General features: G+C 43.8%; 5 protein-coding genes, 3 non-coding genes and 2 pseudogenes across 11 annotated transcripts; 7 read left to right on the forward strand and 3 right to left on the reverse strand.

Annotated features, from left to right (window-relative positions):
• Positions 1-937: 937 nt before the first annotated feature.
• Positions 938-7,580, forward strand: rir1 (Ribonucleoside-diphosphate reductase large subunit). The gene is given in 18 exon segments (NM_001140513.1): positions 938-1,029; positions 1,659-1,747; positions 1,859-2,036; positions 2,268-2,428; positions 2,526-2,565; positions 2,766-2,928; positions 3,093-3,234; positions 3,454-3,537; positions 3,750-3,911; positions 4,097-4,176; positions 4,267-4,468; positions 5,062-5,211; positions 5,336-5,557; positions 5,693-5,769; positions 5,906-6,041; positions 6,195-6,290; positions 6,449-6,637; positions 6,916-7,580. Coding segments are annotated over 18 exon segments (2,379 nt in total). The 5' UTR covers positions 938-1,010; the 3' UTR covers positions 7,105-7,580.
• On the forward strand, positions 3,584-3,662 carry LOC123742646 (small nucleolar RNA SNORD83). Its single transcript, XR_006769796.1, has one exon. It is a non-coding gene; the product is annotated as a small nucleolar RNA SNORD83 (small nucleolar RNA).
• trnaa-ugc (transfer RNA alanine (anticodon UGC)) lies at positions 4,661-4,736 on the forward strand. Its single transcript has one exon. It is a non-coding gene; the product is annotated as a tRNA-Ala (tRNA).
• Positions 4,832-4,915, forward strand: LOC123742647 (small nucleolar RNA SNORD83). Its single transcript, XR_006769797.1, has one exon. It is a non-coding gene; the product is annotated as a small nucleolar RNA SNORD83 (small nucleolar RNA).
• LOC123742597 (uncharacterized) lies at positions 6,729-6,846 on the forward strand (annotated as a pseudogene).
• Positions 7,581-12,065: 4,485 nt separating the features above from the next.
• On the reverse strand, positions 12,066-19,446 carry LOC106603242 (short transient receptor potential channel 2-like; annotated as a pseudogene).
• Positions 19,447-19,924: 478 nt separating this feature from the next.
• xndc1n (XRCC1 N-terminal domain containing 1, N-terminal like) lies at positions 19,925-24,537 on the reverse strand. Its single transcript, XM_014197021.3, has 9 exons — positions 24,347-24,537; positions 23,945-24,086; positions 23,659-23,814; positions 23,333-23,502; positions 21,513-21,598; positions 21,121-21,392; positions 20,937-21,024; positions 20,664-20,809; positions 19,925-20,540 (listed from the first exon to the last, which is right to left on the reverse strand). Exons 1-9 carry the CDS (start codon positions 24,389-24,391, stop codon positions 20,299-20,301), a joined length of 1,347 nt encoding a protein of 448 aa, XP_014052496.3. The 5' UTR covers positions 24,392-24,537; the 3' UTR covers positions 19,925-20,298.
• A 59-nt stretch (positions 24,538-24,596) lies between these two features.
• rn121 (RING finger protein 121) lies at positions 24,597-32,672 on the forward strand. 2 transcript variants are annotated; one of them, NM_001141475.1, is made up of 9 exons: positions 24,597-24,684; positions 26,116-26,153; positions 26,397-26,538; positions 26,818-26,972; positions 27,467-27,574; positions 27,787-27,907; positions 27,991-28,124; positions 28,841-28,942; positions 31,806-32,220. In NM_001141475.1, the coding sequence occupies exons 1-9, from the start codon at positions 24,607-24,609 to the stop codon at positions 31,924-31,926; spliced, it is 999 nt and encodes a 332-aa protein (NP_001134947.1). In that variant the 5' UTR covers positions 24,597-24,606; the 3' UTR covers positions 31,927-32,220. The 2 variants fall into 2 exon arrangements, with proteins under 2 accessions (NP_001134947.1, XP_014052069.1); XM_014196594.3 differs by having other exon boundaries at positions 24,600-24,862; positions 31,806-32,672.
• Positions 32,344-35,558, forward strand: LOC145878656 (interleukin-1 receptor type 2). 2 transcript variants are annotated; one of them, XM_082974589.1, is made up of 7 exons: positions 32,344-32,582; positions 32,785-32,914; positions 33,232-33,297; positions 33,440-33,484; positions 33,561-33,626; positions 33,832-33,961; positions 34,185-35,558. In XM_082974589.1, exons 3-7 carry the CDS (start codon positions 33,273-33,275, stop codon positions 34,486-34,488), a joined length of 570 nt encoding a protein of 189 aa, XP_082830715.1. In that variant the 5' UTR covers positions 32,344-32,582; positions 32,785-32,914; positions 33,232-33,272; the 3' UTR covers positions 34,489-35,558. The 2 variants fall into 2 exon arrangements, with proteins under 2 accessions (XP_082830715.1, XP_082830716.1); XM_082974590.1 differs by lacking the exon at positions 32,344-32,582 and having other exon boundaries at positions 32,782-32,914; positions 33,254-33,297.
• Positions 35,559-37,766: 2,208 nt separating this feature from the next.
• Positions 37,767-43,667, reverse strand: LOC106603395 (NLR family CARD domain-containing protein 3-like). 2 transcript variants are annotated; one of them, XM_045717078.2, is made up of 7 exons: positions 43,426-43,667; positions 43,028-43,308; positions 42,829-42,933; positions 42,481-42,558; positions 42,152-42,269; positions 41,782-41,920; positions 37,767-41,533 (listed from the first exon to the last, which is right to left on the reverse strand). In XM_045717078.2, the coding sequence occupies exons 2-7, from the start codon at positions 43,228-43,230 to the stop codon at positions 39,918-39,920; spliced, it is 2,259 nt and encodes a 752-aa protein (XP_045573034.1). In that variant the 5' UTR covers positions 43,231-43,308; positions 43,426-43,667; the 3' UTR covers positions 37,767-39,917. The 2 variants fall into 2 exon arrangements, with proteins under 2 accessions (XP_045573034.1, XP_014052502.1); XM_014197027.3 differs by having other exon boundaries at positions 41,782-42,022.
• Positions 43,668-60,098: the final 16,431 nt, after the last annotated feature.

Consider the following 60,098-nt stretch of genomic DNA (forward strand, 5'->3'; position numbering starts at 1 on the left):
TGCTCGTCGTTTGGTGCAAAGCAGACAGGGTGGCGTAATCGGTGAAACAGAAGAGTCGTTGTCTGTTCTTTTGAGTTTTGATGATGAGTCTTTGCCTGAGAAAGTGATGTTGGGATATATCAGTTATCCTGTACGAGCTTTTGTGCAGAATACATTACGTTGTTACAGGTGTCAAGCTTATGGGCATGTGGCAGCAGTGTGTTAGAGGGAGGTTCATAGGTGTGAGAAGTCTGCAGAAGGGCAGGAGACAAAGGAATGTGTAGCTTTGGAGAAAGTAGTGGTATGTGTTAATTGTTGGGGTGCCCATGTGGCTGGGGATCAGAAATGTCCCGTGTGAGAGAGGCAGGTTGAGGTTTCCAGGTTTAGAGTAGTGCAGAAGTTGTCATATGCTGAGGAAGATGGGTTAAGGGGGAGGAGCGGTGAGAGTAGTAGGAGAGATATACCAGTATAGAGGGATAGGCCAAAAAGTGATATACGTTTCAGTAAGATTGGATTTTTAGCATTTATAGCAATGTTATCAATTGTACAGCAGGGATGGAATGTAAGTCACAGAAAATTGAGGTTGGGGTGGCAGCTGCAAAGAGGTATTTGGGTGTGCGAGATTTGACAGAAGAGTTACAGGGTGTGTTAAGTGGTGATGTCCCATCCTTTCAGGATGATTGCATGAGGTAGGAATACATACATTTAATTAGTGGAGTAGGGTGGTGTTAATTTTATTTTATATAATTTTGAAATTAGTGAGTGTAGTGTTAGATGGTAGGGTATTTATTTTTATTTTTCAAGCATAGTACAAGGAAGTTGTACTCCAATCCAGTAGGTGGCGGTAATACAACAAATTGGATGCCAACCGCTGTTAAACTTCATAGAAGAAGAGGTGGTTATTCGCGGTTTATCCTCCGCACTTGAAGTCTTCGACGGCTGTTAGCGTGAGACTCTCTCTGTATATTCTAAGCTATATATCAGTATTCTTATTTTTCGTATTCTCTGGAAAGGAAACAACCCTTGTCAACATGCATGTGATAAAGCGAGGTAGGTCATTTCTAGTAGGATTAGTAGCAAAAGCTAGCTAAGTTTGTAATTTGACTGACTCTTGTCTTTTTTTTTTCCTTACAAGCAAGCTTTTGAACGTGTATTATATCGTTGGCCACTGTACTGTCATTAATCATGTTAAATGACTTTGCCTAGTTAGGTAGCTAATGTTATTGAAATCGTTAGCTAGCTAGATAAAGACCGCTGTCGTGTCGTTTAATAAGAACGAACGATCAAAACAGGTTGACAGTCTTGCAGCAATGTTCCTTTGTCAAATTTGGCGCCAAATTTGCCAACGTTTTGTAGTGTAGCTAGCCAGCTAGGTGCTTCTATCTAGGTCATTTGATTGGAAGTATCCGTGACTATCCCATCAATTAGTTAATCATATAGTTAGTTACAATTTAAATACTTAAATGTTACTTTTTTCTCCCAAAGCAGCTTTCTGGGTTACACAACAGGACGTTGGCTAGTATCCGGGACTATCCCATCAATTACATAACTAAATTAACTTTGTTTTTAAGCTTTGTGTCAAGTACTGACACTGACTTGTAAATTCCTTTTCCATGGCGCGCACATATATTTTATTGTTGATTTTCTGCTTAACACTTCCGCCATTACATAATTTTCAGATGGGCGCGAAGAGCGTGTCATGTTTGATAAGATCACTTCCCGCATTCAGAAGCTGTGCTATGGACTCAACTCTGACTTTGTAGATCCAGTGAGTCAATATTTTATGTTCAATGTATTTCCGTTGTTTGATAATTCTAGTGTTTCTGTGTGCTGTGTTTCTCTAACCCACCCTTTACCCTGCCTGTTGTCCCACCTTTAGACCCAGATCACCATGAAGGTCATCCAGGGTCTGTACAGTGGGGTCACTACAGTGGAGCTGGACACACTGGCTGCAGAGATTGCTGCCACCCTCACAACGAAACACCCCGACTATGCCATCCTGGCTGCCCGCATCGCCGTCTCCAACCTGCACAAGGAGACCAAGAAGGTGTTCAGTGGTAAGTCTCTCTTGCAAGTTATGCATATTGCTTCATTATCAGGCTCACTCAAAGTAGCCAAGATTCAGCCAGTCCACTCATTCAGTGGCACAGATGTCGAATTTGCCAGTGAGCTGACAATCGCACTTCTGGTAACTGAAGAAATTGGTACCTAAAAGACATTTCTAAACCCTGGGTGTGAAACTATGGTATCTGGAAATCTCTTGATGTTTTCTGTCAATGCTGTTTTAGATGTGGTGGAGGATCTCTACAACTATGTCAACCCACTAAACAGATGCCACTCTCCCATGGTTGCCAAGGAGACACTTGACATTGTCCTAGAAAACAAAGATCGCCTCAACTCTGCAATCATCTTCGACCGGGACTTCTCCTACAACTTCTTTGGATTCAAGGTCATTTTTACAGTACATGGTTTATAAACCATAATAACTTAAAAGTAAATTCTGCAATGGTTGGAAAGTAAACACTTTTTTGTGGTTTTCTACGTAGACACTTGAACGGTCGTACCTTCTGAAGATTAATGGGAAAGGTGAGTCTGGTTAAATAAATTACGTACATGTAAGAATTGACATCTTGTCATGATACGACCCTATGCTACATTGGATTAGGGATCATCACCAGTGGCACCTGGCTAAACAGGCACATTTTCAGAGCTGTTTTTTTGTGTGTGTGTGTGTGTGGTTCAGATGAGCTCCATCCCTCATGCTGACCTGTTCTGTTTTTGTGTAGTCGCCGAGCGACCCCAGCACATGCTCATGAGGGTGGCAGTTGGGATTCATCAGACTGACATTGACGCTGTCATCGAGACTTACAACCTGCTGTCAGAGAAGTGGTTCACCCACGCTTCGCCCACACTCTTCAACGCTGGCACCAACCGCCCACAACTGTCCAGGTAAGCACTTCATATTTTGGATCTACTTATGCCATTCTACTCCTCAGTGTAATGGCTATGATTACTGAATTGCAGAAAATACTTACGTCTTTGACAATTCTAAGTGCAAACCAGGAAAAAAAGCTTGACCGGTTTTAAATTAGTTGTCCTTGTTGACTTTTCAGCTGTTTCCTGTTGGCCATGAAGGATGACAGCATTGAGGGCATCTACGACACCCTAAAGCAGTGTGCCCTAATCTCTAAATCCGCAGGGGGCATCGGTGTGGCAGTCAGCTGCATCAGAGCCACGGGCAGCTACATTGCTGGGGTGAGGATCACATGATCACGTTCATAAATAAGACTGCCCCTTGAGGTGTTGCTATGTCTACGCCGAGGACCCAGAACAGTGGGTACTTGGCGTGATTGATGGCTCTGACCAGATCATGGGGAAAGTTTGTACATGAGAAAAAAATGACTGGTTTCATTGAAGCTTGGCGAGTCACTAATTTACTGAGGCTTCTTTGTTGTTGTTTTAATTTTTTTTAAGACAAATGGTAATTCCAATGGGCTGGTTCCCATGCTCCGAGTGTACAACAACACAGCACGCTATGTGGACCAGGGAGGCAACAAGGTGAGAATGAAATTAGATTTGAATACAGGTTTTGTTATTGGCCCTGGCCACAGGATGACCTCATAGATATGCATTAGCGCTCTGCGCAGAGATGACCCACTATCTATCACCCAAGTCTGATGGCTCTGAGAACATGCATACGGTCTTTCAGACTGTGGCCTGTTTACTGTACCATCATCAGGCATTTAACTCCCGCTCATTGCCCTCCTCAGAGACCTGGTGCGTTTGCCATGTACCTGGAGCCGTGGCACTTTGATGTGTTTGACTTCTTGGACCTGAAGAAGAACACAGGGAAGGAAGAGCAGAGGGCCAGAGATCTGTTCTACGGCATGTGGATCCCTGACCTCTTCATGAAGAGAGTGGAGAGCAACCAGGCATGCAGCAACATTTATCAACTAAAGTATTCAAACCAGATATGGAATTTAGTGAAATTCAAGCTCTAGTATATTTTGTACATCGCTCCTCAAGGTTGAATTAAAGAAGGGAATTAGGAGTGGTTCTGTTTAGATGAATATCTTCTTGAAAGATATCAGTACTCAATGGTGTATCGTACCCACAGGACTGGTCCCTGATGTGCCCCAGTGACTGCCCTGGACTGGACGAGTGCTGGGGGGAGGAGTTTGAGAAGCTCTATACCAGGTAAGACCGGCGCTCCTGACCCGGTATAACGGCTCCATACCAATCTACTCCCTGTGCAATGTCTCACTGGACCTGTCTCTGTCTCGTCAGGTATGAGCAGGAGGGTCGGGTCAAGCGGGTGGTGAAGGCCCAGCAGGTGTGGCATGCCATTATTGAGTCCCAGACTGAAACGGGTACCCCCTATATGCTTTACAAGGACGCATGCAACAGGAAGAGCAATCAGCAGAACCTGGGCACCATTAAGTCCAGTAACCTTTGTACTGAAATTGTAGAGTACACCAGCCATGATGAGGTGAGGGCAATCGATTACCTAAACTGTTTGAACTACTGAAGCTGTCTGAAATTGCACCCTATTCCATATTTGGTGCACTACTTTTAGCCAAGTCCACACCTGTTCCCTGTATCCGGGGCCCTAGTTGAAGGTAGTGGACTATACAAGGATTAGGTTGACATTTTGGACGCAACCTGAGACCAGCCTCTGTTTGGTCCCGTGTGGCTCAGTTGGTAGAGCATGGTGTTTGCAACGCCAGGGTTGTGGGTTCGATTCCCACGGGGGACCAGTACGGAGAAAAAAATGTATGCATTCACTACTGTAAGTTGCTCTGGATAAGAGCGTCTGCTAAATGACTCAAATGTAAATGTGTTATTGACTCTGGCCACAGGATGACCTCATAGATATGCATTAGCGCTCAACGCAGAGATGACCCACCACTGTATCTATCACCCAAGTCTGATGGCTCTGAGAACATGCATACTAAATCCCAAAGCTGTTTGAATGGCATCCTTTGATTTGTATATTGTTGAAAATAAATGTTGGATCACACCAAATGTTTAAATGGCCTAAGTCTGATGCTAATCTATCTGGCTCCTATTTCCCAATCTCAGGTGGCAGTGTGTAACCTGGCGTCCATCGCCCTCAACATGTATGTCACCCCAGAGAGAACATTTGACTTCAGCAAGCTGGCCTACGTCACCAAGGTCATCGTCAGGAACCTCAACAAGATCATTGAGATCAACTACTACCCTGTGGTCGAGGTAATGTCTAGCGTTCAACTTAGTGATACTAATAATATGATCAGCAAGACTGACGATTCTACAGGTTATATCTTCATGTGGACCAATAACTGATTGCCCCATGCCTCGCCTCCTTTCTAACCAGGCTGAGAACTCCAACAAGCGCCACAGGCCCATTGGTATCGGTGTGCAGGGTCTTGCTGATGCTTTCATCCTGATGCGTTTCCCCTTTGAGAGCGCCGAGGCCCAGAAGCTCAACACTCAGATCTTTGAGACCATCTACTACGCTGCCCTGGAGTCCAGCTGTGAGCTTGCTGCTGAGCTCGGTGCCTACGAGACCTACCCAGGCTCCCCTGTCAGCAAAGGAGTGAGTACCACCACCCTTACACCTAACTGAGATGTTAGATATCCTGTGTAGGGTAACTAACCTGTCAATAGTTCATTTTGGATTAAGGAGAATGTTCTGGTGTGGGTCTCAGGCTTAAATGGTTATTTTCCCCAGATCCTTCAGTACAACATGTGGGACAAAACCCCAACTGACCTGTGGGACTGGACACTTCTCAAGGAAAATATTGCCAAGTAAGTTCTCAACCTTGTCCTCTATTTTACCAACCCAACTACAGCTAGTCTCAACACATACATGACCAACCAAGTGGATTTAAATGTTGTCGCCTTTTGCATCACCACTTCACTCGCCCTTCTGCCCCGTCTCCAGGCACGGTGTGAGGAACAGTCTGCTGCTGGCCCCCATGCCCACGGCCTCTACAGCCCAGATCCTGGGCAACAACGAGTCTATCGAGCCCTACACCAGCAACATCTACACCCGCAGAGTCCTCTCTGGAGAGTTCCAGGTCAGTACCACTCTCTGTGGGTTCCATAGACAGTTATACCTCTGCTGAAACACATACACAGCATACTCAAACACTAGAAGGCTCTGAGTTTGGGCGTGTAAAAAGCTAGAGTTGTGTGTATGTGAGGACTAATGTTCTTTGCGCTCCCTGCAGATTGTGAACCCCCATCTGTTGAAGGACCTAACAGAGAGAGGGCTGTGGAATGAGGAGATGAAGAACCAGCTGATTGGTCAGAACGGGTCCATCCAGGTGAGAACCCAGACCATCACAATCAATGAAGACCAATCGGAGTGCAATTATGCCCTTTTGACTGTATTTTGTGAAGGTCATGTCTAACTTTTTGTTAAATTTTAAAAGCGCTATCCTTTTTTGGTAGTTGTCATCGTGCTATTGTTACTTGTCTTTAGGGTATTGCAGAGATCCCCGATGACCTGAAGGAGCTGTATAAGACTGTGTGGGAGATCTCCCAAAAGACTATTCTGAAGATGGCTGCTGACCGCGGGGCCTTCATAGACCAGAGCCAGTCTCTCAACATCCACATCGCTGAGCCCAACTACGGAAAGCTCACTAGCATGCACTTCTACGGCTGGAAGCAGGTGAGTCAGCTTGCCTATTGAAGTTTCTATAAGATTGCATTTTCTTAGCCCAGGGCCATCCTTAACTCGGGTGTTAAAATGGCTGGCTGATGCTGCCCCTTGAAGCATTGCAGTCCGACTGAAAGTGTAGAGCGTGTGTCATGAGGGGCGGAGAGTGACAGGTCTACGCCGAGGACCCAGAACGATGGGAACTTGGCGTGATTGGCTAGGGAGGCAACTTATGAGGATCAAAGTAGCGCTAAATATTAAATACCACTAACCTCTCTTCCGCTCCTCAGGGTCTGAAGACGGGCATGTACTACCTGAGGACCAAGCCTGCAGCCAACCCCATCCAGTTCACCCTGAACAAGGAGAAGCTGAAGGAGTCTCAGTCGGCTAAGAACTTGGAGGCGCTCAAGGAGCTCAACAGAGCCGCTATGGTGTGTTCCCTGGAGAACCGCGACGACTGCCTGATGTGTGGCTCTTAGACGGCCCCCCACTCTTTCCCCTACCCCCGCTCTTTAGTTAATTAACCATAGCAGTGGACCACTGAAGTCCTCAGGATCTTTGAACCCCACTGTCATTGCCTTTAGGTCAGGTAACATTATACAGTAATCTGCCCTGATGTCAGATCAGACTCTTAATAGAACAGGCTCTTATGTTTGTGTTGTGGGCATGCTAATGTAGCCTAACTATAGTGCTCTGTCTGCTAATACCAGATTATTAACTGTAAGCTGTTTTCTATTTATCTGTGTGGATCTGTTTGTCTGATTTGTTTAGTATAGGATTGAGTTTCCCAACTTTTTGTCTACTCCATTGTTAATATGTAAATCTAAAGATCTCATAACTTGCTGAATGAACTTCAAAAACAACAGTGTATACTAAGTATTTTTTTGTATTTGACCTGTGGGGAAACTAAAATGGCTTTGTATGCTGAACAAAAATATAAACGCAACAATTTGAAGAGTTTACTGAGTTAACGTTCCTATAAGGAAATCAGTCAATTTAAATACATTTCTTAGGCCCTAATCTATGGGTTTCACCCAACTGGGAATACAGATATGCATCTGTTCATCAGATACTGTACCTTAAAAAAAAAAAGGCATGGATCAGAAAACCAGTCAGTATCTGGTGTGACCACCATTTGCCTCATGCTGCGTGACATCTTCGTATAGAGTTGATCAGGCTGTTGATTGTGGCCTGTGGAATGTCCCACTCTTCAATGGCTGCATGAAGTTGCTGGATATTGGCGAGAACTGGAACACACTGTCGTATTTGTTGATCCTGAGCATTCCAAACATGCTCAATGGGTGACATGTCTGAGTATGCAGGCCATGGAAGAGCTGAGACATTTTCAGTCCAGGAATTTTGTACAGATCCTTGCGATATGGGGGGTGCATTATGCTGAAACATGAAGTGATGGAGTAGGATCAAGGGCATCACAAAGTGCCTCTAGATCTTGTCGCGGTATCGCTGTGCATTCAAATTGCCATCAATAAAATGCAATTGTGTTCATTTGTGTGCCCATACCATAAACCCCACCATGGGGCTCTGTTCACAACGTTAACCTCAGCAAACCACTCGCCCACGTCTCATCTGCCCAGTACAAACTGGGATTCATCCGTGGAGAGCACACTTCCAATGTTCATCTTGGATGAACTGTAGGTGAGCATTTGTCCACTTAAGTCGGTTCAAGACCCTGGTGAGGATGACGAGCACGCAGATGAGCTTCCCTGAGATGGTTTCTGATAGATTGTGCAAACCCACAGTTTCATCAGCTGTCCGGGTGGCTGGTCTCAGGCGACGTAGTATGTGAAAAACAGATATGGAGGTCCTGGGCTGCTGTGGTTGGTTACACGTGGTCTGGTTGTGAGGGCGGTTGAACGTAATGTAGGCGGCTTATGGTAGACATTAACATTCAATTCTCTGGCAACAGCTGTGGTGGACATTCCTTCAGTCAGCATGCCAATTGCATGCTCCCTTAACTTGAGACATCTGTGGCGTTGTGTGACAAAACTGCACATTTTAGTGGCCTTTTATTGTCCCCCAGCACAAGGTGCATCTGTAATGATAATGCTGTTTAATCAGTTTGATATGTCACACCTGTCAGGTGGATGGATATTCTTGGTCTTAGGGGAAATGCTCTGTAAACAAATTTGTGTATAACATTTGAGAAATAAGCTTTTTGTGTGTGTTAGTTATATTTTTGTTCAGTGTAATTATTATAATTTTTTTTCTCCCCAATTTCATGATATCCAATTGATAGTTATTCTTGTCCCATAACGGCAACTCCCGTATGGACTCGCTAGAGGCGAAAGTCTAGAGCCATGCGTCCTCTGAAACACGACCCTGCCAAGCTGCACTGCTTCTTGACACACTGCTCGCTTAACCCGGAAGCCAGCCGCACCAATGTGTCGGAGGAAACGCTGTACAACCCGGGAGGCCCAGTGTAATTAAGTTTGTGTTCATGCAATGTCCTGTGGTACTTTTGTCAAGGTATACAGTAGTTTAGCAATAACAGTACAAGGCACAAGGTGATGCTATTTTGTACTTGATGGGAATTGTATCAGGAAGATGGGGCTTCTTTCACGCTTGATATTTTGAGTTTTGAAATGGGTGATGGATATCCACAAGTTAATACATACCATTTGAAAAGTAACATATGAAATGGAGAGTCTCGGAATTACTTACATAATAATACGAAATGCTCTGAGACCAGGTTGTTTTGCCTTAAGTAAACCATCTGTCTTATATAACCGTACCAAACGTAACACACCATACTAAACGGAGTACTTCGGATTCACATACAGAATAATACGAAATGCTCTGAGACCAGGTTGACCAACAGGGAAGAGACTGTCAGAACAGTATAGCCAGTTTTACTCAAATTATTTACTTTATATAATGAACATTGTATATATTTTTGTTATTTTAATATTGGTTTGAAAAGATGTATTCAAAGTGAAATTGTAGTTCACTTTCAAGGTAATTCTCTATCCTTTCTAATTGTTAGGTTGGAATGTCTATAATTACAATGAATAAGAGTTACTACCGGTCTCAAACAGGTGGTCCAATGGGAGCAGACATCTGTATCACTGGGTGTTCACAGATCAAGTTTCATTTGGCAACATCACTTAACAATATTGTATACTGGGTTGTGGAGTATCTGATTACATGTGGCCTTCCCTGTGGCTCAGTTGGTAGAGCATGGTGTGTGCAACACCAGGGTTGTGGGTTCGATTCCCACGGGGGGCCAGTACAAAAAAAATAATGCATGAAATGAAATGTATGCATTCACTACTGTAAGTCGCTCTGGATAAGAGCGTCTGCTAAATGACTAAAATGTAAATGAACTCTGATTACAAAAAACTAATCAGAGTACCAGCAGCAATATTGTAATCAGATTACAGATACTTTGAAAAACTAGATTACTAAATTCAGAAAGGATCTTTGTGAATAAATACATTGACACCTTTCTGTTTTCTCAATGACATTCAATTCAGCATTGAAAAAAGGTGCAAGTTTAAGTTTGTTCCACATGAGGGAGTCTGACCACAAGTCAGAGACCACTATGATGATACACCTAATGTGTTTGATGGATACTGTTAGTCTTCTTCTAATGCCTCTTAAGGGGAAAGTAATCATATTCCAAAAATTACATCGCTGATTAAAAGTTTGGACAGGTAACTAGTAATTGTAACGGATTACATTTAGAAAGTAACCTACCCAACCCTGCGTGTATATGCATGCCTTTGAATGATTTGTAGCTCATTTTACAGCAAAATAGTTCTATGCTACCTACTGCAAGTGTATGTTGCTGCTTTGATTAAGGGACTATGGAGTTGACTGAAACAATGCTAACTGGCTGACACTTCTAATCTGAAGATGATGCACTCAGATGTGCAGTTCTCATTGGTCCTCCATTGATGGAACCCTCCCCTTCCTGCGAGCCGAAGTCAGTGTCCTGTGAGCTGCTGCCCCAGTCCTGGCAGTATTCTCCACCACCACCATGCTAGCCGTGGCAGCCTTCTTCTTAGTCACGTTCTCCAACGCCCTCCCCGGGCCCTTAATCCACCACTCGGCCATGTTGATTTTCCCCACCACTCTTTTCTCCTTCAGTTCACCTTGACCTTCCTCTTTCAGATCTCCCAGTTCCATGTCTACTTTCCCTTCATTCCCACGTCCTCCCATCTCATTCACTTTTTTGTCACCTTCTTCAAGTCCTTTCCACCAAATTGTATTATCCACACTGCGATCTACCTTTTTCCCTTTACCTTATTCCATCCTTACTTCTGCCTCCACTGGATTGCCCTTTCCCTCCACCTTCTTCTCCACCATCTCATTCGTGCTTACCTTTTTATATCCGAATCTCCCCCTTCCCCTCACTGTCTCCTTTCCATTTTCTGCTCTGACTCCTTCACTACCCCCCTCCACCCTTCTCTCTCCCTTCCCTCCATCAACTCTCCCCTCCTCCATTGTCACAACATCCATGTCTCCTACCTGTTTCGTCACCTCTGCTCCATCTGGCTCCACCTCCTGTTCTGCTCCAACTGGCACCACCTCCACCTCCTGTTCTGCTCCATCTGGCTCCACCTCCTGTTCTGCTCCATCTGGCCCCACCTTAACCTGGGGCCAGATATAAAAAGGTAAGCGCCAATGAGATGATGGAGAAGAAGGTGAAGGGAAAGGGCAATCCAGTGGATTTGGCTCCCAAGTGGTGAAGTGGTCTAAGACACTGCATCTCAGTGCAAGAGGCGTCACTGCAGTACCTGGTTCAAACCCAGACTGCATCACATCCGGCTGTGATTGGGAGTCCCATACGGTGGTGCACAATTGGCCAAGCGTCGTCTGGATTTGGCCGGGGTAGGCTGTCATTGTAAATACGAATTTGTTCTTAACTGACTTGCCTAGTTAAATAAAGGTAAAATAAAAAAAGTAAAGAAAAACCTCCTGTTTGACCACTATCCCTCCTTCCTTTCCTATCTCCACTCTTCTGGCTTGTTCTGTCTCCATTCCTCCCTCCTCTGCTATCACCACTGCTACATCCCTCTCTATCTCCACCTTTCTGTCATGTTCCATCTCCACAGTCACCAGTAAAGGTGTGTGTTTGTCATCCAGCCTGTTGTTCAAGCCCCTGAAGTTGTTCTTGGCTCCCATGATGTATTTCCCCAGGATGGAGGAGCCATCAGTGTTGGGGTCGTATCCTGCAGCCTGGCCAGAGCCCACCAGAACCTGCATGTTGGCCTTCATCACAGCATGCAGCCTGCCCACTACCTTGTTAGCTGTGATCCAATTAACCACGTCTGTGGTGTTAAGAATAGACCAAACCAATGACACTGAATGCACAATGCTTTTACATACATACAGTACTAAACAGAGTGTGCGTGTGTGTGAGGCCAAGTCAGTACTTCCTCTCTGTTTAACTGTGACCTTAACACAGAAACGTGTCTTAACTGAAGACTTGAAGGCTGTAACGCTGCACCAGAGCCTGGATCACCTGCTGGCGTTAAGGTATCTGGTTCTCCCCTGACCCACCACCGTCTTCTTCCCATTGGACGACAACAAAGGGAACAGATACATTCTCATTGGTCTGTATGGCAAGACGATGTCAAATGAGCTGAGGTGGAGTTCTTACCATGGAGGTTATGGGAGGGACAGTCTGATGTCGAGTTTGAAGTACAACAGCAGCAGATCCAACGAAAAATACCCCTGGGATAAACATGAAATACGAGATGAAACTGACCTTTGAGATAGAGGTTGTTCTATTGTTGGTAGAGGAAGTTGGCTGTATAACACACATACACACAGTATAACCTACCGTATGAGGTAGAAAAAGGCCTTAGGGGAGGGGATGGTGAGACCTTCTCTGAAGTAACTCAGAGAGCTTAGATCGGGCAAATTTCCACTCAATGTCAGCGACATCCTGAGAGGGACAGGTAAGCAGCAGTCAGGGCCCATCCTAGAATCTCTCCTAAACTTTACTGTGTAATCACAAAGGTCTAGAATTTGAGCTTTGAAACACTTTTATCTGCTACATTGGGATGCAGTTTCTTCCATTCAAAGGCATTATCCTGCCCTTGAGGTGGACAAACTAAGAGCCAGGTTTCTTGAGTTTAATCTGATCTCACCTCAATCTTCTGGCAGGAGTTTGTGATCATGGCAATGAGCATATTGTGCAGCATGATGACGAGGGTGAAGATGCCGTAAAGGATCATGCCACCACAAACTCGGACATGTCCATATAGTCCTGGTTTGCCACCCCAAACATGGTCCAGAAAAAGGAAACGAAAAGTCTCATTAAACCTATGGAATGGAGTTAGGGTTGGGAGGATTATGATTATCATGAGGGCTCTAACAAGAATGAAGCTAGGTAGTAGTGTACTTCAACATTTTCTTTACCTTCCAAAATATAGTTGGGCAACATAAGGAACATAGATGTCATTGATACCATAGAGGAAAGCTGTTCCAATTATCATGAATATGAACATGAACCTAGGTAGAGAGAGAAGAGACTCATTTCTGTAAACCAATGAACTAACCCAGCGACCAACCACACCATATGGAATGAGCAGTGCAGAATATTCTGTTGATGCGAAGCAAACTGGTCTCTATACAACTCCATGGTGATGGACTCTCCCAACAACGTGATGAGGAACCACATATAGGAGGCCGAGTGAAGAAGAAACTCAATCACTGAAATCTAAAGTATGTTTCCCACCTGAGAGACATACAGTAGAATATATCACAGGAGGTTGGTGGCCCCTTAATTGGGGAGCACGGGCTCGTGGTAATGACTGGAGCAGAAAAGGTGGAACGGTATCAAATACATTGTTTCCATGTGTTTAATGCCATTCCATTTACTCCATTCCAGGCATTATTATGAGCCGTCCTCTCCTCAGCAACCTCCACTGGAGTATAAACATAGGCAAGAGCAAATACATGAGACAACTGAGCCATACATCTGCAGGCCCAAGACAGACCCGAGCAGAGTCACACAAGGCCCATACAATTTCACCACCTTTACAGAACTTCAAGACATCTGAGCTTGGACTTGGATGCGATCCAGTAGACGAGGCAGAGGAGGGTCATGGGGAAGAAGATCCCCACAGACACCAGCAGCTTTCATCCTGCTTCCCCTCCAGCCAGACAGGTTCCCCCACCAAATAGAGGACAACACCTGCTGGCAGATAGGGTGTGCCAAAAACTAGAGAGAGAGAAAGAGTGGCAACAATTCACAAACTGGACATATAGAGAGGGATGCACGATCTCACTGAACATGTTCATTATACTGTAAATCAATGACAACAGCACCCCAAATAACACCACTCAGAATCTACTAGCTCTGTAGCTGCTTGTGGCTCTACCTGTTTCTGGTTATAGATGACTGGGCTCTACCTGTTTCTGGTTATAGATGACTGTGGCTCTACCTGTTTCTGGTTATAGATGACTGGGCTCTACCTGTTTCTGGTTATAGATGACTGGGCTCTACCTGTTTCTGGTTATAGATGACTGTGGCTCTACCTGTTTTTGGTTATAGATGACTGTGGCTCTACCTGTTTCTGGTTATAGATGACTGGGCTCTACCTGTTTCTGGTTATAGATGACTGTGGCTCTACCTGTTTCTGGTTATAGATGACTGGGCTCTACCTGTTTCTGGTTATAGATGACTGGGCTCTACCTGTTTCTGGTTATAGATGACTGTGGCTCTACCTGTTTCTGGTTATAGATGACTGGGCTCTACCTGTTTCTGGTTATAGATGACTGTGGCTCTACCTGTTTCTGGTTATAGATGACTGGGCTCTACCTGTTTCTGGTTATAGATGACTGTGGCTCTACCTGTTTCTGGTTATAGATGACTGGGCTCTACCTGTTTCTGGTTATAGATGACTGTGGCTCTACCTGTTTCTGGTTATAGATGACTGGGCTCTACCTGTTTCTGGTTATAGATGACTGTGCTCTACCTGTTTCTGGTTATAGATGACTGTGCTCTACCTGTTTCTGGTTATAGATGACTGGGCTCTACCTGTTTCTGGTTATAGATGACTGTGGCTCTACCTGTTTTTGGTTATAGATGACTGTGGCTCTACCTGTTTCTGGTTATAGATGACTGGGCTCTACCTGTTTCTGGTTATAGATGACTGTGGCTCTACCTGTTTCTGGTTATAGATGACTGTGGCTCTACCTGTTTCTGGTTATAGATGACTGGGCTCTACCTGTTTCTGGTTATAGATGACTGGGCTCTACCTGTTTCTGGTTATAGATGACTGTGGCTCTACCTGTTTCTGGTTATAGATGACTGTGGCTCTACCTGTTTCTGATTATAGATGACTGGGCTCTACCTGTTTCTGGTTATAGATGACTGGGCTCTACCTGTTTCTGGTTATAGATGACTGTGGCTCTACCTGTTTCTGGTTATAGATGACTGTGGCTCTACCTGTTTCTGGTTATAGATGACTGGGCTCTACCTGTTTCTGGTTATAGATGACTGGGCTCTACCTGTTTCTGGTTATAGATGACTGTGGCTCTACCTGTTTCTGGTTATAGATGACTGGGCTCTACCTGTTTCTGGTTATAGATGACTGTGGCTCTACCCGTTTCTGGTTATAGATGACTGGGCTCTACCTGTTTCTGGTTATAGATGACTGTGGCTCTACCTGTTTCTGGTTATAGATGACTGGGCTCTACCTGTTTCTGGTTATAGATGACTGTGGCTCTACCTGTTTCTGGTTATAGATGACTGTGGCTCTACCTGTTTCTGATTATAGATGACTGGGCTCTACCTGTTTCTGGTTATAGATGACTGTGGCTCTACCTGTTTCTGGTTATAGATGACTGGGCTCTACCTGTTTCTGGTTATAGATGACTGGGCTCTACCTGTTTCTGGTTATAGATGACTGGGCTCTACCTGTTTCTGGTTATAGATGACTGTGGCTGTACCTGTTTCTGGTTATAGATGACTGGGCTCTACCTGTTTCTGGTTATAGATGACTGTGGCTGTACCTGTTTCTGGTTATAGATGACTGGGCTCTACCTGTTTCTGTTTATAGATTACTGTGGCTGTACCTGTTTCTGATTGTAGTTTATGGCGAGCCTCAGGCGGGTCAGGTTTGGGATGCCGTCCTCGAACACTTGCTGGTCAAGGGCGCCCTGGTTTCAGTCTCCACAGCTGTTCAGGATGGTGGTGACCTCACTCTGGTTAAGGACAATCCCCAGCAGCTCCACCACAAATTCCTGGCACAGCTCCTCCAGACACAGGTACTGAGGCTGTGGGAGAGATAACACAAACAACCACTCAGATAAACAACCTAATAACACTTCACATAACAGCACAGAATAAATCAAATCAAATTGTATTGGTCACATGCAGATGTTATTGCGGGTGTAGCAAAATGCTTGTGTTCCTAGCTCCAACAGTGGTATCTAACAATTCACAGTAGAATCTAACAATTCACAATACACACAAATCTAAAAGTAAAATGGAATTAAGAAATATATAAATATTATGACGAGCAATATACAGTAGAATAGAATACAGTATATGCAGTGCCTTCGGAAAGTATTCAGACCCCTGGACTTTTTCCACATTTTGTTTGGTTACGGCCTTATTCTAAAATTGATTAAATTGTATTTTTTTCCTCAATCTACACACCATAACCCATAATGACAAAGCAAAAACAGTTTTTTTGAAATATTTGTTAAAAAAAATAAAGTCGAAATTACATTTACATAAGTATTCAGACCCTTTACTCAGTACTTTGTTGAAGCACCTTTGGCAGCGATTACAGCCTTGAGTCTTCTTGGGTATGACGCTACAAGCTTGGCACACCTGTATTTGGGGAATTTCTCCCATTCTTCTCTGCGGATCCTCTCAAGCTCTGTCAGAGTGGACGGGGAGCATTGCTATGCAGCTATTTTCAGGTCTCTCCAGAGATGTTAGATCGGGTGCAAGTCCGGGCTCTGGCTGGGCCCCTCAAGGACATTCAGGGACTTGTCCCGAAGTCACTCCTGCATTGTCTTGGCTGTGTGCTTAGGGTCGTTGTCCTGTTGGAAGGTGAACCGTCGCCCCAGTCTGAGGTCCTGAGCACTCTGGAGCAGGTTTTCATTAAGGATCTCTCTGTACTTTGCTCCGTCCATCTTTGTCTCAATCCTGACTAGTCTCCCAGTCCCTGCCACTGAAAAACTTCCCTACAGCATGATGCTGCCACCACCATGCTTCACCGTAGGGATGGTGGTAGGTTTCCAGGCCAAAGAGTTCAATCTTGGTTTCATCAGACTAGAGAATCTTGTTTCTCATGGTCAGAGTCTTTAGGTGCCTTTTGGCAAACTCCAAGCGGGCTGTCATGTGCATTTTACTGAGGAGTGGCTTCCGTCTGGCCACTCTACCATTAAGGCTTGATTGGTGGAGTGCTGCAGAGATGGTTGTCCTTCTGGAAGGTTCTCCCATCTCCACAGAGGAACTCTGGAGCTCTGTCAGAGTGACCATCGGGTTCTTGGTCACCGCCCTGACAAGGCCCTTCTCCCCCGATTCCTCAGTTTGGCCGGGCGGCCAGCTCTAGGAAGAGTCTTGGTGGTTCCAAACTTCTTCCATTTAAGAATGAAGGAGGCCACTGTGTTCTTGGGGATATTGAATGCTGAAGACATTTTTTAGTACCCTTCCCCAGATCTGTGCCTCGACACAATCCTGTCTCAGAGCTCAACGAACAATTCCTTCAACGTCATGGCTTGGTTTATGCTCTGACATGCACTGTCAACAGTGGAACCATATATAGACAGGTGTGTGCCTTTCCAAATCATGTCCAATCAATTGAATTTACTGCAGGTGGACTCCAATCAAGTTGTAGAAACCTCTCAAGTATGATCAATGGAAACAGGATGCACCTGAGCTCAATTTCGAGTCTCATAGCAAAGGGTCTGAATATTTATGTAATTAAGGTATTTTTTATACATTTGCAAACATTTCTAAAAACCTGTTTTCAATTTGTCATTATGGGGTATTGTGTGTAGATTGCTGAGGATTTAAAAAAAATCAATTTCAGAACAAGGCTGTAACATAACAAAAGGTGGAAAAAGTCAAGGGGTCTGAATACTTTCTGAAGGCATATGAGAGGAGTAAAGCAGTATGCAAACATTATTAAAGTGACTAGTGTTCCATTATTAAAGTGGCCAGTGATTCCATGTCCATGTCTATGTATATAGGGCAGCAGGGAATAAAATGGTAATAACTTTTTTTTACATTTTTAGTCATTTAGCAGACGCTCTTATCCAGAGCGACTTACAGTAGTGAATGCATACATTTCATTCATTTTTTATTTTCCGTTTCTTTTTCCGTACTGGTCCCCCGTGGGAATCGAACCCACGACCCTGGCGTTGCAAACACCATACTCTACCAACTGCTCTACCAACTGAGCCACACACATAATAGTATGGTAACAAGTTATAGTTACTCACAATTGAAACATTCATTGCCCAGTATAGTTATATTTCTGTTCCAGGGTAATCTCGGTTTACCCAGAATTTAAATCTTGCATACTTAATTTTTATATAGTCTGTCCAAGAGAGATTAGTTCCAGGGTAATGCACCACATACTTTGTGCATAGTGACTATATGGGCATAAGCACAAACAGGATCTAACCTTGAGCTCACGTTCCTTCTTGGAAGATTACGGACCTCCTTTCCGAGGCCGAAGGCACTGAACATGGCATTGTATGAGGTGATGGACAGGTAGGCCATACTGTCAATGCCACGGTAGGTGTTGAGACAGGGAGAACTTCAGCAGGTCATACTGCCGCCCATTCCAGCACTCTAGACAGGCACAGGTGATCTTGTGTGGCCGTGGCCCTTCTAGGTCAGCATGGTGACAATCTCATACAGGTCCTTCTGACAGGCCAGGGTCAGCGGGATCATGCCGGGGGCAAACTGCAAGTCGTCAACGGAGTGGTCGAAGATGGCCAGGGAGAAGGATTGCACGTCCATCTTGTTGCCCTTCTCCTGGTCCAGGCAGTCGAGGAGCCTCTTCACCACACAGGGCTGGTTGGTGTCGACGGCGACCAGCAGGACAGGTTGAGGGCTTCCAGCTGACGGATAATGCCGTCGCCTGCTTCAGCAGGCCACACACCATCATTATGTTCCCATCCTGGATGGTACTGATCCACGCCTCTTCTTGTTCACCATCTCCTGCCATTGCTCCAGCTAAAACCACAAGGAGACACAGAGAGTTCATTGCTTTGAAATTTCTGAATCCAAACCATTAATTAATACAAATATTTATAGTAAAACTGCAATATGATACAAATCACTATTAAATAATTTGTTTGCACTGGGTAGTCTACATATGAACATTAAGATATTCATAAAGGGAATTTGTGAGTACCATGCAGTATCAAGGTATGACAGGACAAAATAGCATTATAATCTGAGAAATTATCAGGAATAAACATTATGAAGACATAAGTAGACAAAATGTAATGTTACTATGAGGACCACCCCTAGATGAAATTGCAAGATGCTATCAAGACCATCAGCAATAATAGGTCTCTAATCTAGTAAATCTGTTCATATTCATTCCTATCATTTCTTTTCATTGTATGTATTTTGTTTACTGCTTTTTAAATAATTTGTAGTCTCATTGTAAAGCACTTTGAGCTGCAAATAATGTATGAAAGAAGCTTTACAATTTAAGTTCATTATTGCAGTATTATAAACTAAATTGACTTACATTCTAGTACAAAATTCATGCATTTGTGACACATTTTACATCATATTTCAATCTATTTTAACATCTTTTCTTTGCTAAGTTTGTTTCAAATACACTAACCTTGAGGTTTCCCATTGTTTCTTTAGTGAAAGTGACAGACAGTAATTGTTGTCCGTAGTGTGAAGGTAACCTCATATTAATCGGTGGAAATCCAAGCACCCTGGTTATTCTTGAGGCTAAGAGGTTGGTAGGAGAGAACGGCAATGACGTCCGCTGACTGCTGTTTGGGCTCACTGTGGTAATGTGCTCTCGGCTGACTACACAGGTTAGCTTGGTTAGAATGTCTTGCCACAAACTAAATAACACAGCTCTACTCCCCTGGGACAGGACTAATTAAAAAGCAACCATTTCAGTGTTAGACGCATGGCAAGGCCCAAACCAGGGAGTGGCCCTTGCCTTCCATACCAAGCCTCTATTAACATTATCACTGGAAATGCTCCCCAGTGGAAATGCTGCAGATGAGACACTGTTAACAGGTAGCAGGAGTAATTAATATTCCCTGTGCAACAAGTTCAGTGGTGAAAAAATACAAGGAACAGCCAACAAGGCAAAATAAATCACAGTTAATTTAATTGATCATTTCAATTATGTGATAAGTTCCAAAAAAAGATGTACTGAACACAGTCTATGATTGATGCTGTTTATAGTATACAATATATTATAGGTCATCATTAGCACATAGCATGTGTTAACAGTGCAAGAACATACAGCCTTCAATGACCTCAGGAGAGAACCAATCACTCAGAGCAGAGTGGGGAATAGAGGTAGGCAGAGAGAGATTCATTATTTTTCCAGCTATATAGATACAGAACAAGTCAGTAAAATACAAATATACATATAGTATATTAAAAGCAAAATATTGTCCACTTTTGCTGCACTGCCCACTGATCAAAAGCAAAAATGTGTTACTATACAATGCATTCTTTCCTAGTCCACCCAGATAACATGGGGGTCCACGGGGTCTCCACAGGTGCTGGCATGCATCTGGATGTGGGACAGAGGGAACCTGAAGGAGCAGAGAGGGCAGGGCACCATGGACTCCTCTGGGCTGGCAGGAGAGACAGGGAAGGGGCGGGGAACAGGGGTCACAATCCCCCCAGGGAGCTTCCTGGTCTCCAAACGCTGGCAGGAGGCGGCGTGGAGCGGCAGGTACTCTGCAGTAAAGAACACTGCAGCATAGAGAAAGAACAGACAACGGGTGTCAATACTACTGTTGATTGTAACAGTGAATCAATATACAGTATGTCATACAGTCCATGAAGAGACAGAATAAGAAGCCAACATAAACACACCTCCGCATATTGGGCATGTGGTCTCAAGGTCACCAGTGTCCTGAGGATGAGGGGCTGTGGCAGTGTGTTGTAGCGTAGCTATAGGCCTCTTACCGACTGCAGGTTTTCCCTGCTTACTACAGGTGGTGCCATTCAGCTGGTTCTGCCTGGGAGGGAGGTAAAGGACAGATTCATGCTGAGAGATACTTGTGAGCTAGAAGTTGCTCCTATGTGCAGATCCAGGATAAGCTTACCCTCCCAAAATGATCCATGGGGTGGAGTATAGAGGAATACCTGCTTTTGGAGTTTGGTTTTCTCTTCTGGTGTCTTTGAGAAGTATTTTCCTTGGAGCTGCGAACTGTGCTTAAACAAGCCATTGAAGCTGAAAAACATCACAACTTATCATTTGTCAAGCTTAGTGTTGCCAAATTATTTACCAAGCAAAATGCATGGTATTTCTGAGAGCTGAGGTGTTTACCTGTGTGAGGGTGTATATTTCCCATATTTCCAACTGGCTTGCCTTTGTTGGGTGTAGCTGTATGAGCCCCTGGCTTTCCCTGGTTGGGGATATGGGTAGTTGCATCTGGCTTGGCTGTGGGAGGGGTAGAGGTTGCTGTATTCTGAGTGCCAGAGGATGATGTGTGACTGGGAGACAAGGAAGTGGAAGGAAGGGGAAGGGGAAGGGAACGCCTGGCAGCCTGGGACGCTGTGAGGACCATACGAGCTGTCCGGCTCAGAACCACACCCTCCCTGACAGCAGGGGGAGACAAACCAAGGTGTAAGTAATTTTCTGTAAAAGTATTTATTCATTCAATGCTGTCTAATCTGTTTGACAGTGCTTCATACAAAACTGAAAATTCCTCCACTTACCCTTTCGTTCCCCCAAAGAAGGTTCTCTGCACAGCAGGGCTGGACAGCCATTCTCTCACGCCTGATGCCGATTTATCTGGGGTTGTCTGAATAGAGAGAAGGCCAAAGGAGAGTGAGAATACAAGCACAAACACTTCTGGCCTCTGATGTTTACCAATAATACTATTGTATATTCCCAAATTATAAACTGGGTTGTTCGAGCCCTGAATGCTGATTGGCTGACATTCTACAGGTATGACAAAACATTTATTTTTACTGCTCTAATTATGTTGGTAACCAGTTTATAATAGCATTAAGGCACCTCAGGGGTTTGTGCTATATGGCCAATATACCACGGCTGTGTCCAGGCATTCAGCGATGCATCGCACATAAGAATAGCCTTTAGCTGTGGTATATTGGCCATATATCACACCCCCTTGTGCCTTACTGCTTAAGAATACACACACTTACCCTCATCTCATAACAGTCCAAATCCATCACCATAGGGTCGTGCCATATGATTTCAATCACCTTAACTCAGATTTTCACAAATGTTGTAGCTTAAACCCTTACATCTGAAGTGTTTGTGTTGTGCCCGTTATCAGTTGAGACACAGTATACTCTTGAATAGGGTAAAAGTGATTGAAATCATTTGGAACAACCACATAAGACAAAACTCTTATCTGTTTTAAATATAATTCAGTCATTTAGCAGACGCTTGTAACCAGAACAAAACATTTTTTTTTGGGGGGGGGGGGGGGGGGAATAAGACAGAGGTCTTATTGAACATACTATTTGAAGAGGTAGGGTTCAAACTTTTTCGCAAGATGGGCAGAGACTCTGCTGTCCTAGCATCAGGGGGAAGCTGGTTCCACCATTGGGGTGCCAGGACAGAGAAGAGCTTTGACTGGGCTGAGCGGGAGTTGACCTCCCGTAGGGGTGGGTGGACCAAGAGACCTGGGCCCGGTTTCCCAAAAGCATCTTAAGGCTAAGTTCATCATTAGAACCTTCATAGGAGCTATGTTAAATCCCTCAGCTGTTTCCCAAAACCATCGTTATTAACGTTGAACTTGAAAACGCTTGTGATGTAACCCCTGCCTCAGACCACTCGTAGAACAACCAAGTGCATTGTTAAGATGCTTTTTGCCCTCCTATGTCACTTTATACAGAGAAGATCTCCGCTAAACATAGAATCACATGGTTTATCCGTCTCTCTGTGACCACCAATGACCAGAAAAAAGTTGACTACAATACAAAGTTGCCAATGTCTTTGCAATTGATACAAAGTGATGTATAAAAAGACACCTCAAATGAAAATATAAACAGTAAGCTATAGACTCATGTTCAATCATTTTATTTATATTCTGCTACTTGTAGGCTACGGTCTGTAAGTCTCAATATATTTTATGTGTAGTCTAACATGTGGGCAATGATGTGACAAATTGGTGATTTAGTGCATTTTTATAGGGTAAGCATTAGAATAAGCCACCTCGATATTTGCAGCCGTAGGTGGTAATATCTTTCTAGTAGCTGATCCGTCGTCAAGTATTGTGAAATAATTATAATGTTAAGGTAAGATTTGAGTGGAGAAAGCTGACCCGAGAGCAGCGCTCCCTTTCTTTTAATCCTATCAGTATCGACACGCTCTAACAACGCACTTAGTGATCGTTCGCTCTGCATGGTGTTTGGGAAACGCATGTTATATCTTTGGCCTTTGTAAGAAAGATGCAACAAGGTCTACTGCTATCAGGAAACCGGGCCCAGAGGCGTTCTCTGCGATTTACTGTACCTTTCTCTCTGAAGAGTTCACTGCCAAGCCCTCAGTCTATACACACACACACCTGACCCTGGCTCTCTTTGCCAGTCTGTGTGGAGCCCTCCTCGCTCTCCTCCAGGGGGCTGCGGATGCGCAGGAAGGACAGGCCAAACTGAGAGCGCTTGTTAAAAGGCTGAGTGCAGGTTACTCTCACCCGGTCCCAGCTGTCCTCTGCACCTTCTGACAGGAAATCACCTGGAGGAGGGGGGGGGGGCAATTGTTTTGACTAAAGGAGGGTTACTAAAGAAGCATCTTCGGACACTGATTCTCATTCCCTTTATCTATGTTGCATGACATATCAGTCCTACTGTTGTCATAGGGCTGAGATCCATCCAGTCTATCTGGTCTCACCTTTCTTGAACATTCTCACTCCTGTCAGCCCAGTGCCCTGTCGGGATTCTGCTGGACTCATCAGTGTTGCTGTTGGCAACAGGGTGATATAGGGCTGGTCCAGGGGCCAAGAGGACCGGCCGACATCAATCTGAATGAACGCAGATCCACAGTTCCCTACAAATAACACAGCAAGTTGGGAAACGGTCATTAAATTGTATGGAACATCAAAACAAAACGATAACAGTGTCCCATTGTGTGTTTACTACAATACATAAACTTCGTTGTCAATCTTGATGAGCCTTACCCACATCGATGTATCCAAAGTATGAGGCTCGCTCCAGCTGCAGTTCTGCTCTGAGGACTCCACTTCGGTCCTGGGGGTTGCACAGCCACGACCTGCTGTCTCCACCCACAACACACAGGTTCTCCACACCGTTCTTGGGGTCCTGCACCATTTCAATACAATTAGCTAGGAGCGACATGTACAGCTACTGATGCAACCCATGTGACATGGCTACATACGCTGTCCAGTAGCTGAACCTTTCTCATCATGCCAAATGCTTTTGGTTAATGCTAGCTGCCTAGATAATTTAACTACCTAACGTTACTGAGTTTCTAACTATAGTTAGCTAGCTACTCATTGCTAGCTAGCCCTAGTCTACTTGCAGTAAGCTAAGTTAGTTGACAGTTAAATACACGAACTTACCTGTGACGTGAATGAAACGACGTGTTTAATTTTCACTGGGGCCATATTATGATCAAATTAATTAGCTGTCTGTTTATGTAAAATTCAGGAGATTATCCGCTGAACAGTTTGTTACTCGTTCTTTTTTCCCGCCACCAGAAAACAACCACCGCTGTGAGTGTTGACAAACGGAAAAGGAACTCGCGTGCAGTGTTCATATTGGCCCTCCGGTTTTCCAACCCGGAAATGGCATGCGCTAGGAATTCACAGCACTCCCGAAGATGGCGGGGGTGTTTGAGGTGGAGGTTGATGGTGTAGAACACGATCATGGACTCGGACACCACGATGAACCAAATCAGGTTAGGGTGCCACAGGTGTTACGGTTGTAGAATCAGAAAAAAAAAGAATTGCGTGAATTGTAAAGTGCGCACGTTGCTGCTAATATGGAATAGACCTGTCTCTCTCACCGGCGAGTAAGCGTCATACGGTGTTAGTTTTATCTAACATCCCAGTTGTCTTCCCATTTTAGCCAGACAGGTAGGCTATCATTGAGTGCATTAGGAAACCAAGTATATATCCAATTATAGTACAGTCAGCTAAGACAAATGTACAAGGACCCTGGGTGGGTATAATTTGTGGAACGTTCCAACAGGAATCTGTTCCAAAAACTAAGTAAATAACAAGGTTGCCAACAAACAACACATACAAAGTTGTATAGCGGCAGAATAAGATAACGGGTAGGAGTGGGCTATTTCATTAAGTTTTTCACTCACTGTCCACGTTTATTCCGAAAAATGTCTGTTAAGAATAAGTTACGTGGTGAGTTGAAGCCTATTCGTTAGCTAGGTGAATTTATCATGCTACTTTGTATGCGTTGTTTGTTGGCAACCTTGTACTTTACGAAGTTTTTGGAACAGATTCCTGTTGTAACGTAACACATTATACCCGCCCTTGCCTTGTACTTTACGTGGTAGCTAACGCTAGGTAGCCACAGATAGTTAAATCGATCATTCTGGTTTACCTGCCCCGAATTCGCTGCTTTTACTTGACAACCTTTTTGTTCTCATATTACAACAGCAATTGAGTCAATGATGTAGTAACGTTAGGGTTGTCACGAAACCAGTATCGCGATAGCTTATTTTCCATGACACATTAAGGAGAACACAAAGCAGACTAAACACTTTGGTCCTTTAAAAAAAACTTCTGTATGTCAAATATTGTGTACTATAGTTTGGAAAAGAAACATGTGATTCTGGGTGACACACAAGGCTGCTTGTTTCCAACATTAGGACTGCTTTCCTCAGGAAATGTAGTAGTTTGTTTCATGGCCAAGATACCGCTGAGTATTGCATACTAGTATCGTGACAACCCATTAGATGGCATGCCATACAAGCGTTGATGTGGCAGTCTGAGTCACAGGTCATATCCTGGCAGCTCGAGCTCTCTAATCAATGCTTTGGACCAGAGGCCAATTTCTTTCACCATTTAGCACTAATGGACAGAAACTGTGCATGTTCTCTTTATTGGACAGCAGTGTTAATTTATTTTAGTGTTCACGTCTGTCCACTATCAACCGCCTCCCAATCCACATGATCACTGATCAGATTACAGAATGTTTTGTTAACATGGCCATTTTTTATGCATGCAATCATTGTATTTAGTAGATGAATTGTGACAGTTTATCTACAAGGTTCTAAATGAATGTATGTTTATGTATGTAGAACATTACTAATGGAGTTAGAAGCCTTTGGAACTGTCGTGTTTGTCTGTTTGGCTTGTTCTCACTTCAGGTCGACCTATCCCATCTGTCACCGGAGGAGAAGTGGAGGTCAGTCTCTTCACACAATTATTAATTCTGGCTGCAAATTAGATTTCACACGTTGAATCACAAAAGTCTAGTGAAGTTGATCATGAAGCCTAATTGATAAACTAAAGGCTCTAAAGTATATCAACAATGTTTCCTTCCAATGAAAACTGGTAATGTGTTATGAATATGTCGATTTATAAGAATCTATCCAGATACCCAGGCCTGAGCAGTAGGTTGATTGTTGTGTGTGTGTCCATACTGTAGGTTGGAGCATGCCAGGATGCATGCGAAACACAAGGGCCATGAGTCCATGCACGCTGAGATGGTGCTTATCCTCATTGTCACCCTGGTCATCGCCCAGCTGGTCCTTGTGCAATGGAAACAGAGGCACCCCAAGTCCTACAATGTAAAATAATCTCACTCTCTCTCTCACACCCACACACTGCACAGTCATGCTCATGCATGACTGTGCAAACACAAACACATGCTCTCTTATGGGCAGAAAGAGGGAATACACAGCATGCCTGCAGGCAAATCATACAAATCACACTTCACATACTGTATAGACAAACTGTCCACAGACCAGTTTCTTCCACTGTACACAGTCTGGTTCTCAGTGTTATTCAGTCGCAAATTTACCTTATGTGTGTCTGTACTTTAAAATGTGTTCTTTTTATTTTTGTAGCTGGTGACTCTGTTCCAGATGTGGGTGGTTCCTCTGTACTTCACCACCAAGCTTCACTGGTGGAGGTTTCTGGTCACGTGGTTCATCTTCTCTGTGGTCACTGCATACGTTACCTACCGTGCCACACGCAAGCCCCTGGTGTGCACCACGCCCAGGTAAGGCCCCATACACAAGCCCAGGTAGTGTCTACACACATCCATATAACACCTCATATATTGTGCCAGTAATCCAAAGGTAGCTGATTCAAAACCCTGAGCCGACAAGGTGAAAAATGTGTCCATGTGCTCTTAAGCAAGGCACTTATCCCTAATTGCTCCAGGGTTGCTGTCCAATAATAGCTGATACCTTGCTCTGACACCACTCTTCGAGGGTGTGTCAGGGGGAGTGGGATATGCAAAAAAAACACATTTGCACTTGTACATGTGTGAATAGGAGAAATGTAAGCACCCACCTAATAATTTTATACCGAATGCCTAGGTGATGCATGATAGAATGGTCATGGTAAGAGGGCCACCAATCCAAAGTCCCAAATGTAACCTGTCATGCAGCCAGTGCTGCTCTAGGCAAAATACTGATCTATGTTTCTTCACATTACCTCTGCCAGTTAGCTGAAATATGTCTGAATGTTTCCTTGTGTTTCTTTGGACAGGCTGGTCTATAAATGGTTCCTCCTCCTCTACAAGATCAGCTATGCCACAGGGATAGTGGGCTACACTGTCGTCATGTTTACACTGTTTGGCATCAACTTGATATTTAGGTATGTTCTGGTTATTTCTAGGCCCAATTGTGTATTTATGGACAATACCAGTGGTTTACAAGGATTGTGCTTGTGTAGTTAGTAACTTTCTCTCTAAAACCTTCAAATAAGTTTAGATTTTTAGAGGAGGTGCCAGAGCTTTCTTTGAGAAGTAGTAACATGTTGATCATGCTAATAGTATTGATGATGCTTTTGGTTGGCTTTATTTCCAGAATAAAGCCAGAGGACGCAATGGATTTTGGCGTGTCCTTGCTGTTCTATGGTCTGTACTATGGCGTCCTGGGTAGGGACTTTGCCGAAATGTGTGCAGACTTCATGGCATCGACAGTGGGGGTGAGTATACAAGTACTTGTTTTTTTTAAGTAAAGGCTGTGAATCTGTCCAGCCACACTATATTGTGTCTCTGACTTCTCTAGTACTACAGTGCGTCTGGAATGCCCACCAAGCACCTCTCAGACAGTATCTGCGCTGTGTGTGGCCAGCCCATACTGGTTGATGTCAGCGAAGAGGGAATCATCGAGAACACATACAGACTATCCTGCAACCATGTGTATTCTTTTTCATCTAAGAAAAATGCTCTAGATAAATATGAACATATTTGAATAACACATAGGAGCTTGATGTGGTAGAACTGATTTATCTGTTGCATAAAAGCCGTAACTGGCAGTCAGTCGTGGAAAACAGGTGGTGTACGCACACAAACACCAAAGGGAAATTGACCAAACAGACGTGTGCATGAACTTTATTTCTGAGATGTGACTGTTGTTCGTATGACTCAATAACACTGTACCATGAGCCCGTCTCACTTCCTGTTTCTGTAAATAATGTTGCCCTATGTCATCTCCTGTATTGACTGCCTGTACTAGTCTTCCATGAGGTGAAATGTCACATGTTATATGGCATTTGTGGTAACTATGTTCACATTTTGAGGACATCAGATTTGAATAGCTTACTGGTGATGTTGCTGATATGGTTATTAGTGTGCCACAGGGAAGTAGGAAGAAACTTTCCAGTATGCCCTTTTACTATGCCTACAGCATTTGACCCAATTTCCCCTATTGTTTCATATTTGGCCTCATTTTGTAGTTATTCTCATGTTTTTAGGGTTGAATACATACACATGATTTCTGTATTTTGAAAGTTATATATCTTAACTTGATTGCTGACAAGCAAAACCTTTTGGGACTATGTCAACAATGGGCTACTGAAACAAATACCAAAATATTGTTTTTGGGTGGAATTTTCCCTTAACTCTCTCTGCCTCAGATTCCATGAATTCTGCATACGAGGATGGTGCATCGTGGGAAAGAAGCAGATATGCCCGTACTGCAAAGAGAAGGTGGACCTGAAAAGGATGTTCAGTAACCCGTATCCTTTACTCTTCTGCTCTCATATGACATGTTTGTGTTTTTATTTAGTTTTCACTTTTATTTATACAGGTAAGTCAATTAACAACAAATTCTTATTTACAATGACGACCTGTCAGGGAGCGAGCACAGCACATATAACACACAGGTTTAGTAATATCCTACATCTCTTGTAGTGTGTCTTAGTGTTACCTTTTTGTGTTGTGTGTGTTTTTAACATTCAGATGGTCTCACTCAGTGACCCTTTGTTTCACCCACTCTCCCTCTGTTTGTCAGCATGACTGGAATTCGCACAGTCCAGAGCACATAAGATGGCAAATGTTGAGGCCGAGTTATTTTCCTTGGCTGTGATGGGAATAAGTTGTTTCCTGTAAATGCTGCAGCATTGGCACATTTACACAGTGATGTTGTTCATGGGACTTTTGACCCACATTGATATGTAAACACAAACTGGAACAGGATATTATGGGAAGGGACCTCAGGTGAAGTCCTCTGAAAACAAGGTTAACCATTGTCTGATAGCTGTCTTCATGGAGACCTTGCATAAAGTAGTTCCAGTTCCTCTTTTGCTGCAGTAAAAACTCAACAGACGCAGCTTTCTGCCATTTCTGCTTTAGGGGACGGGGTTTCCATTGCATCCACTCAATACACAAATCCTTTTTTGACCAACAGCATACATACTGTATTTAATTTCACACCATTTTTATTAAATAACACCCTAGAGCAGGGGTTCTAAAACTTTCTCAGCCTGGGACTCAAATGAGAAATTGGCTGTTTTCCCGTGTCCCAAGCTCATGAAAACATGCCCCCTTTTCGGGGCCCGACGCGAGATTTGTGCCCCCCAGGGGCCTCGTGGCGATCAGGGCCCCTGGGCACGTGCCCGGTTGGTATTCGGCCATGATTCGTATAAGTTTAGTTAGTCTAGCCAGCTAACTTACCAATCTAAAAATTGTAAGTGACTGACATAGCAAGAGAGAAACTGCTGGTGCACAACCACATTTCTAAATGTCACCTTGTGTATTCTACTATTCTAACTGTCAACAGGAAGTTGAGACCACGACTGAGTCCCCACCCCCCAAAATGTTTTGATATATCAATCATTTCTTCCTTTGAAATGTTGCAGCCCACCATTTAACATGTCCGCGACTATACTTTAAGAACGGTTGCCCTAGAGCAGAGTTGTTATTTGATGTTAGGATATCCAGTGCATTCGGGAAGTATTCAGACCCTTTGACTTTTTCATTACCCTTTACTCAGTACTTATTTGAAGCACCTTTTGGCAGCGATTACAGCCTCGAGTCTTCTTGGGTATGACGCTATAAGCTTTGCACACCTGTATTTGAGAAGTTTCTCCCATTCTTCTCTGCAGATCCTCTCAAGCTCTGTTAGGTTGGATGGGGAGCGTCGTTGCACAGCTGTTTTCAGTTCTCTCCAGACATGTTCATGTCCGGGCTCTGGCTGGGCCATTCAAGGACATTCAGGGACTTGTCCCGAAGCCACTCCTGCATTGTTTTGACTGTGTGCTTAGGGTCGTTGTCCTGGTGATTCCAAACTTATTCCATTTTATGAATGATGGAGGCCTCTGCGTTCTTGGGGGCCTTCGATGCTGCAGACATTTTTTGGTACCCTTCCCCAGATCTGTGCCTTGACACAATCCTGTCTCGAAGCTCTACAGACAATTCCTTCGACCTCATGGCTTGGTTTTTGCTCTGACATGCACTGTCAACTGTGGGACCTTATATAGACAGGTGTGTGCCTTTCCCAATTCAAATTTATTTATATAGCCTTACTTACATCAGCTGATATCACAAAGTGCTGTACAGAAACCCAGCCTAAAACCCCAAACAGCAAGCAATGCAGGTGTAGAAGCACGGTGGCTAGGAAAAACTCCCTAGAAAGGCCAAAACCTAGGAAGAAACCTAGAGAGCAACCAGGCTATGAGGGGTGGCCAGTCCTCTTCTGGCTGTGCCGGGTGGAGATTATAACAGAACATGGCCAAGATGTTCATAAATGACCAGCATGGTCAAATAATAATAATCACAGTAGTTGTCGAGGGTGCAACAAGTCAGCGCCTCAAGAGTAAATGTCAGTTGGCTTTTCATAGCCGATCATTGAGAGTATCTCTACCGCTCCTGCTGTCTCTAGAGAGTTGAAAACAGCAGGTCTGGGACAGGTAGCACGTCCGGTGAACAGGTCAGGGTTCCATAGCCGCAGGCAGAACAGTTGAAACTGGAGCAGCAGCACGGCCAGGTGGACTGGGGACAACAAGGAGTCATCATGCCAGGTAGTCCTGAGGCATGGTCCTAGGGCTCAGGTCCTCCGAATCATGTCCAATCAATTGAATTTACCACAGGTGGACTCCAATCAAGTTGTAGAAACATCTCAAGGATGATCAGTGGAAACAGGATGCACCTGAGCTCAATTTCGAGTCTCATAGCTAAGGGTCTGAATACTTATGTAAATAAGGTGTTTAATTTTTTAATTTGGAATACATTTGCAAAAAATTCTAAAAACCTGTTTTCACTGTGTCATTATGGGGTATTGTGTGTAGATTGATGAGGAGAAATGTATTTAATCCGTTTTAGAATAAGGCTGTAATTTAACAAAATGTGGAAAAAGGGAAGAGGTCTGAATACTTTCTGAATGCACTGTATGTAGTATTGGGAAGATGTTATCCATTCCCCAATATCCAGCCTGATTCTAGTAGTGTCCTGAAGGATCTATAATAATCATATTGTCACAGGCTGGATGTGTTTTATTACAACTCTAAATGAATTGCTTAGTCAAGGTTTGGTTGGGTCAGATCGGTTGGAATCAGGGGTGGGGTAGTCACTTAATTATCTGCCTCCTTGACCCATCTGAAGCTGGGAGAGGCCACATGTCATGTATGGACAACTCCTGGACTGGCTCCGCTACCTTGTCGCTTGGCAACCAGTAATCATTGGACTTGTGCAAGGCATCAACTACATCCTGGGGCTGGAGTGACCTGGGAGAGTGGAGAAGGACACACAAGCCATATGGAGATGGTAGATAATGCACTGGCCTGACTAGGAGGCTTCACCATGGACTATAAGAACATCTATTATAAACTGTGTCTATACATGTACTATTTGTATATATTTATAGGCACATAGTATCTGTATTTAAGATGTATTAGAATTTGACTAGTAACCTGGGTTTGGATGTCTGTTTTATTGTATTTTTGTTCAGTCAATCACAACTTTTTAAACAAATGCATTGTACATTTCATTGCTTAGTAAAATGGTCCTCAGTTTTTTGGAGATGCTTTTTCAAAGGTAATTTGTCTTAAGTTTTGGTTTCTACAGTAATGAGTGGCTAACACGGCCCAGATATGTGAGTGGAGCGTTGTAGAGTGCCGGTCTTCGTTTTGTGTGTTAAATCTGCACCTTTTTGTAAGTAGAGGTCCTGGTTGAATGTAGCTGCTGGGGTGAGGGTTTCTAGTCCCTCAGGAGCGGAGCACTGGGCTCAAGACAGTGTGTCCTATCCTACTACAGACTTCATCTCTTTAAGAGGGGAACTGCAATATGTCCCCCTTGCGCCTCCCTCAGACGGCCGCACGTGTCTGTGTTCAGCCCAGATGACTCTCAAGAAATAGGTACCGTAAAAGACTATGCAAAAAGGTGAATATAATTTGATCATTTTGGTTGTCTATTTACTTTTTTGTCATGTTTTTGTTCTTTTGATTGTCTTATTAAACGTGACACAGTCAAGATCAGGTGTAGACCTTACTTAATTCAGACCAGATGCACTAGTATAGACCATTCATGACCTGGGGGATTTTGGGTATAATTTCCAGAATATTATACTTCCTGTTCCGTTAAGATGCAGTATAGTTCTCGTCATATGAAGAAACATACCAGACTGATGCCAGTCATGCCACCCTGGACTAGGATTGGGTGTGGCCATTGAAATATGACGTTCTTCTTTTAGACTGCTCTTGTGAAGAATACAGGTAAGCAGTGAAAATATGTGTATTTCACCACAATATTTCACATTTCTTATATGATTCATGTCCATGTGTTAAATGAGTTGCACTTAAGTCATATGGTAGAGGGTATATTACACATGAGGAAATGTGACCTGTAAATGTGAAAGTAACATTTGAGGTCAAAGAGTCTAGTAACTAATTTAGTCTGATTGTGTCTAACATAAATACGCAAAATAACTTGATAGGGAATTCCCTTGTGTGTTCTTGGTCAGCGTGGGTGCGTTAAGGGGAAGTAACTGTGCATATATACTAAGTAAATGAGACGGTGTTGTTACAACTAGCTTTGTTGACCAACTCGCACAGTAGTCGGACAGAAGCCAGTATGCAGTTGACGATTCTTCTCACAGGTAAGAGATCCTCTAACATTCTCACACACACGTTCACTGATGTATGGGAATGTGGATGTTTCTGCTGCATATGTATTTACATTTCTGTGTGTATGTGCCTGTGTTACACAATGGCTGAGGGTGTGCTCCATCTCTTCTACAGCCTTCGCGGGGTTTTTTGGGGTCCTGCGCTCAGAGGCCGCTGCAGGTGTGTGTCCGTCTATATTCCTGCATACATTTTTTTATGTTTCATAGTGTCTCTAACTTCAGTTGATATTGTCTAGATTCCACAGAGGTGCCGTCTCCCAGAATCCTCCAGCCCCATAGGTCCAAAATAAGAGCTGTTAAAGGTAAAGAATTCTGCCATCTCAGTTATTCTTTTTGAGTTTTCATGAAAGTGGCTCATCAATCATGGATACTCTTGAGTGTTTGAACTCGAGGATTACCTGGTCTTCACCTCCAGTGTTGCTGGGTGTGCGGTCAGATAATTCTATTCTGGTGTTGGTTAGGAACCACCATTTTTAACAAACAGGATGTGTTGTTTGTCATACACAGGAGAGCAGTTGATTATTGAATGTAAAGCAGACCCAGGCCTTCCTGATGACTTTACCCATGTCTACTGGCTGGTCAACAGCACCTTCCCAGAGGTAGCCTTCACTGATGGCAGAGTATCAGAAACAGAGGTGTAAGTACTGGGCTTTGTCTTCACATACTTTATTGGAAGCCACACTAAACCATGTCCCTTACTTTCTTCTCTTTTAACCATGCTGTTAGTACTGTACTGCTGTTTTTATATTTCAACCACACATGTAGAGTAGGCAAAGTCCACAGTGTGAGTTCTGTTGAGCTGGTGTACTATATACTGTGGCGGGAGTGTTGGCTAAGAGTTGTAAATGTGGTGCTTTCAGATCAGCCTCAGAGGACGGCAGGGTGATCCAGAGGAGTCTGGTGTTAAAGAACGTGACTGCAGAGGATTTTAAGTCCACTTTCACCTGTGTAATAAGCAGCATAGCTGGGCTTGACCGAAGGACTGTCACACTGATGCCCAATCACAAGGCTAGTTTTCCCTCATTACCTCATGTCCTCTCCCTTCGTCCTTCACTCACTCCCAACTCAAAACACCAGGGGAAACCGAGAAAGGAATTTAAGAAGAAACCTAGCAAAAAGGATCAGGGGAAAAAAAAAAACCACGCTAGCAAGAAATTAGATTAGATGGATGGTTTTAGTCCAGTACTTAACCCTTGTGTGGGTTAATGATACAATTGAATTATGTTTTTTCAACCTGAGACATGTCCTTGGCTAATTTTCTATGAAGAACATGTAAAATAACACTTTCATTGAGTGCACACTGTGCACCCCCCTACACATTTATATTACATATGTGGTGTTCTGGTCCACTGGACCCCCCCCCCCCCCCCCCCACACACATTTATATTACATATGTGGTGTTCTGGTCCACTGGACCCCCCTACACATTTATATTACATATGTGGTGTTCGAGGCACTTTTATTACCCTCGGGTCCAGTGAATATCTCCCACTTTTCTCCCACTTTGTAGTGTGAGAAACTACACTGTCTTGCGGGAACCTCCACAAAGTTATTTCAATACATTGTAAAAAATGCTGTATTTTCCCACACTACCCCAGCCAGGTGCAAATTGGGGGAGGGACACCTCAAATAAATAGCTTTGTATGTGTGGCTCCTTTCCACAATCAAACAGTATGGCAAAAATAATCTCTGCTCAGAGGGCCTTAGAAAATATTTTTGCAGAGAGAGAAGGTAGTGTGGACGGAGCGTCTTCAACTTTGGAAGATGAAACATTTTCAGAATATGAGTATCAAATGTCTCTAGCAAGACGGAGTCTGACAGTGAGTTGGAAGAAGAGGATGAGATTGACCCTGAGCCAGCCCATCAGCAGCCAGGACCAGCCTGTCAGCAACCAGCTCATCAGCAGCCTGCAGGAGGAGAAATGTGGATGTAAAAAAATTGAAGTTGAATAGTCTTGCCAAGGAATGAGCCACCCAGCATGGCTGCCAGTGTGATAAGGATGCAACCAGGGCCAACGCGAATGGCGGTTACTCATGTGCAGTGGCGACTCGTCATTCAGGGCAGGTTAGGCAGAGCCTCCAGTGTTACTGTGTTTTGAGCCACATATTTTAAGCAACAAAAAAAAAACAGGCTTGCCTGTTTTGCATGTTATTTTGGCATTAATACGTGTCACATCAGTTTTCACAATGTACCAAATATATATCATTGAGTTAATAAAGCCACATACAAACAAAGGTCTCTTTTTTTTTTGAGTAAGGCAGCTCCAAAATGCAGGTGTTTCAGGCTAGCTCAGTGCTTTCTGTGGTGGTGGGGCAAGCCAGCAGAAAATACGGAGTGTTGCGCCATGATTGGTCAGTGTTCTGTCACTGCCAAGTCTAAGGGTAGAGCTAGAAACTTCAAGCCGGTTCTGACTTGGTGTACAGGGAGAAAGAACACTAAGAACGGCCCATGTTCTGAATTCTGGCACTGTACATTTCAAAAGTGCTGAACAAATAGTTCTATTGACTACGTCCGTCCTAACTCATTAATATCAATCGAAATTAAGGATTGCCTCTTATCTGCTTGTTGTCCTCTTATGCCATAGTTTGTACATCACAATTGTCAGTAGGAACCACATTTGTTTAAGCAAGTCAGCCATGTCAGCTATGTTTTTTTAAAAGGCAGTAAATGAGGCTGAATTAACTGTTTCGCTGCCAGACAAGTCTCCACTGATGGCCAGGTGTAGCAGTGTAAGGTGTTGGGACTCTGCTGTTGGAACAGCTTTTTGAAGGCTCTAACAGTTTGTGGGCACCGTTTGTCACAATTAATGTATTGTTTAGTGTTGTGGCTTTGCTGGCATGCATCCCACTTTTTTTTGCCCTACCAAGATTTACATGCTAAAATCGCCACTGCTCATGTGCAGGACATAAAGTCTTCTTTTCAACTGTTCATCCCAGACACCATCCAGAAAATCATTCTGGACTGCACTATGTTAGAGGGAAGGTGTGTTTTTGGAGTGAGATGGACCAAACTCATTTACATGCATACTTTGGGGTTCTTCTCCTTGCTGGTGTTTTCAGATCCAATGAGGAATCCCTGTGGGATGCAAAAACTGGCAGGGAACTTTTACTTGCAACAATATCTCTGGAAAACGCCATTATTTCCAGGATTATCCGCTTTGATAACCGAGACGCCAGACAAGCTAGCTGCAATCAGGTCAGTGTGGGACAAGTGGGTGGACCGCCTTCCCGTTTTATAACCCCGGGCCCAGCATTACTGTTGATGAGCAGATTATGCCATTTAGGGGCCGCTGCCCCTTCAGGCAGTAAATACCGTGAAACCCACAAAATATGGAATCAAGATTTGGGCTGCTGCTTCATCGTATGCGTGGAACTTGCAAGTGTATACAGGGAGGCCAGATGGAGGAGCACCTGAGAAGAACCAAGGGATGCGGGATGTCCTGGACGTGATACAGGGACTCTGTGGCCACATCACATGCGATAACTTTTTTTACTTCGCACAAGCTGAGACAGGAGCTCAAGAGGAAGCTGATGATGGTAGGAAGAGTATGGGAAAAAAACAGCCAGAGCTCCCACCTCAGTTGTTGAATACACGGAACAGGCCTATCAATTCCTCTGTGTTCACGGCCGACACGTCTCTACTGTCCTACGTGCCAAAGGCAAAAATGTGGTACTCATGAGTACGCTGCTTAGGGATGGGAAAATCTGTGGCCAGGAAAAACCAGAAATAATGGATTACAATGCCACAAAAGGAGGGGTGGACAGTTTAGACAAGCTGGTGACTGGCTACAGCTGCAAAAGAAGAACTCTCTGCTGGCCACTTGTTCTTCAACATCTTGGCGTACAATGCGTTGGTCATCTGGATGGCGTTGAACCCAGATTGGAACAGAGGGAAGCTCCAGAGGAGACTCTTTCTCGAGGAGCTGGGCAAGGCATTGGTAAGACTTCAAATCCAGAGGACGCAACATATCCCAAGGACCGCAGCTGCTGCTGCCATCGTGAGGAGGATTCAGGAGGAGGATGCTGGTGCCCCATCTGCCCCACCCACAGAAACAATAACTCCAATACCGGAAGTGTGAGTGGTGATGTTGCATGTGTCTTACTCTCCTACCATGGCCTGCTGTAACTATATATGTGAGTGAGATGTTAGTAAAATTCCTGAACTAAGTGTTTTCATCAATCTAGATTGCAGCCGGTAGTAACAAGAAAAAGCGCTGCAATGTGTGTTGACCCAAGGACAGGAAGACAGTACACATGCATCAAGTGCAAGAAATACATTTGCAACACACACAGTAAAACTCTGTCCCTCGTGGTGTGTAGACTGGCCTTAATGTGTTCAATGGGGCTCATTTATAATTTCCATAAAATACTGTATGTAAAATGTATCCTTCCAATTGGTTCAGTTCAAAGCAATAAACCTCAAATGAAACAAGGTTATCACTATTATTTGTTCAAGATCAACATGATTTATTCCACCCATGTCTTGATAATTTATTTTTTATTTACAAAAATCACTATTTAATATATAAAAAACGAATTACGCTTTTAATGATAAGTGTGATCTAGCAGAGGTAAATGGCAAATGTTAACCATGTATGCTGTCTACTAAGTATTTTTACAAATTGTTATGGCTGTGTTTTAACCCAGTAATGTTGTGGGTCCATCAGACCTGCAAACATTGGGTGAATAACAAAACCCTTGTGTGGTGTTCATGTTTAAGAAAAATACTTTATTAAAGGGGTACTGTTTTGGGGTATCTGTACTTTACTATTTATATTTGACGTTTACTTCCCTACATTCCTAAAGAAAATATTGTACTTTTTACTCCATACATTTTCCCTGAAAACCAAAAGTACTTGTTACATTTTGAATGCTCAGCAGGACAGGAAAATGGTCAAATTCAAGCACTTAAAGAGAACATGTGGTCATCCCTACTGCCTCTGGCCTGGCGGACTCAATAAACACATGCAACTTTCGTAAATAATGTCTGAGTGTGCACCAGGCTATCCATACATTTTAAAAACAAGAAAATGGTGCTGTCTGCTTTGCTTAATATAAGGAATTTTAAATGATTTATACTTTTACCTTTTGATACTTAAGTATATTTTAGCAATTACATTTACTTTTGATACTTAAGTAGATTTAAAACCAAATACTTTGAGACTTTTACTCAGGTAGTATTTTACTGGCTGACTTTTACCTTTTAATAGAAAGTTACTCAAGTATGATAATTGTGTACTTTTTGTACCACGGAGCATTTCTATTGCTCCATCTAGTGATAATAGTCAAATATGGATTCTAATGCGATCTTGAGGACTCATATAATAGGGATAGATAAATACATTATTGTTGACTTTTTTTGCCACGGACTCTGTAACCTAGATTAAAGAATTTAGTTCGGAGGGAACTTCTCTTCATCTGCCCTTATTTTTTCACATCTGTTAGAAATTGATTCAATTGTGTTTTATTTGACAGTGAGACCACAACTGTTCTGGAAGTAGACAGCCATGGCAAATAAGGTTGCATCATGTCATTTGTGTGCACCTTGTAAGCACATATAAAACACTGAATTCATTTATATCAGCTCACCATTGTGTACAGCTGGGAGGCCCCCCTTCTGTAGGCCTGCGAATCAATTTCCAAATGTTTTTGTATTATTGATTTTTTTTAGGAACTCAGTCGGGATCTCAACTTGCTGTTGAGAGTTAGAATAGTAGAATACACAAGGTGCGGTCAATTCCATTTCAATTCAGGAAGTACAATGAAATTCCAACTCCAATTATCTTCTAATGCTTTTCAATGTGGAATTGTGTTTACTTTCTGAATTTAAATGGAATTGACCCAAGGTGCAATTTTGAAATTTGGTTGTGCATCTGAAATGTCTCTTGTCAGTCACTTAATTAGATTGGTAAGTAAGTCTAGCCAGCTATCTGAAGTTGTAGTAATCATGGTCAAATTACCACCCAGGGGCCCCTATTGATTTTGTTAGTAACTCTCACTCAGATATCATATAAAAAAACTGCTAACATTTGCTCTAAGCCCCATGGCAAAATGTGTAGAATTGCAGGAAATGTAATTGTTTCTCTTCCTTGTCGAGGGGGCCACTAAAATGTTTTGCCCGCAAAAGGCTTGGGGTCGGCTCTAACTGCATGTGTGGGTATGGCTGTGGGTACACAGACCTGCGCGCTACTGCGGCTTGTCGTGAGGTAAGATTTTGTGACCCCCACCCCCCATCAGTTGCACATACCTGGTGTAAAACGTCAATGTTATAATAAGTATAGTCAATACATGTGACTGCCTATAAATATGTAATTTGTCACATCCCCTTTACTCTTTATAACCCCTCACAGCAGCTGAGTGACTTACTGCCTGTGTCTCAGTAGTATAGTAGTGTAATGCTCCTGCCACCTTGTGGCTACTTTTCTCATTACATATTTCCACTTACTACCACAGTTGAGTATTGTCACAAAGCAACCCTGAAGTATCCATATCTTTCTTCCCCAATTCCCTTATAAAAGTGTGTCTAACTATACAACCCATATTTCAAACCTAATATATACATCTTTATACATACTGTAGTCAGAGTATAGTCAGTCATTGGTTCTTCACAGAGTTCGAGCGGCTCCTTCTGGGAGCTTCAGCACTAACACCAAGCTCGTCCAGGCAGCACTGCAGGTTGGCGTTCCTGTCAGGGTGGTGGTTCTCTTTAATCTTCTTCCTGATAATGGCGGCTGTCTCCTCAGAGGCCGACGAGCATTTGTTCTTATCGGGTAGGAAGCGTTGTAGCAGCTCCTGATTGGCCGTCTGGGCCATGCCCAACAGGAAGCGCAGGAAGACATCCAGGTTTCCATCGGGGCTCTGTAAGCTTCTCTCAATAGCACTACGGTGCATGTCCAGCAGCCCGGGGTCCTTGAACATGCGTGAGAACTTGCTATTCCGTGGCTGCTGCAGGACGTTCTGCCCCGTACACCTCCAGGTGAGGAACACGTAGAGGGCAGCCAGGTATTCTTGGATGGTGGGGTGGATGAAGGTCTGGATCCTCTCCTGGTACATGACAAACTGCTCGATCAGGAACTCAATGCACAGGCCGCTCTTGGTGACAGCCTCAGCGACATCCACCCCGCAGTCCTTCCAGGCGGCCTTGTCAATGACCATCTGGTTTTTCTCCAGCATCGTAAAGGCTAGCTTGCCCAGGTTCATCAGGAATTCCCTCTCCTCTTCCGGGGTGCGGGAGGCTGAGCCCCTGGCACCACGCACATGCAGGTGCACCAGCAGCAGGTGAGTGTACATCAGGGTCAGCCCCTTGGGCAGCTCTGCATCCGGCCCCTTTTCCCTAAACGTGCGCTGGAAAACCTCCCACACCACACAGCAGAACATGGGCAGATGGCACATGATGTGGAGGGTCTTGCAGGAGGTCAGGTGGGCAATCACCTTATCAGCCTGAGCCGGGTCCTGAAATCTCCTCCTGAAGTACTCTTCCTTCTGTTCGTTGTTGAAGCCACGGACCTCCAGCACCTGGTGCACAGACTCTGGGGGCAGCCGACTGGAGGTGAGGGGGCGGGAGATGATCCAGACGAGAGACGAGGGGAGCAGGTTGCCCCTAATCAGGTTGGTTACCACCACGTGCATGGCGGCTGGTTCAGTGCTGTCACACCAAGTCTCAGTGCGGTGGAAGTCCAGGGAATGTGCATACTCGTCCAGCCCGTCACAGATGAACATGACCTTGCCTTCGTCGCACTCGAAGGTGGGCAGCACCTTGGTCTCGGGGTAGAGAGTGTGGACGATCTCCAGGAGGCTGATCTTCAGGTTCAGCATGAGGTTGAGCTCTTTGAAGGGCAGTGGGAACAGGAAGTAGACATGATTGTGCTCGCGCTCCTCTGCCCAGTCCATGATGAACTTCTGCACGGCCACAGACTTCCCTACCCCGGCGATGCCGTTGGTCACTATATGGCTCACATGCTTCTCATAGATCACATTGGGGTCAAAGATCTGGCTACAGGTGATACGCTTCTCTTCCTTGCGATTGGTGGACAGCTTGTCGATCTTTCTGACCTCGTGCTCGATGTTGGGCCCAGCATTGCCTCTGTCTGTTATGTAGAGCTCATTAAAGATACTGTCAAAGGCCTTATGCTCTCCCTGCTGGGCAAAGCCCTCACACATCCAGCTATACTTCCTCAACAGAGTGTCTCTCAGCTCATAACGCACCTCGTCTGCACAGAGAGAACAGGGAAAACACAGACATAAAAAAAAAAGGCACAATCTAGTATATTTCCTGTTCAATGGCCATTTAAATTAACAATTTTAGTGTATAACCCATTGGTTCTTGAAGTACTGTATAATGTATAAATGCATCATGAGCATAGCTCAACTATTACCCTATCATAACTCAAAGTATACATTTTTGTTATTTTAATCATTATGTTACATGAATCTAATGAAATAAAGCCAACGTGCATACTTTTCTTGCAGAGGTCCGTGAGGTAGGCATCCAGGCGTTTGAGGCCCATGTCCTTCAGCAGGGCCTTGGTGAGCTGCAGGGCCACCTCTAGGTCATAAATCTCCAGCAGTCTATCCACCAGGTCCACCATGTCCATGCCCTGGGGAGGAGAGCTGAATGACTCTGGGTAACGCTTCCACAGCGTGAACTTAAATGTCCTGAAATCATCCTTCCCCAGTTTCTCCAGTGTCTTCCTGATGGCCTGGGGTCCACAGAATACAATTAAAACAAGAGAAAAGCAATTCTCATCCACTACACTTAACTTTAGGGACATGTTGACATTTGTTACTGAACATACAGTCACCTAGACTAGAGTGAAGTCTGAGCCCACCTTGAAAGTGAAGTCTACTGTCAGGGCAGGGTGCCTCTTCTCGTCTGGGTTTTTGATCAGCTCTGGTCTTGGAAGTTCCACTGCAGGACCCTCTTCTTTAGGTGGAGCCCCTTGAGACCTGGTGGAAGATGAACTATTGCTACACATACTAGTGCATGAGCCTATCCACAGATTTGACCATTTGTAAACAAATGGACATACATGCACCAACACCCACACTATACTCAGGAAACAATACTCAGATAAACATATGCATAATTACACCCTAATAACACACTAACAGATTGCATCCTGTCTGTGCCTGATCAAACATGGATGACTTTTCTTACTTCCTGGTTCTGGTCTCACAGTCATCACTGTCCACGGAGTAGCCACTGGAGTAAGACTCTTTTCTTTCCAGCTGGACTCTGTAAATAGAACATCACATGGAAAATGAATAAATCAGCAGCAGTAATGAACTAGTGCTGCTTCAAGGAGCCGTTGTCCACATAATATAACAAATATCTTGATGTACTGTAGTCCTTTAACGGTCTGTGTTCCTGTTTCGTGTTAATACTTTGTAAAGAAAAACTAAATGTAATGCAAGTGTATGTATTTTGTGTGACTGCATGCTTTTCATTGTACTGTATGTTAATGTAAGTGTATGAGTGTCTAGAAATCAACATATTTTAGTGTACCTAGTAGCAGACAGCTCAGTTTCTTCATCAGATGGCCAGAATTGGGTATCACTGTTTACGGAATTGTAGCTGTGGACCGGGGATTGAGCCCTTTCCACATCATGCCTGCCAAACACACACAAACGATGAATGATTGAGGATGGGGAAAGGATCAAGCTTAATTCTGGGCACATGACATGTGCTGTGGTCAGTGTCTCACCAGTGAGTAGTGTCCATAGGTCTCAGGCCATCTCCCAGGTCCAGGGAGGGTCTCCTCTCAGGCACATAGAAATCCTCCTCTCCCTCAGACATAGAGGTTGTACTTCTTCCGCGGCCAGACACACCCTCTCCCAAGGGAAAACTGACATCTGATATAGTTTCCCCTCCATCATGCTCCATCTCGTCAGTGCCTTGCCCAGCCATCCTGGAGGACCTCGGGTGTACAGGTTCCGGGTCACAGTTCAAAGTCTGACGTCAATGGCTACTAGAATGTTGCCAGACCTGTGTTGCAAGAAAATAAAAAAACACGCATACCAGTCGATCACATTTTTACCATTATCATAAGTAATTCTAGAACAATTACAGACTTGTTGCGACTTGCGAATAGGTCTCTCTTACCAAGACCAAGCTTTCTGTTCCGAGGCGATCTTGTTTTGAAACCTCTGGCCTACTAAATTCACCTGTTTGCCTCATTTATGGCGATTCACTGTACTAAAACATAATGTTACGCGTCCAAAATACACGTAACATAGCCCTAGAGCTAATAAACGGCAAATGTTCCCGGTTAAAATACTAAATATAGACCACAGACAGGGCCGGACTAACTTTTGACTCCGACCAACAGGAACTGTGAAGTACTATCACAGATAGAACAATGAGACAGATATTTCCCGGATGTTTAAATATGAAGCATCCGGTTGGCGTTTCCACTCACTACCAAATATGGTAGAGAGGAAGCCCAATAGCCAGCAGTGGGAGAAGATGGATCGAGATACATTTGGCCGACATTCTAATAATTTACTCATTGATTAAACGTTTGATCTCAAGTTTTCTGTTGCCAGAACTACAATCTGTTATAAACAGAGTGGACTAAGTTTTGTGAACTTTACCCTTTGCCAAAGTTTCACAAAATCGCGTTGTTTAGAAGAAGCGCAAAGGCGAATTGAGTTATTGCACACGCGCACTTCACAGAATAGGCGTTCCCCAACGGAAATATGCAAATATTGTCTAGAACGGGCCAATAGGATCTTGCTAGTTCATGCTTGGCTCTGCCCACGTCCTTGCTTGTTCTGCCCACCATGGCTAATTTGTTCCCATTTGAAACGACAGGCTGTGGTCTATCTTGGTTTAGTTATAAACTATTCTGCCAGTAGCAAACACGATGACGTCACTTTCTTTCTTGACGAAACCTTGATGAAATTATGAAACCTTCAAAATAAAAGCCCACATTGTAATATCATTAACTGATTAAAAATGTATTGAATGTTATATCAATGGCCACTTGTATTGTGCCAACAAGAAAAGGTGATAAGTAATTTATGAAAACAAATAAATTATTTTAAAGACTAATAATGGAAAAATACAATGTTGACACTGGTTAAGTACATTGAACTGTAAAGAGAAAACTTTACTACCTGTCTCAGCTAAAGGGGTGGGAAATAATTTGTAGCGTCTACTAACCAAATATGATTCGTTTTGGAGGGGGACTGTGTCATACATATCCAGCAGCACTTTTCCACCCTCTCCCTTTAGGTGAGACTTTGCTCCCGAGTGGCGCAGCGGTCTAAGGCACTTCATCTCAGCGCTGGAAGCATCACTACAGACCCTTGTTCGATTCCAGGCTGTATCACAACCGGCCGTGATTGGGAGTCCCATAGGGACTAGGTTAGGGTTTGGCCGGGGTTGGCCGTCATTGTAAATAAGAATTTGTTCTTATCTGACTTGCCTGGTAAAAAAAAAGCTGAGACAGGTAGAAAAGTTCTCTACAACCCAATATGTATTTAATATATAGTGTCTTGCGTTGGGTGCTATGGAAGGGGTGGAGTAAAAAGCCAGCAGCAGGTCGTGTGACACAGCCTCCCTCAAAAACAAACTATATTTGGTTAGTAGAGACCCTAATGAATATTTTCCACCCCACTTTAGCTGAGACAGCTGTATTTTTCTCTCTACAACCCAATGTGTATTCCATGTACATTGCAATGAATGGAGTGGGTTGAGTAAGGAGCACTCTGTATTAAACCCATCACCCAACACAAGAGTCCAATTTAAGTTTTTGCAGACTCTATTGAGAAATTCCAATGACATATATTTGTATGTTGTTAAAAGTGTATTTCTTTAAATCTAACCTACACAATAGCTTTCAGCATAGCAGTATTTGTGTAAACTTTCAAAATAAATGTTGGTATAATTACTACTACTAATAATAATACTAATAGTAACAATAAAATAGCACAAATTATCCACACAAATTTTTTCAAAGGCGGTTGCAATGCTGTGTGAAAAACAGTTGTACTGCACTAGAGTGTTAAAAAAATAGATATTCCCAAAGTTTAGCAAAATCGTGCCGCCAGGAGTACAGTAATAAACTGAAGGCTGATTTTAATTTTGTAGGTATACTACCGTTCAAAAGTTTGGGGTCACTTAGAAATGTCCTTGTTTTTGAAAGAAAAGCACATTTTTTGTCCTTTAAAATAACATCAAATTGATCAGAAATAGAGCGTAGACATTGTTAATGTTGTAAATGACTTTTGTAGCTGGAAACGGCTGATTTTCTTATGGAATATCTACATAGTCGTACAGAGGCCCATTATCAGCAACCATCACTCCTGTGTTCCAATGGCACGTTGTGTTAGCTAATCCAAGTTGATCATTTTAAAAGGTTAATTGATCATTAGAAAACCCTTTATCAATTATGTTAGCACAGCTGAAAACTGTTGTTCTGATTAAAGAAGCAATAAAACTGGCCTTCTTAAGACTAGTTGAGTATCTGGAGCATCAGCATTTATGGGTTTGATTACAGGCTCAAATGGCCAGAAACAAATAACTTTAATAACTCATCAGTCTATTCTTGTTCTGAGAAATGAAGGCTATTCCATGTGAGAAATTGCCAAGAAACTGAAGATCTCGTATAATGATGTGTACTACTCCCTTCACAGAACAGCGCAAACTGTCTCTAACCAGAATAGAAAGAGGAGTGGGAGGTCCCGGTGCACAACTGAGCAAGAGGACAAGTACATTAGTGTCTAGTCTGAGAAACAGACGCCTCACAAGTCCTCAACTGGCAGCTTCATTAAATAGTACCAGTCTCAACGTCATCAGTGAAGAGGCGACTCCATCAATATACAAAATCTCAAATTCATAACACTGAACAAAAATATAAACCCAACATGTAAAGTGTTGGTCCCATGTTTCATGAGCTGAAATAAAATATCCAAGAAATGTTCCATATGCACAAAAAGCTTATTTCTCTCAAATGTTGTTCACAAATTTGTTTACATTCCTGTTAGTGAGTATTTCTCCTTTGCCAAGAGAATCCATCCACCTGACAGGTGTGGCACATCAAGAAGCTGATTAAATAGTATGATCATTACACAGGTGCACCTTGTGTTGGAAACAAAAAAAGGACACTAAAATGTGCAGTTTTGTCACACAACACAATGCCACAGATGTCTCAAGTTTTGAGGGAGAGTGGTATTTGCATGCTGAATGCATGCATGTCCACCAAATCTGTTGCCAGATAATTTAATGTTCATTTCTCAACCATAAGCCACCTCCAACATAGTTTTAGAGAATTTGGCAGTACGTCCAACCGGCTTCACAACCGCAGACCAAGTGTATGGCGTCATGTGGGCAAGTGGTTTGCTGATGTCCAAGTTGTGAACGGAGTGCCCTATGGTGGCGGTGGGGTTAAAGTATGGGCAGGCATAAGCTACGGAGAATGAACACAATTGCATTTTATTGATGGCAATTTGAATGCACAGAGATACCGTGATGAGATCCTGAGGCCCATTGTCGTGCCATTCATCTGCAGCCATCACCTCATGTTTCAGTATGATAATGCACGGCCCCATGTCGAAAGGATCTGTACACAATTCCTGGAATTGTGAAAATGTCCCACTTCTTCCATGGCCTGCATACTCACCAGACATGTCTCCAATTGAGCATGTTTGGGATGCTCTGTATTGACGTGTACGACAGCGTGTTCCAGTTCCCGACAATATCCAGCAACTTTGCAACAGCCTGATCAAACTCTATGCGAAGGAGATGTGTTGCGCTGCATTAGGCAAATGGTGGTCACACAAGATACTGACTGGTTTTCTGATCCACTTCCCTACTTTTTTTTTTAGAGGTATCTGTGATCAACAGATGCATATCTGTATTCCAATTCATGTGAAATCCATAGATTAGGGCCTAATGAATTTATTCAGACCCCTTGACCTTTTACACATTTTGTTACCTTACAGCCTTATTCTAAAATTGATTAAATAAATGTAAAAAATTCTACAGCATAATGACAAAAGCAAAAACAGGTTTTTAGAATTGTTTTCAAATGTATTAAAAATACAAAACAGAAATACCTTATTTACCTAAATATTCAGACCCTTTGCTATGAGACTCGAAATTGTGGTTAGGTGCATCGTGTTTCCATTGATCATCCTTGAGATGTTTCGAACAACTTGGAGTCCACCTGTGGTAAATTCAATTGATTGGATATGATTTGTAAAGGCACACACCTATATAAGCTCCCACAGTTGACAGTGCATGTCAGAGCAAAAACCAAGGCATGAGGTCGAAGGAATTGTTCGTAGAGCCTTGAGACAGGATTGTCTGCAGCAATGAAGGCTCCAAAGAACACAGTGGCATTCGTAAATGGAAGAAGTTTGGAACTGGCAAGACTCTTCATAGACTCTTCCAAACTGAGCAGTCGGGGGAGAAGGGCCTTGGTCAGGGAGGTGACCAACAACCCAATGGTCACTCTGACAGAGCAACAGAGTTCCTCTGTGGAGATGGGAGAACCTTCCAGAAGGACAACCATCTAAGCAGCACTCCACCACTCAGGCCTTTATTGTAGAGTGGCCAGACAGAAGCCACTCCTCAGTAAAAGACACATGACAGCCCGCTTGGAGTTTGCTAAAAGACACCTAAAAACTCTCAGACCATGAGAAACAAGATTATCTGGTCTGATGAAACCAAGATTGAACTCTTTGGTCTGAATGCGAAGCGTCACATCTGGAGGAAACCTGGCACCATCCCTACGGTGAAGCATGGTGGAGGCAGCATCATGCTGGGGGGATGTTTTTCAGCTGCAGAGACTAGGAGACTAGTCAGGATTGAGGCGAAGATGAACGGAGAAAAGTACAGAGAGATCCTTGATGAAAACCTGCTCCAGAGCACTCAGGATCTCAGACTGGGCGAAGGTTCACCTTCCAACAGGACAACGACCCTAAGCACACAGCCAAGACAACACAGGAGTAACTTCGGGACAAGTCTCTGAATGTCCTTGAGTGGTCCAGCCAGAGCCCAGACTTGAACCTGATCGAACATCTCTGAAGAGACCTGAAAATAGCTGTGCGCTAACGCTCCCCATCCAACCTGACAGAGCTTGAGAGGATCTGCAGAGAAGAATGGGAGAAACTCCCCAAATACAGGTGTGCCAAGCATGTAGCGTCAAACATAAAGAAAACTCGAAGCTGTAATCGCTGTAAAAGGTGCTTCAAGATCAAGATGGCACCGAAGAGGATGGCTGACATTTACATGCCCGTGACTAATTGTGCTATTTAGTTCCTTTTTTTTCGTTGTTTGTAACTTTTTTAAAAACTTATTTTGTACACAATGTTGCTGCTACCATCTCTTATGACCGAAAATAACTTCTGGACATCAGAACTGGGATTACTCACCACGAACTGGAAGAAGCTTTTTCCTTTAATGAGTCCGAAGAGAAAGATATACTGCTCTCACGGGATCAGGCCCAGATCCCAGTCATTTGCCTGAAGAAAAGACGAAGGAAAAGAGGATGCAGATCAGGCTGCCTTTTGAGAATTCGTAGGCGAGCGAGTAAACTCCCACTGCCATCCTACTTGCTAACATGCAATTATTGGAAAATAAAATTGATGATCTACGATTAAGACTATCCTACCAACGGGACATTAAAAACTGTAATATCTTATGTTTCACAAGTCGTGGCTGAACGACGACACGGATAATATAGTGCTGGAGGGATTTTCAATGCACCGGCAGAACAGAGAAGCTACGTCTGGTAAGAATAGGGGTGTGTGTGTCTTTCCGGTCACAACTTACAGACTTGTTTATGCTGCTGTGCGTTTTTGTTGCCGATCTTACTTTGATACCTGACGGTTTTTTACTTTTTCATTACCGTATATTTTTACTTTTTCCCTCACTCAACTTTTTTCATTCAACTTTTTCACCCCGGAGGTTTTATCTGGACATGGTTCGTCAGGACTTCAAACAGCCGAAGCTAAGTAACATTAACATGATGCCTTCTAATTGCAGTCGTTGTACTTATAATATACAGGAGAACGATCGCCTTACGGCAAGGATAGCTGTGCTGCAAGCCCAGCTTCAGACGCGATCGTTAGGCAAGGGTAATTTCAGTGTAGGAAAGGATGAAACAGCGTCTGTGCCACCAGTAAGTACAGATAGTAACGTTAGTATAAACCCCCTCGCACGGTCCCCGCAGCCGGACATCTTTCTCATGGCTTCTGGAGGGAAACGCTGTAGGAATGCTCAACCGGTGTCGCTTATTCAGCCAACAGAAACTTTCAACCGGTTCTCCCCATTAAGCGAGTCGGAGTCGGAGGCCGAGACTTCTCTGGTCTCTACTCCTCCCGTTGTGGGGTCTGAGACGCCGACGGCTCCCACCATTAGCTCTGACAAATTGAAAACGCTAGTCATTGGCGACTCCATTACCCGCAGTATTGGACTTAAAACTAATCATCCAGCGATCATACGCTGTTTACCAGGGGGCAGGGCTACCGACGTTAAGGCTAATCTAAAGACGGTGCTGGCTAAAGCTAAAACTGGCGAGTGTAGAGAGTATAGAGATATTGTTATCCACGTCGGCACCAACGATGTTAGGATGAAACAGTCAGAGGTCACCAAGCGCAACATAGCTTCAGCGTGTAAATCAGCTAGAAAGATGTGTCGGCATCGATTAATTGTCTCTGGCCCCCTCCCAGTTAGGGGGAGTGATGAGCTCTACAGCAGAGTCTCACAACTCAATCGCTGGTTGAAAACTGTTTTCTGCCCCTCCCAAAAGATAGAATTTGTAGATAATTGGCCCTCTTTCTGGGACTCACCCACAAACAGGACCAAGCCTGGCCTGTTGAGGAGTGACGGACTCCATCCTAGCTGGAGGGGTGCTCTCATCTTATCTACGAACATAGACAGGGCTCTAACTCCTCTAGCTCTACAATGAAATAGGGTGCAGGCCAGGCAGCAGGCTGTTAGCCAGCCTGCCAGCTTAGTGGAGTCTGCCACTAGCACAGTCAGCGTAGTCAGCTCAGCTTTCCCCATTGAGACCGTGTCTGTGCCTCGATCTAGGTTGGGCAAAATTAAAAATGGCGGTGTTCGCTTTAGCAATCTCACTAGTATAAAGACCTCCTCCATTCCTGCCATTATTGAAAGAGATTGTGATACCTCACATCTCAAAATTGGGTTACTTAATGTTAGATCCCTCACTTCCAAGGCAGTTATAGTCAATGAACTAATCACTGATAATAATCTTGATGTGATTGGCCTGACTGAAACATGGCTTAAGCCTGATGAATTTACTGTGTTAAATGAGGCCTCACCCCCTGGTTACATTAGTGACCATACCCCCCGTGCATCCGGCAAAGGCGGAGGTGTTGCTAACATTTACGATAGCAAATTTCAATTTACAAAAAAAAAAACAACAATGACGTTTTCGTCTTTTGAGCTTCTAGTCATGAAATCTATGCAGCCTACTCACTCACTTTTTATAGCTACTGTTTATAGGCCTCCTGGGCCATATGCAGTGTTCCTCACTGAGTTCCCTGAATTCCTATCGGATCTTGTAGTCATAGCAGATAATATTCTAATTTTTGGTGACTTTAACATTCACATGGAAAAGTCCACAGACCCACTCCAAAAGGCTTTCGGAGCCATCATCGACTCAGTGGGTTTTGTCCAACATGTCTCTGGACCTACTCACTGCCACAGTCATACTCTGGACCTAGTTTTGTCCCATGGAATAAATGTTGTGGATCTAAATGTTTTTCCTCATAATCCTGGACTATCGGACCACCATTTTATTACGTTTGCAATTGCAACAAATAATCTGCTCAGACCCCAACCAAGGAGCATTAAAAGTCGTGCTATAAATTCTCAGACAACCCAAAGATTCCTTGATGCCCTTCCAGACTGCCTCTGCCTACCCAAGGACGTCAGAGGACAAAAATCAGTTAACCACCTAACCGAGGAACTCAATTTAACCTTGCGCAATACCCTAGATGCAGTTGCACCCCTAAAAACTAAAAACATCTGTCATAAGAAACTAGCTCCCTGGTATACAGAAAATACACAAGCTCTGAAGCAAGCTTCCAGAAAATTGGAACGGAAATGGCGCCACACCAAACTGGAAGTCTTCCGACTAGCTTGGAAAGACAGTACTGTGCAGTATCGAAGAGCCCTTACTGCTGCTCGATCATCCTATTTTTCCAACTTAATTGAGGAAAATAAGAACAATCCTACATTTCTTTTTGATACTGTCGCAAAGCTAACTAAAAAGCAGCCTTCGCAAATGGAGGATGGCTTTCACTTCAGCAGTAATAAATTTATGAACTTCTTTGAGGAAAAGATCATGATCATTAGAAAGCAAATTACAGACTCCTCTTTAAATCTGGGTATTCCTCCAAAGCTCCATTGTCCTGAGTCTGCACAACTCTGCCAGGACCTAGGATCAAGGGAGATACTAAAGTGTTTTAGTACTATATCTCTTGACGCAATGATGAAAATAATCATGGCCTCCAAACCCTCAAGCTGCATACTGGACCCTATTCCAACTAAACTACTGAAAGAGCTGCTTCCTGTGCTTGGCCCTCCTATGTTGAACATAATAAACGGCTCTCTATCCACCGGATGTGTACCAAGCTCACTAAAAGTGGCAGTAATAAAGCCTCTCTTGAAAAAGCCGAATCTTGATCCAGAAATTATAAAAAAACTATCGGCCTATATCGAATCTTCCATTCCTCTCAAAAATGTTAGAAAAAGCTGTTGCACAGCAACTCACTGCCTTCCTGAAGACAAACAATGTATACGAAACGCTTCAGTCTGGTTTTAGACCCCATCATAGCACTGAGACTGCACTTGTGAAGGTGGTAAATGACCTTTTAATGACGTCAGACCGAGGCTCTGCATCTGTCCTCGTGCTCCTAGATCTTAGTGCCGCTTTTGATACCATCGATCACCACATTCTTTTGGAGAGATTGGAAACCCAAATTGGTCTACATGGACAAGTTCTGGCCTGGTTTAGATCTTATCTGTCGGAAAGATATCAGTTTGTCTCTGTGAATGGTTTGTCCTCTGACAAATCAATTGTAAATTTCGGTGTTCCTCAAGGTTCCGTTTTAGGACCACTATTGTTTTCACTATATATTTTACCTCTTGGGGATGTCATTCGAAAACATAATGTTAAATTTCACTGCTATGCGGATGACACACAGCTGTACATTTCAATGAAACATGGTGAAGCCCCAAAATTGCCCTCGCTAGAAGCCTGTGTTTCAGACATAAAGAAGTGGATGGCTGCAAACTTTCTACTTTTAACAGAGATGCTTGTTCTAGGTCCCAAGAAACAAAGAGATCTTCTGTTGAATCTGACAATTAATCTGGATGGTTGTACAGTCGTCTCAAATAAAACTGTGAAGGACCTCGGCGTTACTCTGGACCCTGATCTCTCTTTTGAAGAACATATCAAGACTGTTTCAAGGACAGCTTTTTTCCATCTACGTAACATTGCAAAAATCAGAAATTTTCTGTCCAAAAATGACGCAGAAAAATTAATCCATGCTTTTGTTACTTCTAGGCTGGACTACTGCAATGCTCTACTTTCCGGCTACCCGGATAAAGCACTAAATAAACTTCAGTTAGTGCTAAATACGGCTGCTAGAATCCTGACTAGAACCAAAAAATTTGATCATATTACTCCAGTGCTAGCCTCCCTACACTGGCTTCAAGTTAAGGCAAGGGCTGATTTCAAGGTTTTACTGCTAACCTACAAAGCATTACATGGGCTTGCTCCTACCTATCTTTCTGATTTGGTCCTGCCGTACATACCTACACGTACGCTACGGTCACAAGACGCAGGCCTCCTAATTGTCCCTAGAATTTCTAAGCAAACGGCTGGAGGTAGGGCTTTCTCCTATAGAGCTCCATTTTTATGGAATGGTCTGCCTACCAATGTGAGAGACGCAGACTCAGTCTCAACCTTTAAGTCTTTACTGAAGACTTATCTCTTCAGTAGGTCCTATGATTAAGTATAGTCTGGCCCAGGAGTGTGAAGGTGAACGGAAAGGCTGGAGCAACGAACCGCCCTTGCTGTCTCTGCCTTGCCGGTTCCCCTCTTTCCACTGGGATTCTCTGCCTCTAACCCTTTTACAGGGGCTGAGTCACTGGCCTACTGGTGTTCTTCCATGCCGTCCATTGGAGGGGTGCGTCACTTGAGTGGGTTGAGTCACTGACGTGGTCTTCCTGTCTGGGTTGGCGCCCCCCCCTTGGGTTGTGCCATGGCGGAGATCGTTGTGGGCTATACTCGGCCTTGTCTTAGGACGGTAAGTTGGTGGTTGGAGACATCCCTCTAGTGGTGTGGGGGCTGTGCTTTGGCAAAGTGGGTGGGGTTATATCCTGCCTGTTTGGCCCTGTCCGGGGGTATCATCGGATGGGGCCACAGTGTCTTCTGATCCCTCCTGTCTCAGCCTCCAGTATTTATGCTGCAGTAGTTTATGTGTCGGGGGGCTAGGGTCAGTCTGTTACATCTGGAGTATTTCTCTTGTCTTATCCGGTGTCCTGTGTGTATTTAAATATGCTCTCTCTAATTCTCTCTTTCTCTCTTTCTGTCTTTCTCTCGGAGGACCTGAGCCCTAGGACCATGCCTCAGGACTACCTGGTATGATGACTCCTTGCTGTCCCCAGTCCACCTGGCCGTGCTGCTGCTCCAGTTTCAACTGTTCTGCCTGCGGCTATGGAACCCTGACCTGTTCACCGGACGTGCTTGTTGCACCCTCGACAACTACTATGATTATTATTATTTGACCATGCTGGTCATTTATGAACATTTTAACATTTTAACATTTTGACCATGTTCTGTTATAATATCCACCCTGCACAGCCAGAAGAGGACTGGCCACCCCTCATAGCCTGGTTCCTCTCTAGGTTTCTTCCTAGGTTTTTGGCCTTTCTAGGGAGTTTTTCCTAGGGAGTTTTTCCTAGCCACCGTGCTTCTTTCACATGCTTTGCTTGCTGTTTGGGGTTTTAGGCTGGGTTTCTGTACAGCACTTTGAGAATATCAGCTGATGTACGAAGGGCTATATAAAAATAAATTTGATTTGATTTGAATAACACCTGGTGCGCAATGTCTAATATTAAAGAAGTCTTGAGGTATTGCTCACCTGGGGTAGAGTACCTAATGATAAACTGTGGACCATACTATCTACCAAGAGAGTTCCCATCTATATTATTCGTGGCCGTCTATTTACCACCACAGACCGATGCTGGCACTAAGACTGCACTCAACCAACTCTATAAGGCCATAAGCAAACAAAAAAAATGCTAACTCAGAGGCAGCGCTCCTAGTGGCCAGGGACTTTAATGCAGGCAAACTTAAATCAGTTTTACCAAATTTCTACCAGCATGTCACATGTGCAACCAGAGGAAAAAAAACTCTAGGCCACCTTTACTCCACACACAGAGATGCATACAAAGATCTCCCCTGCCCTCCATTTGGCAAATCTGACCATAATTCTATTCTCCTGATTCCTGCTTACAAGCAAAAACTAAAGCAGGAAGTACCAGTGACTCGTTCAATACGGAAGTGGTCAGATGACGCAGATGCTACGCTACAGGATTGTTTTGCTAGCATAGTCTGGAATATGTTCCGGAATTCATCTAATGGCATTGAGGAGTATACCACCTCAGTCATCGGCTTCATCAATAAGTGCATCGACGACGTCGTCCCCACAGTGATCGTATGTACATATCCCAACCAGAAGCCATGGATTACAGACAACATCTACATCGAGCTAAAGGCTAGAGCTGCCGCTTTCAAGGAGCGGGACACTAATCCGGACGCGTATAAGAAATCCCGCTATGCCCTCAGACGAACCATCAAACAAGCAAAGCATCAATACAGGATTAAAATTGAATCCTGACTCTGACTCTCATTGGATGTGGAAGGGCTTGAAAACTATTATGGACTACAAAGGGAAACCCAGATGCAAGCTGCCCAGTGACGTGAGCCTTCCAGACGAGCTAAATGCCTTTAATGCTGACTTCGAGACAAGCAACACTAAAGCACGCACGAGCGCACCAGCTGTTCTGGATGACTGTGTGATAACGCTTTCCGTAGCCGATGTGAGCAAGACCTTTAAACAGGTCAACATTCACAAAGCCGCGGGGCCAGATGGATTACCAGGACGTGTACTCAAAGCATGCGCAGACCAACTGGCAAGTGTCTTCACTGACATTTTCAACCTCTCCCTGACTGAGTCTGTAATACCCATTTCAAGCAGACCACCATAGTCCCTGTACCCAAGGAAGCGAAGGTAACCTGCCTAAATGATTACCTCCCCGTAGCACACACGTCGGTAGCCATGAAGTGCTTTGAAAGGCTGGTCATGGCTCACATCAACAGCATCCTCTTGGATACCCTAGACCCACTCCAATTTGCATACCGCCCCAACAAATCCACAGATGACGCAATCTCAATCGCACTCCACACTGCCCTTTCCCACCTGGACTAAAGGAACACCTATGTGAGAATGCTGTTCATTGACGACAGCTCAGCGTTCAACACCATAGTGCCCATGAAGCTTATCACTAAGCTAAGGACCCTGGGACTTAGCAACTCTGCAACTGGACCCTGGACTTCCTGACGGGCCACCCCGAGGTGGTAAGGGTAGGCAACAATACGTCTGCCACGCTGATCCTTAACACTGGGGCCCCTCAGGGGTGTGTACATAGGCCCCTCCTGTACTCCCTGTTCACCCACGACTGCATGGCCAAACACGACTCCAACAACGAACAGTGGTATGCCTGAACACCGTCAATGATGAGACAGCCTATAGAGAGGAGGTCAGAGAACTGGCAGTGTGGTACCAGAACAACAACCTCTCCCTCAATGTGAGCAAGACAAAAGAGCTGATCGTGGACTACAGGAAAAGATTGGCCGAACAGGTCCCCATTAACATCAAAGGGGCTGTAGTGGAGCGTGTCAAGAGTTTCAAGTTCCTTGGTGTCCACATCACCAGCGATCTATCATGGTCCAAACACACCAAGACAGTCGTGATGAGGGCACGACAAAACATTTTCCCCCTTAGGAGACTGAAAAGATTTGGCATGGGTCCCCAGATCCTCAAAAAGTTCTACAGCTGCACCATCGAGAGCATCCTGACCGGTTCATGTATGAAATATAATTGTAGTATGCCCAATAATATCTTGAAAGGTTCGTAGTGATGTAGAATACACAACCAAATGAGCCAGGTGTGCCAGATATATAAATATGTTATAATATTTTTTTTAAATGTGCCCAAAAAGCTGTGATTTCTGATTATGTTTTGATCCTTAATTGCAATATTTAATCTTCAAACATTTAAAATGGATTCATACGTGTAAATATTAATGGATGTGGGCTGATTAAAATGATATACAATGATATCCTATTAACTGTTTTCATTAGGAGGCCTATAATAAGAGAACTACACGTCTCTCAGCTGAAAATGTACTGTCATGTTTGATTAACCGAAACAAAGATTTAACCTACTGTGAAATATGTGCTCACTAATTTCTCTATGACTCAAAGGCTGCATTTAGACAGGCATCTCAATTATGATCTTTTTTTCGCTAATTTCTCTTTTGACCAATCAGATCAGCTCCGAAAAAGATCTGATGTGATTCGTCAAAATACCAATTAGTGGATAAAGATCAAAATTGGGCTGAATTAGCCTAATGTGTTTTAAAAGTGGCTCTTCATCTGCTCTATGAAATTGTATACAACTGTTTTTGGACATACAGTATTTCCCCAAATACCAGTAATATTATGAATTACAACTTAGTTCACAAATCATTCAAAGAAACCTTTTGGATGTAGACTCTGACCCATTTCGACTCACGCCCACTCAGAGGACAGGGACAGGTACGAGTCTACGAGGGCAGTGTAATAATAGCTGGAGAGAGGAGAGAGCTTCCTTCCCCAAGGATATAAATTATTCACAGATAATGGGGAAAATAATAGCGACATAAAAGCCCATCCATTCTTAACTTACAAGGACAAAATGGACTGAACAGCTGTAAGGCTATGGTATTTCACATGCCCGCCTTGCAATGCAGATTACACATTCTTTGGATTAAATTTGTCAGAGATGCTGACAACGATACCCCCACACAGAGCAAATGTGTTCACATACCCATGGGGGTGTGGCAGAGGGACAGGAACCATCGCTAAACTTACATAAACCAAACAAAGAACAAGCCAAGATGCTTTGATTTAACATAGCAAGACTTGGTTAACAGCTTGTCCTAAGAGAGGCCTATTTAATATCTTATGTCTTGTCTCTTGTTTGCTGTATATCCTCAGACTTCAAACACAACTTTTTTTTATATACATCTTGATGGATATCACTGAGAATTAGTCTTCAAGGCATTTTAGAAACCTAGACTCTTTGTTGTGCCATGATTCTGGACGGAACAAACATTCCTGTTACATGAATAACATGATAGTGTCTAACTTCACCTCAAATTTAACCAGACCGGAGCATAGACTGAAAAAAAGACTGAGCAAAGCCTGAACAGCCTGTGATATTGTGCCCAGGTCAGGGGTTATGGGAAAAGAGTTGCTCTTTGTTCTGATGACACGTCTCTGTCTATGCTCCATAGTCTCTCTCTCTATCTACGCTCTATAGGCTCTCTGACAGAGGTATTGTGCATTTGGGGCTAGTGTGCTGGCTAAGGCTGTGAGTGAGGCTCAGCTCTCTGAGTAGAAACTTCCTCACAACAGCCTAACTACCAATACTGAGGATTCTGAAGTGGCTGTGTCCCTGCTTTAGACTAGATTATTAATTAAGGAATTCATATGATTTAGAATTGTTCAGTGCACAGGTGTATTACATCACATCTTGCCAAGGCCATGAAAGCCACATACATACAGTATGCACATTATACCAAACCACCAGTAAAGCAAAACCCCTTCAAAGTAATCTGAGTTTGTTGTTTCTATAGGCCTACTTCATGAGGCAGCATCTCAACCTAGGGTAAGCCTATTCATATTGTGGTAGTGGGATGCATTCATGGCAGTCTTCTATAGCTTCCACCTGAGTGAGTGGGATGTCTTTGTTATGTCAAAGAGATTCATTGTAGTCTCGACTGAGTCTTGAGTCTGTTGGTGGATATGTTAAATAGGGAGTTTAATCTATGTGATGTGTCAGCCCCCAGCGCTCTCAATTCTCAGCGAACTGGGCGTGCCTTGCAAGACCCAGGCTCTGATGGGTTACAACAGATGAACTTAGCTCATGAGCATCTACAAGTTATATTCTTCAAGAATTAATGGGTTTACAAAAGTATGTGGGCACCCTGCGTTGCTGACAGGTGTATAAAATCAAGCACACAGCCGTGCAATCTCCATAGACAAACATTGGCAGTAGAATGGCCTTCCTGAAGAGCTCAGTGACATTCACATGGTATCGTCATTCGATGCCACTTTTCCAATAAGTCAGTTCGTCAAATTTCTGCCCTGCTAGAGCTTCCCCAGTCAACTGTAAGTGCTGTTATTGTGAAGAGAAAACTTCTAAGAGCAACAACGGCTCAGCCAATAAGTGGTACGCTACACAAGCTCACAGAACGGGACCGCCGAGTGCTGATGCGCACAGCACATAAAAATCGTCTGTTCTCTGTTGCAACACTCACCACCAAGTTCCAAACTGCCTCTGGTAGCAACGTCAGCACGAGAACTGTTCGTCGGGAGCATCATAAAATAGGTTACCATGGCCGAGCAGCCGCACACAAGCCTAAAATCACCATGTGCAATACCAAGCATCGGCTGGAGTGGTGTAAAGCTCACCGCCATTGGACTCTGGAGCAGTGGAAACACTTTCTCTGTAGTGATGTATCACGCTTCACCATCTGGAAGTCTGCCGGACAAATCTGGGTTTGGTGGATGCCAGGAGAACGCTACCTGCCCGAGTGCATAGTGCTGACTGTAAAGTTTGGTGGAGGAGAAATAATGGTCTGGGGCCGTTTTTCATTAGTTCCAGTGAAGGGAAATCTTAATGCTACAGCGTGCTTCCAACTATGTGGCAACAGTTTGGGGAAGGCTCTTTCCTGTTTCAGCATGACAATGCCCCCATGCACAAAGCGAGGTCCATACAGAAATGGTTTGTCAGGATCACTGTGCAGAACTTGACTGTCCTGCACAGAGCCCTGACCTCAACCTCATCGAACAGTTATGGGATTTAAAAAAATAATATTTTTATTTCACCTTTATTTAACAGGTAGGCTAGTTGAGAACAAGTTCTCATTTGCAACTGTGACCTGGCCAAGATAAAGCATAGCAATTCGACACATACAACAACACAGAGTTACACATGGAATAAACAAAACATACAGCCAATAATACAGTCGAACAAAAGAAAACAAAACGTCTATATACAGTGAGTGCAAATGAGGTAAGTTAAGGCAATAAATAGGCCATGGTGGCGAAGTAATTACAATATAGCAATTAAACACTGGAATGGTAGATGTGCAGAAGATGAATGTGCAAGTAGAGATACTGGGGTGCAAAGGAGCAAGATAAATAAATACAGTATGCGGATGAGGTAGGTAGATAGATGGGCTGTTTACAGATGGGCTATGTACAGGTGCAGTGATCTGTGTGCTGCTCTGACAGCTGGTGCTTAAAGCTAGTGAGGGAGATATGAGTCTCCAGCTTCAGAGATTTTTTCAGTTCGTTCCAGTCATTGGCAGCAGAGAACTGGAAGGAAAGACGACCAAAGGAGGAATTGGCTTTGGGGGTGACCAGAGAGATATACCTGCTGGAGTGCGTGCTA

Source organism: Salmo salar, chromosome 04, assembly GCF_965601325.2.
Source record: "Salmo salar chromosome 04, fSalSal1, whole genome shotgun sequence".
NCBI lineage: Eukaryota > Metazoa > Chordata > Actinopteri > Salmoniformes > Salmonidae > Salmo > Salmo salar.

What these genes read in the sequence shown, in the direction of transcription:
- xndc1n (XM_014197021.3), bottom strand. Translation starts at nt 24,391, where the DNA reads ATGGCCCCAGTGAAAATTAAACACGTCGTTTCATTCACGTCACAG. An exon ending in TCGTTTCATTCACGTCACAG is followed by an intron (nt 24,087 to 24,346) that starts GTAAGTTCGTGT and finishes GAAATGGTGCAG; the next exon opens with GACCCCAAGAACGGTGTGGA. An exon ending in AGTGAGAATGTTCAAGAAAG is followed by an intron (nt 23,503 to 23,658) that starts GTGAGACCAGAT and finishes CCCCTCCTCCAG; the next exon opens with GTGATTTCCTGTCAGAAGGT.
- rn121 (NM_001141475.1), top strand. Translation starts at nt 24,607, where the DNA reads ATGGCGGGGGTGTTTGAGGTGGAGGTTGATGGTGTAGAACACGATCAT. An exon ending in CTGGTGTGCACCACGCCCAG is followed by an intron (nt 26,973 to 27,466) that starts GTAAGGCCCCAT and finishes TTCTTTGGACAG; the next exon opens with GCTGGTCTATAAATGGTTCC. An exon ending in AGACTATCCTGCAACCATGT is followed by an intron (nt 28,125 to 28,840) that starts GTATTCTTTTTC and finishes TCTCTGCCTCAG; the next exon opens with ATTCCATGAATTCTGCATAC.
- LOC145878656 (XM_082974589.1), top strand. Translation starts at nt 33,273, where the DNA reads ATGCAGTTGACGATTCTTCTCACAG. An exon ending in CAAAATAAGAGCTGTTAAAG is followed by an intron (nt 33,627 to 33,831) that starts GTAAAGAATTCT and finishes TGTCATACACAG; the next exon opens with GAGAGCAGTTGATTATTGAA. An exon ending in AGAGTATCAGAAACAGAGGT is followed by an intron (nt 33,962 to 34,184) that starts GTAAGTACTGGG and finishes TGGTGCTTTCAG; the next exon opens with ATCAGCCTCAGAGGACGGCA.
- LOC106603395 (XM_014197027.3), bottom strand. Translation starts at nt 43,230, where the DNA reads ATGGCTGGGCAAGGCACTGACGAGATGGAGCATGATGGAGGGGAAACT. An exon ending in CAGTAGACTTCACTTTCAAG is followed by an intron (nt 42,023 to 42,151) that starts GTGGGCTCAGAC and finishes TGTGGACCCCAG; the next exon opens with GCCATCAGGAAGACACTGGA. An exon ending in CACGGACCTCTGCAAGAAAA is followed by an intron (nt 41,534 to 41,781) that starts GTATGCACGTTG and finishes CTCTCTGTGCAG; the next exon opens with ACGAGGTGCGTTATGAGCTG.